Raw genomic sequence first — 72,089 nt, 5'->3', positions numbered from 1 at the left:
CTTCAGAGTCGAAATCGAGCATGTCGGTTAATTCGTCGACAGAGGCTACTAAGTGGGTGGTGGGTGGGTAGCGAATTTCTTCGTCGTCCGCATCCCATCCTAGCCGGACATAGTTCAGCCAAGGTTCTCCTGACAAAGAGAGGGACCTTAATGAATTTAGCACATCGCCCCAAGGCGAGTGCTGAAAGATATCCACGGAGGTGAACTCCATGATCGGTGCCCAATCGGATTCGATGGGCACGGATGCAGGCAGTTCGGAGCCCGTGGTCGGGGACGAATCCAATGGTTCGGCAACACGGCTCTCGTAAGGGGTGAAGTCAGTATCCGGCTCTATCGCCACTGAGAGTGCAGCCTCCATGGTGGGGTCTATCGACACATCCTTAGATGGCGCAATTTGCTCCGGATTGAAGGCCGGAGTAGTTGCGGGTGTGATCTCCCGAACACTGTCCAACGGCAGAGCTAAATCATGCTCGTCGTGATCGTGCGGCGCACCTGACATGGGCTCGAATCCGTCAAAGATCAAGTCTCCGTGGATGTCGGCAGTGTAGTTTAAGTTTCCGAACCTGACCTGACGGCCAGGGACGTAGCACTCGATTTGCTCCAGATAGCCAAGCGAGTTGGCCCACAATGCGAAGCCGCCGAATACGAAGATCTGTCCGGGGAGGAAAACCTCACCCTGGTGAAGGAGCCATCAAGCCTTACGGTGAAGGCACATTGGAACTCTCAATGAAAGCACCAATGGCGATGTCAAAACCGGCGGATCTCGGGTAGGGGGTCCCGAACTGTGCATCTAAGGCGGATGGTAACAGGAGGCAAGGGACACGATGTTTACCCGGGTTCAGGCCCTCTCGATGGAGGTAATACCCTACGTCCTACTTGATTGATCTTGATGATATGAGTATTACAAGAGTTGATCTACCACAAGATTGTAGAGGCTAAACCCTAGAAGCTAGCCTATGGTATGATTGTATGTTTTCCTACGGACTAAACCCTCCGGTTTATATAGACACTGGAGGGGGCTAGGGTTACACAGATTCGGTTACAAGGGAGGAGATCTACATATCCGTATTGCCAAGCTTGCTTTCCATGCCAAGGAGAGTCCCATCCGGACACAGGACGAAGTCTTCAATCTTGTATCTTCATAGTCCAACAGTCCGGCGAAAGGATATAGTCCGGCTGTCCGGAGACCCCCTAATCCAGGACTTCCTTGGAGGGATCGAGGCGAACCCGGAGAAGATCAAGGCCATTGAGGGCATGAGCCCTGTCGGATGTGGGGTTCCGGCAAACCCTTAAGGTTCGAACACTAGGGTGCACGCTGTCGGATGTGGGGTTCCGGCAAACCCTTAAGGTTCGAACACTAGGGTGCGCGCGAAGTCTTTTCCTCCCACCAATTTACGCCCTAGCTCTCTAAGATCTCGCGGACGAACTCGACGAACTCGCAGTATGGAAAGACACAAGATTTATACTAGTTCGGGCCACCGTTGTGGTGTAATACCCTACTCAAGTGTGGTGGTGGTGGATTGCTTCTTAGGCTGATGATGAACAATACAATGGGAAGAACAGCCTCCTGAGCTTGAGGTGTTCTTGTGCTTTGCTAACTTGTGAGGCTGAGAGTGATCTCAGATCTCTCTCCCTGCCTATGGTGGTGGCTAGTCCTACTTATAGAGGCCCTAGTCCTCCTCCCAAATCTTGAGCGGGAAAGGAGCCAACAATGGCGGGCCAATTTGAAGGGGGACAACTAGTACAAGCTATCCTCACAAAAGTAGACTTCGCCTACCAAAGGCTCTGGTGGTGACGCCCTCTGGGCTCCACGATGACCTCCGTCTTCCCGTCCTTCTGGTCTTGGTCTTGTTGCACCAAAATGGCAACCTTTGCCTGATGCCTCGGTACTCCTCGCCTGCACTGGTTTCCTTAGCACCAAAGAGGAAACAAGGAAACTGTGCGCGTTGGCGCCCGCCTGGTGCCGATCGTCATGGCTTACGTCACGAGAGCCTCGTGAGGTTCGCCTCGCCTTGATATCTCCGCTCCTCTTGAGCCTGCCTGACTAGGCCGCTCCGGAAGAGGTCTTGTGTCCTCTGCCTCGTGAGGCTTGGCCCCTCGCGAGGGTCTGGCATGCCTTGTTGATGACGGTGGGCCATATGGCCTCCTAGCTTAGCCATGCCGCGGGCCAAAGGCAGGCAAGTCTAGGGACCCCCTTTCCCAGAATGCCGACAGTAGCCCCCGGGCCCAAGGTGCGCTCGGTCTTGGCTTTGTGGCGAAGCCAACGGTCAAGTATGGAGCACCGCAGGCCCCGAAAGCCTACGGCCTCGGTTGAAGCGTGGCGGTTTAATTGGACGTGGGCGTCTCCGCTTCCCCACGTTGCCTCGGCAACTGCACAACTTGACGAGTCCCTGCGACATGCAAGGAAAGCCATCATTACCTACGATCGTGGGAGGTGCCGGTTGGCCTTCTCTTGCTATAAATGGGGAGGGGGCGGAGCCCCTGTTTCCCATCTCTTCCTTGCTCGCTTGCTTCTTCCTCGCTCCACTGCTAGCTTCTTTTCCCTTGCTTCGTTGATAGCACCAATGGCGCCTATCAGAAGGTTCTCCGCCAAAGAAAAGGGGAAGGCCCCCCGAGATGTCCTGGAGCAACTTCCGCCGAAGAAGAGGTCGATCCATCGCTGTGAAGAAGCGGCGAAGCAGGTGGTGACGAGGCCTTGGTGCGAGCGGCATCCCCCAGGGTATCCGCTACCCTTATATGCCCAAGCCAAGGACTTAAGAAGGTGGAACGACGAGCAGCGCCGCCGGCGCCGAACCCGGAGTCGCCGCGCCGCGGCGACGCGTGCTGTCGCCCTAGGAATCCACGCCGTGGACTCCTCGCGTGAGCTGGTGCTGTGGGCGCCGATGCCCCAAGCTCTTGGATCCACTTCCCGTGGTTCTTTTCTGACGTGATGCCGCTGAGGGGGCCTCTCGAGCTCTGGTTGCAGGACGCCGACTGTGGCGCTCCAGCGACGGGAGCGGAGATCGAAATGGTCCCCACCGACAAGATCTTCATGACCCGCAGCTGGGGCGAGATCGCGCGGGTCCGCCACGCGAGGGGCGCCCTCGTGATCCACCTTGAATACAATGACGTCTCCACCCTCTTCTTCAAGGTCTTCTATGCTGAGGGCTGTCGCTTGGAGTGCTGCTCCGGAGAGGAGCGCGAGGCTGATGCGCGCTCCACTCAGGACCAGTCCAGCAGCAGCAGCCCTTGGGAGTCCAGCAGCTCTCCTGAGCTCTACAAGACTCCGGAGACGAGCGATGACAGCTATGTGCCCCCGAGCTCTCACCGCGCTCGGAGCAGTGCTGTCGCGTCCCGCCGCCGCCGCCGCTGATCTGGATGAGGTTGGCGCCGGCCTCCCGTGGCCCATTGTTGATGATGGTGTCCGCCACAGGGGGTGTAGATAGGGTCCTCCTTAGTTTTAGCTTTCGTTTCCTGCGAAGAATCATGAAGCGTCCCGTGGGGGCATGTAAGGGTCTGTAATGTCTTTTGTGCTTATCTTCCCTGTTATGAAGATTTGATAAACTCGCATCTCGTTAAGGCTTGGTCCCCCTTTCTTTCTTTGCGATAGCTTGTTGCTCTACACCGATAGGTCCCGGTCCCCAGGCAGGCTACAGCCGTCGCTGGTATGCCTGGTCACATGTCGTGGTCAAGGCCAGGAGGTGTGCGGCCCGAGGTCCAGTAAAAGCCCCTGAGGCGCGATGCTCAGGAGGTCCCCCTTAGCACTCAAGTAGCCATGGTAAGGGGAGAAAGGGAGTTGACGTGGCCGCAACAGGATTGCGGCAAGGCATGAGTATCCATAAGGCCCAGACATTTAGACAATCCGAGGGCGAGACTTATCTTGTGAACTTTGTGGCGATTCCTGACATTGCGCTGGGGCTACGTGCCAACTCGTGCGGCATAGCCAGGCCGGCCCATACAAGTTTCCCTCCTCCCATGCTTTCCTTAGTGCTCTGAGTCCTCAGGTGCCGGCCCTCGAGCGAGCTCAGCCGCCGCTGGTATGCCAGGTCGCGATGCCGTGGTCAAGGCCAGGGGTGAGCGCTGGAGAGCCAGTAAGAGCTCCTGAGTTGCGATGCTCAGGATCCCCCCTTTTAACGCGCAAGCAAATTGCACGAGAGAAAAAGAGACTCGTGGTGCCACCTGCTATCCTCCCCGTGTGGTCCCTGTGAACAGGCACAAGAAGAACATGGTTTGCCATTACAGCCGTCAGCCTGCCACTGGTTGGTCCGGATGAAGTGAAGGCACTGAGGGCCTGGTGACGTGCGCGAGGCATGCCGCGAGCCAGAGGTCGACCGCTCAGATTTGTCGACGTGGCAGGGACGGACCCATGCACCAGCGTCGTGCCTATGAGGAGGCCCCGTGGGAGGCGATGATCGAGCAGGTGATAACCGTTGGCAGGTTAAGCAAGGAAGGCACATCAGCTTGGGTAAATGCAGGAAGATACATGCCACTGGGTCTGGCCCGAGCGGCTTGGGGATGATGCAGCCCGAGGGGCGCCCCCAGCAAGGTAAGCTAAAGACATAAGCAAATGGGATACATGCCATAGGGACGGACCCACACGGCCTGGGAATAATGTAGCCCAAGGGGCGCTCCCAACTTAACGAGCTTGCATGATGTCACATGGTTCTGTAGACGAAGCAGAGTTGGTGCAGCTGAAGGCGTGCGTCAAAGAAAGGACTCCTCGTGAGCCACCGGAGCCTTGAGCCTCGGGAGGCTCTGGGGGCTCAGGAGGCTTCCCAAAGACCGTATCCATTATCTCCAGGACGACGCGGTGTCTGGCCTCTTGGTCCGCCAGGTCATGCCGGATGGTGCGTTAATAGGCCGACGCGACACTCGGCAAGCCGAGGGGCATGCGAACGTAGCTGTGTGACGGGCCCCCACAACGGCCCACACGCAAGGTCCAGAAGCGCTCCTGAGACACGACCTTGTTGAGCCCTGGGACGTCGATGCAGACACGCAGCTCAACACCCTCGCCTGGGTGGCGAGCCGTGCCCTGTGAGTAGCTGTCGCCGCGCATGGCTCTTTCGTCTTGCAGTTCCTGTGTGGTCTTAGCGATGAACTCTTAAGCGGTGGGCACCCCTTGCCCTGCGTCCTCCTGGGGAAGATGTGCCGCATGGCACGCCTCCCTCGTGAGGTTGGCAAGGCCTGAGTCCCTCCAGAAGAGAGCCCCCGAGCCCTGCCCGAGGAGGGCGCTGGGCGCGCCTTCCTATGCGATGGAGGGTGGCGCCCTTGGGACGGACGCTGATCCTGACGAGGCTCCCGCCGCGACGCCATCCTCCTGAGGTCCTGCACGACGCAGCTACTTCTTCTTGGCGATGGCCTCCGAAGGGCCCTCACTTCTACTGTCGGGGTCGTCGATTGCTGGAGCTTGGAAGGCGCGCTCAAGGGAGCACACCGCATCCCTTTCTTCACACGGGGCCGTGATGACCCCACCACTTCCAGGCATCTTGAGGACGTTGTAACCGTGGTGGGTGACCGCCATGAACTTTGCCAGGGCCGGATACCTGAGGATGGCATTGTACGGCAGGAGGATGTGCGCGATGTCGAAGTCGATGAGCTCGGGGCGGTAGTGGTCGCGTGTGCCGAAGGTGACAGGCAGGCGGACCTGCCCTATCGGTGTGGTGGAGCCGTCGGTCACTCCTGAGAAAGGTTTGGTAGGTTGGAACTGCTCATATGGCACTTGGAGGTTGTCGAAGGTGTCGACGGACAGGACGTTGAGCCCTGCACCGCCGTCGATGAGAGTCTTGGTAACCTGCACATTGCTGATGACTGGGGAACACAACATCGGGAGGACGCCGGTGGTGGCCACGGACTTGAGTTGATCTGCCGAGTCGAAAATGATGGTGCACTGGGACCACTTAAGTGGGCGCGCGGCTTCAAGCTTGGGGAGCGCCGCGTTCACCTCGCGAGCGAACCGTTTGAAGATGCACTGAGAGGATGGGGCCTGGGAGCCGCCCAAGATGCAGGTGATTGCACGCGGCTCCTGGAAGCCCCCAGCCACCTCGTCCTGATGTTGGTCGTCGTTCCTTCTTGGCGGCAGTGGAGGAAGAACGGTGTTGCCTTGGGGGCGATCCTCATGAGGCTGGTCCCTCCAGGGCCCCTCGCGAGGATGGTCCTGCCAGCGGTCCTCACGAGGCCTGTCGCGCCATTCCTGGCGCGGGCCGCGGTCGTCCCAGCGTCTGCCTCCTCGTCCTCCTCCATGGCCGTAGCTCCGGTCGCTGTGCTCGGGGCGTCGACCGTAGCGTCCCTCGCGTAGGGCTCGGAGCTCTTGGCAGTCGCTGGTGTTGTGTGTGTTCAGGTTGTGGAAGGCACAGAACGGTCGGCTGTTCTTGGATGACTCGGGTTGATCTTTGCCCCGTTTGGTATCGGGCTCCGCAGCCAGCACTACCGCTTCCTTGCGCTTCACGTCCTTGGCCTTGGCTTTCTTCTCCTCTATGCCTGCGGCTGGCAGCTCAAGGAGGGAAAGGCGCCCCTCCTCAGCTCTCGCCCACTTGGTCGCCAGGTTGAACAGCTCCTGAGACATGCAGAGCTCCTCGTGGATGGCGAGCTCTTCCTTCATCTTGACTTCATGGACGCCATCGGAGAATGCGGAGATGATGGCCTCATCCGTGACCTTGGGAATCTTGAGGTGGGTGCTGTTGAAGCGCTGGATGTACTTCTGGAGGGTCTCCCCTGGTTGTTGCTTGATGCGGCGCAGGTCGGTCGTGGCCGGCGGGCGGTCGTGAGTGCCCTGGAAGTTGGCGACGAAGCAGTCGCGCATCTCGTCCCAGGAGGAGATCGAGCCGTGCTGCAGGTTCAGGAGCCAGGTGCGGGCCCCATCCTTGAGAGCCATGGGAAACCAGTTTGCCATGACTTTCTCGTCGTCGTCGGCTGCTTCCATGCTCAGCTTGTAGAGCTGCAGGAACTCTGCGAGATCGGCGGTGCCGTCGTAGCAAGGAGGCAGATCCGGCTTGAACTTGCCCGGCTAGGTGATGTTGCGCAGCTCGGGGGTGAAGGCGTGGAAGCCGGCCGTGGTTACTGGGGCCCGCCTTGGAGGTGGAGCTTCGTCTTGTCGAGGTCCGTGCGGTGCCCGCGGGAAGTGCGGGTGTAGCTTCTTGCGGCCGTGAGATTTCTTGGCAGCTTCTCTCTTCGCGCGCAGGCACTGGGCGTGGCGGATCACACCGCGGGGCTGCACACCTTGGTGTTAAGGCGCCGTCTTTGGGCTGGGATGGTGGAGGCGCGCCTCGGGCCTCGTCGCCCGTGGCTGGCTGGGGGTGAGGCCGAGAGAAGGACGGCGCCGTGGAGCCCCCTGCGGCGTGAACGAGCTCGGCGACGCGGTCAAGCCACTCCTCATAGAGGTCGTCGACTGGGCGGTAGCGCAGGAGCTCGTTTTTGGTGATGAGTGCGGCCTGCGCCTCCATGGGAGCGCAGTGTGCATGAGATGAAGAGCCGGCTGGGGCCAGCGATGGAGTGGCGGTGCGGTCGTCCTGCCGCACAGAAGGATGCAGCGAAGACGCTTGCTGCTCGTTCCCCACCGGGCCGGTGGCAGCATTGGCGATGGGAGACGGAGAATGACATGGTGGCCCGCCGATGGGAGTCGTCTGAGCGACGCGGGCGGTGAGAGCAGCCCGACGCTCAGGTCGAGCACGGCGAGCGTCCGCCATGGAGACGATGAAGCGATGGAGCGATGAACTGATGGAAGGAGAGCTACGGCGCACCCCTACCTAGCGCGCCAAATGTCGGATGTGGGCTTCCGGCAAACCCTAAAGGTTCGAACACTGGGGTGCGTGCTGTCGGATGTGGGGTCCGGCAAACCCTTAAGGTTCGAACACTGGGGTGCGCGCGAAGTCTTTTCCTCCCATCGATCTACGCCTTAGCTCACTAAGATCTCGCGGACGAACTCGACAAACTCGCAACACGGAAAGAGACAATATTTATACTGGTTCGGGCCACCGTTGTGGTGTAATACCCTACTCCAGTGTGGTGGTGGTGGATTGCCTCTTGGGCTGATGATGAACAATACAATGGGAAGAACAGCCTCTTGAGGTTGAGGTGTTCTTGTGCTTGGCTAACTTTTGAGGGTGAGAGTGATCTCACATCTCTCTCCCTGCCTATGGTGGTGGCTATTCCTACTTATATAGGCCCTGGTCCTCCTCCCAAATCTTGAGCGGGAAGGGAGCCAACAATGGCGGGCCAATTTGAAGGGGGGCAGCTAGTACAAGCTATCCTGACAAAAGTGGTCTTCGCCTGCCAAAGGCTCTGGTGGTGACGCCGTCTTGGGCTCCACGATGACCTCCGTCTTGCCGTCCTTCTGGTCTTGGTCTTGTTGCACCAAAATGGCAACCTTTGCCTGATGCCTCGGTACTCCTCGCCTGCGCTGGTTTCCTTATCACCAAAGAGGAAACAAGGACGATGTGCACGCTGGCGCATGCCTGGCGCCCGCCTGGTGTCGATCGTCATGGCTTACGTCACGAGAGCCTCGTGAGGTTCGCCTCGCCTTGATAGCTCCGCTCCTCGTGAGCCTGCCTGACTAGGCCGCTCCAGAGGAGGTCTGGTGTCGTCCGCCTCACGAGGCTTGGCCCCTCGCGAGGGTCTTGGATGCCTTGTTGATGACGGTGGGCCATACGGCCTGCTAGCTTAGCCATGTCGCGGGCCGCAGGCAGGCAAGTCTGGGGACCCCCGTTCCCAGAACGCCGACAAGCCCACCGCAGACCCTCAAGGAAATGCAGAAGCTGGCTGGTCAGGTGACTGCATTGGGGCGCTTCATCTCCAAGCTGGGAGAGAGCGCCTTACCCTTCTTCAAGCTGACGAAGAAGAAGGGCCCGTTCGAGTGGACTCCGGAGACCGACCGAGCCTTCCAATACCTCAAGAGATACCTAACCAACCCTCCGATGATGGTGGCGCCATGGCCTCTCGAGCCTCTAGTACTTTATCTTGCCGCCAACCCATACTCCGCCAACGCTGCGCTAGTGGCGGTTCGGGAGGAGCACCAGGCCAAGAGTGTGCCGTGCCAAGCTACGTCGCCAGCCGAGATGACGCAAGATCAGGAAGGCGCAGCTAGAGCCATAGCGGCAGCAACAGAAGACCATGCTCGGCAGGATGACACAGTAGAGATTCCCGCGAGCAATCAGGCGCCAGGGGTTCCACCACCTCAGGAGGCACCCCAGCTTGCACAAGACGCGAGGCTCACCAACACACCGGTCCTTGTCGAGCACCCGGTGTATTTCATCAGCACGGTGTTGAGGGACGCGAGGGCACGATAGTCCATGCCTCAGAAGCTCCTGCTCGCGCTCCTGGTGGCCTCGCGCAAGTTGCGGCACTACTTCCAGGGCCACCCTATCAAGGTCATCTCGGCCTACCCATTGGAGAGGGTGCTCAGGAGCCCCAACTCCACTGGAAGGGTCGCTGAGTGGAACATCAAGCTACAGGCGTTCCAGATGGAGTTCAGCACCACCAGGGTCATCAAGGGAGCCGCGCTCGCTGATTTTGTGGCGGAATGGACGGATGCCCCGGCACTTGAAGTGGGTGAGGACCGGTCTACCTCGCCAGGAAGTGAGGCGCGCAACGGATGGGTCATGTAGTTGATGGTGCCTTCGCGCACTAGGGCGCGAGGGCTAGAGCAGTACTCATCTTGCCCATGCAGGACAAGATCTACTACGCTATGCAGCTCTGCTTTCAGCAGGGCAAGAAGGTCTCCAACAACATCGCAGAATACGAAGGTCTCATGGCTGGCTTGAAGGCCGCGGCAGCTCTTGGGGTAAAGCGCCTCACCGTGAGGGGTGACTCACAACTCCTAGTCAACTTCTCCAACAAAGTATATGAGCCAAAGGACGAGCACATGGAGGCGTACCTCACAGAGGGACCAGGGGAAGGAGTTGCTGATTGACATACACGGCAGGGACTGCGGACACCACTCGTTGTCACAGACTCTTGTCGGCAAGGTGTTCCGCAGTGGATTCTACTGGCCCACGGCGCTCAATGACGCAGCTGAGCTGGTGAAGTCCTGCGAAACTTGCCGGTTCCACACCAAGCAGATCCATCAGCCAGCTCAGGGCCTCCAGACTATACCGCTCACATGGCCGTTCGTGGTTTGGGGGCTAGATATATTGGGCCCATTCCCTCGAGCGCCAAGGGGCTACCGCTACCTCTACGTCGCCATCGACAAGTTCACCAAGTGGGAGGAAGTGGAAGCCGTCCGCACCATCCCAGCTGGTTCTGCGGTTAAGTTCATCAAGGGCCTCATGAGCCGTTTCGGGGTCCCCAACCGCATCATCACCGACAACGGCTCGCAGTTCACCAGTAACCTCTTCGAGACATACTGTGCTAACCTTGGAACGCAGATCTGCTACGCTTCGGTGGCGCACCCCAGGAGTAATGGCCAGGCTGAACGTGCCAACGCGGAGGTCCTGAGAGGCCTCAAGACCAGGACCTTCAAGAAGAAGCTTGAGGCCTGCGGCAGGGGCTGGTACGACGAGCTCCAGTCCGTGCTGTGGTCCATCCCCACCATCGCCACTAAGCTGACGGGAGAGACCCCGTTCTTCCTTGTCTATGGAGTCGAAGCGGTCCTCCCTCATGAGGTCACGCATTGCTCTGCATGGGTCCTGGCGTTTGATGAAACGCGGCAGGACGCCACGCAGGGGATGGACCTCGTACTGGGGGAGGAACGTCACCGCGAAGCTGCACTAAGGGCGGCAAGGTACGAGCAGGCACTACGACGATACCACTATCGCAACATCTGCTCCAGGACGCTCGAGGCATGCGACCTCGTCCTGAGGCGGGTCCTCTCCAGGGAAGGGTTGCACAAGCTCTCACCCATGTGGGAGGGCCCGTTCAGGGTCGTCCATATCTCCAGGCTTCGCGCCATGCGCCTGGAGACATAGGACGGGGTGCCCATCCAAAACGCCTGGAACATCCAGCACCTCCAGAAGTTCTACCCATGAAGCAAGTCCTAGTGCCTATGAAGCAAGGTCCAGTGCCTGTGAAGAAAGGCCAGTGCCTGTGAAGAAGGCCCGGTGCCTATGAAGAAGGCCTGGTGCCTATGAAGAATCGCCGCCCGTGACACTCTCACATAATAATGAGTGGGGTTGTACATGCCCCGGAGTCTCTGGAGTGCCTCCCTCGGGCCTTAGGGGCTCCCTCCCACGCCTAGTGGCAGCACTTAGCTCCGCGCTGGTGAGAAGACTTGAAGACTAGACTAGGTGCCGGACGCGGCTTTTCATTTGCTTTCCGTAGTTTGCTCGCCTTCTCTTAATCGGAGTTTGCTTCTGGTGTTCCTTGCTGATTTTCTTCCGTCACCTTTTGCCGCCTTTTCCGAATATAGTTCGCTTATGTTGTCTCTCTCTCTTACCTCGCGAGGGGGCTAGGCAGGTGCCTTTGCGAGGGTTTCTTCCTCTTGTGTTGGTCCTTCTCTCTGCCTTCGGTCTGCTTTCTCGTGAGGCACCCTCGTTCGAGCCCACAAGCCGGCACATCTCTCCTAATCCGTGCCCCTCGGGTACCGTGATATGAAGCGCTGGGTCAAGGCTCGGGTGAGTGATAAGTCTCCTAGCGAGCCTCCTAACGAATTTTTTGCCGTTCCTGAGCAACCACTAAGCCAAGACGGGCACAAGGAAACAAGTTCCTCGTGAAGAAGAGGCTGCCCCGAACGCGCCAGGCTAAGTTATCTCCGCACAAAATAACGACACAGCACGGAAATAACAAGCATATCCTAATGATTGAGGAATCACAGTTCGATACACGCCCCTCCGGGCCCATACTGTTTTCATTTTGATGCTGGAAAGAAAAGAGGAACAAAACAAAAGCGGCGTTGTAGCGAACCACGGGGGAAGGCCTCCAGCAACGTCCTGAGCTCAGCCGGATCCCTCCTCGTGCTTCACGGAGGCGCGACGACAAGACGACCCGCTACCACCTTCGAAGCGAGCGAGCAAGGCATGGCGGCTGGTCGTAGCCGCCGCTGCTGGAGATTTCGCCAAGAGAAGAGGCACAGTAGCTGGACGAGGCACGACCGGCGGGCTCACCCTCGTCGCGGCCATCGCCGAGATCGAGCACCTCCTCGCCGTCGTTTGTCTCGGGGCAGCACCCGGCGCGGCGACCATCTTCCCCGAACACCCTCACATAGAGGGTCGCATCACCGTCATACTTGAAATGGAGGGTGCACCGCCTACCCAGGCCGCGCGCGCGCAAACGTCTGCCAACCACGGGCCAGAGCTATGTTGTCCGCGGCGGAGACTTCAACTGCGATCCAGGAGGCCCTGCAGCAGCAGCCGTCCGCCTGCAGCCAGAGCCCGCTTGGACCAGAGGCCGGCAGCTCGTCGACAAAGAAGCGCGGAAGCTGAAACCAGTTGCCGGCCGGATCCTCCGACCAGACAACGAACTCCGGCAGCACCTCTGCCGAGTGGAAGCGTGGCCGGGGAGGCCGCACAACCACATCACGTCTCACCTCATCGACGGGGCTGTCGCGACCGGACCGACCCCCACCACGTGCAGCGGCACCACCCCGGGAGAGGGGGGCCACGGCGGGAGTCATGGTGTGCTTGCGGGGACGGCCGTGTCCCCACTTGGGCGTCGGGGAGCCGGGCCCCTCACGAGGGGCCTTTCGTTTCTCCGCGGCGAAGAACCTCTTCGACGGTGCCATTGGAGTCAGTGGTCGAGCAGAGGAGGAAGAAGCAGGAGAAATGTGAAGAAGTGGGTGACGGGGGCTCCGCCCCCTTCCTCATTTATAGTAGGAGAAGGCCAACCAGCGCCACCCACGATCACAGGTAATGATGGTTTTCCTTGCATGTCGTAGGGACTTGTCAAGTCACGTAGTTGCTGAGGCAGCATGGGGAAGCGGAGACGCCCACGTCCAATCAACTGACATGCGTCAACCGAGGCCGCAGGCTTTTGGGGCCTACGCGCTCCGCGCTTGACCTTTTGCTTCACCTCGAAGCCAAGCCCGAGCGCGCATTGGGCCCGGGGGCTACTGTCAGCGTTATGGGAACGGGGGTCCCCAGTGTCACACCCTAGCTAGTTCATGCATTAGAGTGTTGCATCATGTTTATTTTCCCAGAAAACTGAAATGGGGATGACAGAACCCCCAGCACCCCCCTTGGAACAACTAGGGTTTACTAAAAACTTTTTCAGTGAACCTGAAATGCCCTTCTAAAAAGTCCACCCTTTTTTTTTGGGTTAAAACCTTTGACAAAAACGGTGCACACTTTTCTAGGACATCATAAGGTCATTGGATTAATTCATTACTAATTGCATTTGGGCAATTTAAATCCTATAAATATCTTAAAATGCCCAAAAAAACCTGAAAGTATTTTTAGGCTTATTTTCAAATGTGCCTCTGAATATTTTCAGGTTTTTCCTAAATGAAATAGTAGTTTTACTATTTCAGAACACAAAACGGAATAAATAGAAAAAAGAAAAGACAGAGAGAAAGGAAACTAACCTGGCAAAGCCACCAGCCGGCCCACCTGGCGGCCTAGCACTCATGTGCGAAAACTATTTTACAGTGGTGTCTCATAGGATGGCTTAGCCAAGAGTCAAAGCTGGCTTGCTGCAATAACTCCACCACCTTCTTGAGAATGAGCATGTATAGTAGGATCTGTTGTAAGACTTGCTGAGTACCTTTGTACTCATGTTGCTTTAATTACTGTTTTTAGACGACAACACCGCCCCCTCCGATGGGTTTTACGTAGACATCGATGTCGATGAGTAACTTGCCACCCAGGTGGTGATTCTGGCCATGGAGGGCACTATGTAGATAGACAGGCTTCGACAAGCCTTCTTTCTTTCTAGTGTCTCTACTCAAACTTATTTGCTTCTGCATGTGCTTGTATGCTTGTATGACTTGAGTGTCGGGTCTTGTGACCCCTACCTATATGAACATGTTATGTATGGCTCTCCGGAGCCATTAAATAAAGTACTTGAGTTGTAGAGTTTTGTTGTGATGCCATGTTGTATTTACATATATCAAGCATATTGTGTGTATGATTGAAATGCTTGGTATGTGTGGGATCCAACAATCTAGTTGTTTATTCTTGGCAGCCTCTCTTATGGGGAAATGTAGTCTAGTGCTCCTTGAGCCATAGTAGTCCGCTACAACCCGGTTCACCGGAGTCCTGCTAGCCCAGCACTACTGCTCAGGACACTTGTCTGGCCGGCATGTGTTTCACTTCGTTCCTATGTCTGTCCCTTTGGGGAAATGTCACGCGGTGACATCCGGAGTCCTGCCTAGCCTGCTACAGCCCAGGTTCCCCGGAGTCCTGTTAGCCCAGTGCTACAGCCCGGATTCACACGCTGTTGACCGACATGCTCGATGTGATTCATATATGCCTGTCCCCATAGGTCTGTGCCGCTTTGGGTTCACGACTAGCCATGTCGGCCCGGGTTCTCTGTCGTATGGATGCTAGCGACACTATCATATACGTGAGCCAAAAGGCGCAAATGGTCCCGGGCCTTGGTAAGGCGACACCCGTGGGGATACCGTGCGTGAGGCCGCAAAGTGATATGAGGTGTTTCCGGCTAGATTGATGCGACTTGGAATCGGGGTCCTGACAGCGTTGGCATCAGAGCCGGACTGCCTGTAGGTTCGTTGAGCCAAACTGGTCGATGTCGAGTCTAGAAATGCTTTAGTTATATGTAGGGGAATTTATTGTGGAAGGGAACGTAAGGCTCTTTTTACTCCTCTACCGTATGCCCTCTGATCTGAGTCATTCTCTTCTCATTCTACGTAGGTTAAGGACTAGGCTCTCTTCTCTCTATCAGGTTCACGTGTTACTAATCCGTAGTAGCTTATAGGATTGTTGTTACAAGCCTCAGTATAGTTTCTACTACTTTTAGTATGTTGTCAGTTGAACCAGAACCTTGATATGATGTTGTTGAGTGGTTTTGCAAACTGTTGTGAATGTCTCAAATCTTTTTCTGAGCATTTACAGCCATTATGCTGTCCGATTTCTCCTAGGAAATTCTAATGCCTTTGCATTATTCTGTGCTTGCAGATGGCCACCCGTTCCCAAAACCAAGTGGTTCGTCTGACCCGGTGCCTCGATGTACCCGGTCACACGGCCATGTACGTTCGAGTGATGTTCGAGACAGGCTATCGATGGTATCCGGAATATACCGTCGAGGAGCAGTTCCGAGACTTCAACCAGAGCCATTACCTTTGTACCGTCAGAATTTATCCCTCTTATCCTGGAGCCACTGAACCCCTCCACTGCTCTTATGGGCTTGGGGTTACTATTGAGATGTCTGTGCAGGATGCATCTTACTCAATGATGACTATCATTCGAGCCAGGACTGCCTTGCTTGAGAACACCGATTTCCGCTACATGACAGCCTCACTCCCTGGAGCACAGGGGTACTATCAGGCTTTGTACTATGACTCTACACATGAGGAGTCACTACTCTGCACCACTGCCGAGATGCTCGAGGACAAGGACCGCGAAAATCGGGCCTTGCGGATGGAGCTCTTCAACTCTCGTTCTGATCACTAGGCCACTTTGACTCGGCTTGCACCTACTGTGCAGGCAGGATACATGGAGCTGAGGGACCTGTACCCTGTGCGGTCTGGATTGCCAGATTGTATGGAGTGGCGTGATGTAGGAGGCATCACCCCTCCTCGTGGTCCCCGTCTGCCACCGTTTGTGGGACCAAGGCCACATCCGAGTCCCTATGGTCCGCAAGCTCCACAGGACCGTCTGTTCCCAGATGATCATGTTCCGCTTCCAGGTTTTGGTGGTGACTTTTATGAGGATTACTATGGAGCCGTCTGAGCTAGTAGTAGTTTCACTAGTACTATAATAGTTGTATTCTCCACAGTCCTACGTGACCGTGGGATACGACTTGGTGTGTATCACGCTCCGGAGGTGTAGAAAATAATGTATATGAGCTTGGAATGCCTCCAATGAGATGTAATGTCTTTCATCGTAGTTGTACTCTAGCCTGGGCTTGTACTAAACTATGTACGATGTGTATGACCAATGGTATATATATATATGGCAGTTTCTATATTACCATGTCGTGCAATGAACATCTCAGCATTCCATGTTATCCATTACATTCTGCACTTCCTTGCCAAGATTCTGCCATCCTTGTCTAAACCATTGTCTTGTTTTTCCTAGGATGGTCAACACCCACAGCAACCCTGCTGCCCCGGAGCAGGGGGAAGCCAGTGCAGCTAGGGGTGAAAATCTGCCTCACCCGCCTTCTCTTGCCGAAGTTATGCTGGAGGCAGAAAGAAACAAGTGTGAGACTAACCGCTTGCTGGTGCGGATTGAACAGAACACTGCATGTCATCAGCGAAATGACTTGGTGTCAATCAATGACTTTATCAAGTTGTACCCACCAAAGTTTAATCATCCCGTCGAGCCCCTCGACGTGGATGACTGGCTTCGCAGCATCACCCACAAGCTACGTTCTGCCAACGTAGCTGAAGCTGACAAGGTTACCTATGCTGCCTATCACCTCGAAGGCCCTGCTAGCCTTTGGTGGGAAAACTTTGAGGCTATGCGCCCGGTCAGCCAAATCACTACTTGGGCTGAATTCAGTGAGGCTTTCCGTGAGCATCACATCCCGGAAGGTCTCATGGATCGTAAGAGGGAAGAGTTCTGCAATTTCACCCAAGGCGGACTGACTGTGGATGCTTATAGTCGTGAGTTTGGAAATCTGGCACGTTATGCTCCTGAAGAGGTATCCACCGACCCTAAGAAGCAGGCAAGGTTCCGCAAGGGACTTAGCCCCGAGCTTCGCCGCGATCTTCGTCTGCACGAGTGCACCTCCTTCCAGAAGTTGGTCAATAAAGCCACCAGTGCTGAGATAGGCCAAACTGACTATGACGCTTCACGCAAGCACTCCCGTGATTTTGGTTCTTCATCCGGCTCTGGACCTCAGAAGCGCCGGGTGTGGATTCCAAGCATAGTGTTGCCACCCAGGTTCATTCCGAGGCCATCCTTTGAGGGCGCCTCGCCCCAACCAGCAGTTTGCACCGCCTAAGCCCTATGGTGGCCCCGCTGCTAATGCTGCTCCACGCCCCAGTGTTGTGACATGTTTCAAGTGTGGAGAGCCGGGTCACTACAGTCGGGAGTGTCCCCTGAACAACAACCCCAACCAGTCTGGAAAGTCCGTTGGCCGTGGTAAGCCAGTGGGAAAGACATTCTACGCCAAGCCAGCCACCACTACACGTGGACATGTCAACTATGTCTCAGCTGAGGAGGCTCATGATGATCCTAACGTCGTCCTTGGTACGCTCCTTGTTAATTGCCATCCTGCATCTGTTCTTTTCGATACTGGAGCATCTCATTCATTCATATCTCAGAGCTATGCTTGATTGCATAACACGACATTCTGTGACATGCCCACTACCATGGAAATTCAAACCCCTGGCTCTAGATGGAAAACCTCCAGAGTAAGCCATGGGAATGAAATTATTGTCGATAGACTTGTCTTCCTTTCATCCTTAATAGCTCTCAAGTCCTCGTACATAAAAATCATCTTGGGTATGGACTGGATGTCAGCCCATTATGCTAAGATTGATTGCTCTACTAGAACTGTTCAACTTACTCACCCATCGGGCAAGACAGTCAATGTCTTAACTCGAGTGGCCAAGCGCCAGCTTTACTCCCTAAATGCCAACCCCCTTCCAGACCTTGAAGATATTTCGGTAGTCCGAGACTTCCCGCATGTCTTTCCAGAAGAACTGCCAAGTGTTCCATCTGACAGGGATGTCGAGTTTGTGATAGACCTTGTTCCAAGAACCGTCCCAATTTCTAGAAGACCCTATAAGATGGCACCCTTAGAACTAGCCGAGCTTAAGAACCAACTCGATTAGTCCTTGAAAAAGGGTTTCATCTGTCCTAGTTCCTCTCCTTGGGCTTGCCCCGTCCTCTTCATCAAGAAGAAGGATGGAACGGATCGGATGGTTGTAGATTACCGACCTGTCAACTTGGTCACTATCAAGAACAAGTATCCGCTTCCCAGGATCAACGATCTGTATGATCAGCTCGCTGGATCCTCGGTCTTTTCCAAGATGGATTTGAGGTTGGGCTACCATCAAATCAAAATCAAAAACGGGGACATTCTGAAAACGGCCTTTGTTACTCGTTATGGCCAATACGAGTACACCGTTATGTCCTTCGGTTTAACCAATGCCCCAGCCACCTTCTCTCGGTTAATGAACTCGGTCTTCATGGAGTATTTGGATAAATTCGTCGTAGTATACCTCAATGATATACTCATCTACTCCAAGAGTGAGGAAGAACATGCCAAACATCTAAGGCTGGTATTGATGAAACTTCGAGAGCATTGCCTTTATGCCAAATTCTCCAAGTGTGCATTTTGGTTGCCATAAGTGACCTATCTAGGCCATGTAATCTCTGGTAAGGGTATTGCTATCAATCCCGAGCGAGTTCAAGCTGTCCTTGATTGGACTCCACCTGAAACGGTCAAGCAAGTTCGGAGCTTCCTTGGCTTAGCGAGCTATTGTCGCCGCTTCGTCGAGAATTTCTCCTAGGTTGCTAAACCTCTAACTGAACTCCTCAAGAAAGATAAAAAGTTCGAGTGGACCCCACAGTGTGAGTTCAGATTTTAGGAACTAAAAAGACGCGTGACATCTGCTCCCGTACTGGTACCACCAGATTTCTCCAAGGACTTTATTATCTATTGCGACGCCTTGCGACAAGGACTAGGTTGCATACTCATGCAAGATCGTCAGGTAATTGCCTAAGCTTCACGACAATTACACCCACATGAGGAAAACTATCCCACACATGATCTAGAGCTTGCAACTGTAGTCCATGCACTTAAAACATTGGCGACATTACCTTCTCGGTAATCGTTGCGAGATCTTCACTGATCACCAAAGTTTGAAATATATCTTCACCCAACCGGATTTGAATCTCAGGCAAAGACTCTGGGTCGAGTTGATCTCGGATTACGACTTAGGAATAACTTACACCCCGGGCAAAGCCAATGTCATGGCTGATGCGCTAAGTCGTAAATCTTATTGTAACAACTTGATGTTACAACAAGGTCAACCACTTCTCCATGAGGAATTTCATAAGCTTAACCATCACATTGTTCCTCAAGGATTCCTATCTACCTTGGTGGTGAAACCGACCCTTATGGATCAGATCATAACCGCCCAGCGGTATGACTAGGGAATATCTCGGATCAAGCAGAACATTGCAAGTGGAGCTGCTACGTGTTTCTCTGTGAACGATCAAGGTGTTGTCTTCTTTGAGAACCGCCTGGTAGTTCCCAAGAAACAACAACTATGACAACTGATCCTTAAGGAAGCTCATGAATCCCCTCTCACCATTCATCCCGGTAGTACTAAGATGTATCAAGACCTACGCTAGAGGTTTTGGTGGACTAGGATGAAGAGAGAAATTGCGCAATACATTGCTAATTGCGACGTTTGTTGTCGTGTTAAAGCAGAGCATCAACGGCCTGCTGGCACCCTTCAACCTTTGGCTATTCCTGAATGGAAATGGGATAAAATTAGTATGGATTTCATTACTGGGTTTCCCAGGACCAAGAGAGGGAATAATGCTATCTTCGTCGTGATCAATCGTCTTTCCAAACTAGCCCACTTCCTACCTGTTCGTGAGAGTATCACCGCTAGCCAGCTAGCTGACCTATACATCTCCCGAATAGTGTCTCTTCATGGTGTCCCATTGGAAATTAACTCAGAGCGTGGGAGTCTCTTCACCTCTCGATTTTGGGAAAGTTTCCAAAATGCTATGGGAACTCGTCTCTCTTTTAGCACCGCCTTCCACCCCCAATCAAGTGGTCAAGTAGAGCGAGTAAATCAAATTCTGGAGGATATGCTCCGAGCTTCTGTCATCTCATTCGGAATGGATTGGGAGAAATGCCTTCCATTCACAGAGTTCGCTTATAACAATAGTTATCAAGCTAGCTTGGGCAAAGCTCCTTTCGAAGTTCTCTATGGACGAAAATGTCGAATGCCTCTTAACTGGTCAGAAACCGGGGAAAGACAACTCTTTGGCCCGGATATGATTCAAGAAGCAGAAGAACAGGTTCGCGTTATTCATGAGAAATTGAAAACAGCCCAATCTCGTCAAAAGAGCCAATATGACCGTAAACATAAGCTCATGACTTATGAAGTCGGCGAGAAGGCCTACCTTCGGGTTACTCCGTTAAAGGGAACCCATCGTTTCGGTATCAAAGACAAATTGGCTCCTCGTTACATTGGACCCTTTCGCATTCTTGCCAAACGAGGAGAAGTTGCCTACGAATTGGAACTACCTCCGCATCTTTCCAGAGTTCACGATGTCTTCCACGTTTCTCAACTCAAGCGTTGCTTCGCGAATCCTATCCGTGGAGTGGACCACGAAACGCTTGATCTACAAGATAATCTCACTTATCGGGAATATCCCGTTTGTATCCTTGATCAAGCCGAGCGTACCACTCGACGCCATAACATCAAGTTTCTCAAGGTTCAATGGTCACACCACTCTGAAAAAGAAGCCACTTGGGAAAGGGAGGATCGTCTTCGACTTGAGTACCCCATCTTCTTTCCACCGGATCCTAAATCTCAGGACGAGATTCTTTTGAGTGGGGGTGAGTTGTCACACCCTAGCTAGTTCATGCATTAGAGTGTTGCATCATGTTTATTTTCCCAGAAAACTGAAATGGGGATGACAAAACCCCCAGCACCCCCCTGGAACAACTAGGGTTTAATAAAAACTTTTTCAATGAACCTGAAATACCCTTCTAAAAAGTCAACCCTTTTTGTTTTGGGTTAAAACCTTTGACAAAAATGGTGCACACTTTTCTAGGACATCATAAGGTCATTGGATTAATTCATTACTAATTGCATTTGGGCAATTTAAATCCTATAAATATCTTAAAATTCCCAAATAATCCTGAAAGTATTTTTAGGCTGTTGAGAATATTTTCAAATGTGCCTCTGAATATTTTCAGGTTTTTCCTAAATGAAATAGTACTTTTACTATTTCAAAACACAAAACAGGATAAATAGAAAACAGAAAAGAGAGAGAGGAAAGGAAACTAACCTGGCAAAGCCACCAGCCGGCCCACCTGGCGGCCCAGCACTGTGTTGGCCCGTGCCAGCCAGCTGCTTCGTCCCTGCCAGGCAGGTAGGGAGGTGACGCCGGCGTGCGAGAGCTCGCCACCGCGCCACCTGCTTGCCGCTCGCGCCCGTGTACACTTGGGCGAGCTCCACGTCGCCGCCCCGACCCCGCAGACACCTCGCTCACTCCTCTGTCTCTCTCCCTCGCCCTCTCCTACCATGGCCGACGCCCCTGCCACTGCACCGTCGACGTAGCCGTGCCCTCCGTCATCCTCGCGCCGCGCCACCGTGTCCACGAGCTCCACCGTCGTCGACTATGTCGAGCAGGCCGAGCCCCGAGCGCTCGCCCGCTCTGGAGTCACCCCGACCCCGTCTTCCCCAACTCCGGCCGCCGGAGATCCCCTTCGCCTTCCCCGCAGCACCAGCTCGTCCCCGACCTCCCCGAATTCTCCGACGTGACCGCCGTGAGCTCAGCCACCTCCCCATCCTCTCTGTTTGCCTTCTCGAGCACCGCAACGACCGCACCAAGCTCGACCGCACCCGCCACCGCCACCGCACGTCGCCGTCGTGGCCACAGCCACGTTGGCTCACAACCGAGCACATCATCATCTTCACCGCACTCGCAGGAGCCTGTAGCACCCCCGCATGCTCCTCACCGTGCCTCCTAGCGGCTAGTCCGACCTCGCCCGAACTCCGGCAGCCGCAACGCTCGTCGCCGGCGTCGTTTCCGGCGACCCTGAGCCCAACCGTTGCCACCACTCGACGCGGTTTGCTCCCAGCTACGCATAGGAGGTCTCCGCCGTCCATTTAGTCGTCGGAGTGCAAAACCGCACTGCCCCGCCGCGTCTGGCCTCGCCGGCGGCTAAACGCCGGCGAGTTTGACTCCGCTGACCCGATTTGACCTCGGGTGGGCCCAGTTTGACCCCCACCCCCAGGGTCACTGACGTGTGGGCCATGCCCCTGTTTATTTTAGAATTAGAGTAGTTAACGCTAATTACTTTAGTTAATGGGTTGACTCACTGACATGTGGGCCCAGGCCCTATCTAACCTAGATTAGTGCTAACGTAACACTAACTAACTCTGTTAGTTAGTTGTTACACTGATAGACGGGACCCACTGGTCAGGTTTGACCTGGGCTGGCGCCTTTGACCTGCTGACGTCACCCTGACGCAATGCTGACGCAATAACTCAATTACTGGAATTATTCTTATATAGGAAATTCCATAAAATATTACAAACTTCAAAAATTCATAACTTTTAATCTATAACTCCAAATGCAAAGATTTATATATGAAATTTGATCAGAAAAATTCAATCTTTCCATCTGTAATGGTTTCATGCATGAAAAAACACTTTAACCTTGCTGTTTAGGTGAAACAAGCTAATACACTTATAATGCTTAGGAACATAAGCTTCCATTTGAATCTTTGATTCAAATGGACCCAAACCAACTTGTTTCACATTGCATTAGGCAGGACACCTCATATTGCCATGTCATAGCATGCATCATATTGTTGCATATTGCCATGTGATGATTGTGTTCCGTGGTGTCTTTCGTGGTAGGTTCTGCCTCCGAGGATATCTCTGAGTATCCAACTGAAGGGCAGTACCCTACTACTACTCCATCAGGCAAGCAGCCCCATTGATCATATCGATACAATCCCATGTTCTCGCTTGCTCTCATTTACTGCATTAAGACAACAACGTTTCAAACTGCTGTGTGTGCGGTAGTTGAACCCTTATCCTCTGCATGACCTGTCATTGCCACAGTAACTAGATGAAACCCACTAGCATGTGTAGGAGTTGATTGAGCCATGTATGTGTTTCCTACCTTGCTATGCCTGCTATGCTTAGAGTTGTGTCAGGTCTGGTTCATCTGGGTGATGGGCTAGAGTGAAATGATTACGTCGGTAATGTGAGGGATGTGTTGAACATGATTTGGTAAAGGTATCGATGAGAGGCCATGTAGGAGTACATGGTGGGTTGTTTCATTGAGGTCGTCCCTAAGAACTGAGATCTGTATGTGTGATTTAAGAATCAGTTACTACCATGCATTGGGATCCTTAATTGACCCTCTCGGCTTCTTAACCACCCTAGTACTCTGTCCAGGAGTTGCAACTAGTTTCTGGTGTTTGTAGGTTATGTGTTGGCGGCCGTGCGTAGCACTGACCCTAGGGGTGGGCTATGATGCGGTAGATACACCGTGGCCGGGTATGCCGGGCACCCGTTTGGCGTCTCGGGACCCTGTACACATTGTTCGGGGCCGTATGTGGAAACCTCGGCCGGACTCCCTGCGGATGGAACCTGGATAGGCGATAAACCTGGACTAGAGACTTGTGTGTTTAGGTAGGCCGTGGCCGACACCCTCGTTGGGCTTCCGCTTCAAGGTTGCCGAGTACATGTCGTATAAACGACGATAAGTGGTGAGAGCGTGTATGAAGAAGTACACCCCTGCAGGATTAACATCATCTATTTGAATAGCCGCGTCCGCGGTAAAGGACTACTTGGTTGCCTATACAGTTCATAGACAAGTTAATGGTTACTACTAAAAGACTCAAGATAAGTGTGAGTACCGGGGATGGCCCTCTCATAGGATGACGAGGGAGGATCCCAGGTGAAGTATTGTGTTGGTGATTAGTGGACTCGTGTGCGAAAACTATTTTACAGTGGTGTCTCGTAGGATAGCTTAGCCAAGATTCAAAGCTGGCTTGCTGTAATAACTCCACCACCTTCTTGAGAATGAGCATGTATAGTAGGATCGTTGTAAGACTTGCTGAGTACCTTTGTACTCATGTTGCTTTAATTACTATTTTCAGATGACAACACCGCCCCCTCCGATGGGTTTTACGTAGACCTCGACGTCGATGAGTAACTTGCCACCCAGGTGGTGATTCTGGCCATGGAGGGCCCTATGTAGATAGACAGGCTTCGACAAGCCTTCTTTCTTTCTAGTGTTTGTACTAGACTTATTTGCTTCCGCATGTGCTTGTATGCTTGTATGACTTGAGTGTCGGGTCTTGTGACCCCACCTGTATGAACATGTTATGTATGGCTCTCCGGAGCCTTTAAATAAAGTATTTGAGTTGTAGAGTTTTGTTGTGATGCCATGTTGTATTTACACATATCGAGCATATTGTGTGTATGATTGAAATGCTTGGTATGTGTGGGATCCGACAATCTAGTTGTTTATCTTGGCAGCCTCTCTTATGGGGAATGTAGTCTAGTTGCTCCTTGAGCCATAGTAGTCCGCTACAGTCCAGTTCACCAGAGTCCTGCTAGCCCAGCACTACTCTCAGGACACTTGACTAGTCGCATGTGTTTCACTTCTTCCTATGTCCTGTCCCTTCGGGGAAATGTCGGGCGGTGACATTCGGAGTCCTGCCTAGCCTGCTACAGCCCGGGTTCCCCAGAGTCCTGTTAGCCCAGTGCTACAGCCCGGATTCACACGCTGTGACCGACATGCTTGATGTGATTCATGTATGCCTGTCCCCATAGGTCTGTGCCGCTTTGGGTTCACGACTAGAATGTTGGCCGGGTTCTCTGTCGTATGGATGCTAGTGACACTATCATATACGTGAGCCAAAAGGCGCAAACGGTCCGGGCCTTGGTAAGCCGACACCCGTGGGGATACCATGCGTGAGGCCGCAAAGTGATATGAGTGTTACCGGCTAGATCGATACGACTTGGAACGGGGTCCTCACACCTAGACTTGCCTGCCTGCGGCCCATGGTGTGGCTGGGCTAGCAGGTCTGTACGGCCCATCTTCATCGACAAGGCATTCAAGATCCTCGCGAGGGGCCAAGCCTCGCGAGGCGGACGAGCAAGACCTCCTCATGAGTGGCCTCGTCAGGCAGGCTCACGAGGGGCGGAGAGATCAAGGCAAGGCAAACCTCGCGATGTTCTCATGACGTGAGCCATGACGATCGAGACCAGGTGGGCGCCAGGTGGGCGTCAGCGTGCGCAACGTCCTTGTTTCCTCTTTGGTGCTAGGGGCAAACGCAGGCACAGAGTACCAAGCCAACAGGCAAAGGTTTCCATATCGGTGCAACGAGACCAGGACCAGCAAGACGGCAAGACGGAGGTCACCATGGAGCCCAGGACGGCGTCACTACCAGAGCCTTTTGCAGGCGAAGACTGCTTTTGTCTAGATAAGTTGTAGTAGCTGTCCCCTTTCAAATTGGTCGTTGTTGGCTCCCTTCCCACTCAATATTTGGGGAGAGAACCAGGGCCTCTATAAATAGGACTAGTCACCACCATAGGCGGGAACGGATCATGAAGATCAACCCTAACCACACAAGAGCTCCTAGCACAAGAACATCTCAACCTCAAGAGGATGTTCTTCCCCTTTTATTGTTCATCATCAGCCCAAGAGGCAATCCACCACCACCACACTGGAGTAGGGTATTACACCACAACAGTGGCCCGAACTAGTATAAATCTTGTGTCTTTCTGTGTAGCGAGTTCGTCGACTTCGTCCGCGAGACCTTAGAGAGCTAGGGCATGGATCGGTAGGGAGGAAACCTTTGCACGCACCCCAGTGTTCAAACCTTGAGGGTTTTGCCGGAACCCGTGATCCGACTACGTTGTGACGTTTGGTAGCACACAAAGTGTTCCTACGGCAAACGGGAGTTGCATAATCTCATAGTCATAGGAACATGTATAAGTCATGAAGAAAGCAATAGCAACATACTAAACGATCGGGTGCTAAGCTAATGGAATGGGTCATGTCAATCAGATCATTCAACTAATGATGTGACCTCGTTAATCAAATAACAACTCTTTGTTCATGGTTAGGAAACATAACCATCTTTGATTAATCAGCTAGTCAAGTAGAGGCATACTAGTGATACTCTGTTTGTCTATGTATTCACACATGTATTATGTTTCCGGTTAATACAATTCTAGCATGAATAATAAACATTTATCATGATATAAGGAAATAAATAATAACTTTATTATTGCCTCTAGGGCATATTTCCTTCAGTCTCCCACTTGCACTAGAGTCAATAATCTAGATCACATCACCATGTGATTAACATCGATAGTTCACATCATCATGTGATTAACACCCATAGTTCACATCGCCATGTGACCAACACCCAAAGGGTTTACTAGATTCGGTAATCTAGTTCACATCGCTATGTGATTAACACCCAAAGAGTACTAAGGTGTGATCATGTTTTCTTGTGAGAGAATCTTAGTCAACGGTCTTTCACATTCAGATCCCTTATGTATTTTGCAATTTTCTATGTCTACAATGATCTGCATGGAGCTACTCTAGCTAATTGCTCCCACTTTCAATATGTATCTAGATCGAGACTTAGAGTCATCCAGATCCGTGTCAAAACTTGCATCGACGTAACTTTTTACGACGAACCTTTTTGTCACGTCCATAATCGAGAAACATATCCTTATTTCACTAAGGATAATTCTGACCGTTGTCCAGTGATCTACTCCTAGATCACTATTGTACTCCCTTGCCAAATCAGTGCAGGGTATACAATAGATCTGGTATACAGCGTGACATACTTTATAGAACCTATGGCCAAGGCATAGGGAATGACTTTCATTCTCTTTCTATCTTCTGCCGTGGTCGGGCTTTGAGTCTTACTCAACTTCACACCTTGTAATACAGGCAAGAACTCTTTCTTTGACTGCTCCATTTTGAACTACTTCAAAATCTTGTCAAGGTATGTACTCATTGAAAAAAAAACTTATCAAGCGTCTTGATCTATCTCTATAGATCTTGAAGCTCAATATGTAAGCAGCTTTACCGAAGTCTTTCTTTGAAAAACTCCTTTCAAACACTCCTTTATGCTTTACAGAATAATTCTACATTATTTCCGATCAACAATATGTCATTCATATATACTTATCAGAAATGCTGTAGTGCTCCCACTCACTTTCTTGTAAATACAGGCTTCACTGCAAGTCTGTATAAAACTATATGCTTTGATAAACTTATCAAAACTTATATTCCAACTCCGAGATTCTTGCACCAGTCCATAGATGGATCGCTGGAGCTTGCATATTTTGTTAGCTCCCTTTGGATCGACAAAACCTTCCGGTTGCATCATATACAACTCTTCTTCCAGAAATCCATTCAGGAATGCAGTTTTGACATCCATCTGCCAAATTTCATAATCATAAAATGCGGCAATTGCTAACATGATTCGGACAGACTTAAGCATCGCTACGGGTGAGAAGGTCTCTCGTAGTCAACCCCTTGAACTTGTCGAAAACCTTTTGCGACAAGTCGAGCTTTGTAGACAGTAACATTACCATCAGCTTCAGTCTTCTTCTTGAAGATCCATTTATTCTCAATTGCTTGCCGATCAACGGGCAAGTCAACCAAAGTCCATACTTTGTTCTCATACATGGATCCCATCTCAGATTTCATGGCTTCAAGCCACTTTGCGGAATCTGGGCTCACCATCACTTCTTCATAGTTCGTAGGTTCATCATGATCTAGTAGCATGATTTCCAAAACTGGATTACCGTACCACTCTGGTGCGGATCTCACTCTGGTTGATCTACGAGGTTTAGTAGCATCTTGTTCTGAAGTTTCATGATCATGATCATTAACTTCCTCACTTATTGGTGTAGGTGTCGCAGAAACAGTTTTCTGTGATGTACTACTTTCCAACAAGGGAGCAGGTACAGTTACCTCGTCAAGTTCTATTTTCCTCCCCCTCACTTCTTTCGAGAGAAACTCCTTCTCTAGAAAGTATCCATTCTCAGCAACGAATGTCTTGCCTTTGGATCTGTGATAGAAGGTGTACCCAACTATTTCCTTTGGGTATCCTATGAAGATGCACTTCTCCGATTTGGGTTTGAGCTTATCAGGTTGAAACTTTTTCACATAAGCATTGCAACCTCAAACTTTTAAGAAACGACAACTTTGGTTTCTTGCCAAACCACAGTTCATAAGGCGTCGTCTCAACAGATTTAGATGGTGCCCTATTTAATGTGAATGCAGCTGTCTCTAATGCATAACCCCAAAACGATAGTGGTAGATCGGTAATATACATCATAGATTGCACTATATCCAATAAAGTATGGTTATGACGTTCGGACACACCATTATGCTGTGGTGTTTCAGGTGGCGTGTGTAGTGAAACTATTTCACATTGTTTTAACTGAAGACCAAACTCGCAACTCAAATATTTTACCTCTGCGATCATATCGTAGAAACTTTTATTTTCTTGTCACGATGATTTTCCACTTCACTCTGAAATTCTTTGAACTGTTCAAATGTTTCAGACTTATGTTTCATCAAGTAGATATACTCATATCTGCTCAAATCTTCTGGGAAGATCAGAAAATAATGATACCTGTCGCGAGCCTCAATATTCATCGGACCACATACATCAGTATGTATGATTTCCAACAAATCTGTTGCTCGCTCCATTGTTCCGAAGAACAGAGTCTTAGTCATCTTGCCCATGAGGCATGGTTCGCAAGCATCAACTGATTCATAATCAAGTGATTCCAAAAGTCCATCAGCATGGAGTTTCTTCATGCGCTTTACACCAATATGACCTAAACGGCAGTGCTACAAATAAGTTGCACTATTATTATTAACTTTGCATCTTTTGGTTTCAATACTATGATTATGTGTATCACTACGATCGAGATCCAATGAACTATTTTCATTGGGTGTGTACCCATATAAGGTTTTATTCATGTAAACAGAACAACAATTTATTCTCTTACTTAAATAACCGTATTACAATAAACATGATCAAATCATATTCATGCTCAATGCAAACACCAAATAACACTTATTTAGGTTCAACACTAATCCCGAAATTATAGGGAGTGTGCGATGATGATCATATCAATTTTGGAACCACTTCCAACACACATCGTCACTTCACCCTTAACTAGTCTCTATTCATTCTGCAACTCCCGTTTCGAGTTACTACTCTTAGCAACTGATCCAGTATCAAATACTGAGGGGTTGCTATAAACACTAGTAAAGTACACATCAATAACATGTATATCAAATATACTTTTGTTCACTTTGCCATCCTTCTTATCCGCCAAATACTTGGGGTAGTTCCGCTTCCAGTGACCAATCCCTTTGCAGTAGAAGCACTTTGTCTCAGGCTTAGGACCAGACTTGGGTTTCTTCACTTGAGTAGCAACTTGCTTGCCGTTCTTCTTGAAGTTCCCCTTCTTCCCTTTGCCTTTTCTTGAAACCAGTGGTCTTGTCAATCATCAACACTTGATGTTTTTCTTGATTTCTACCTTCGTTGATTTCAGTATCACGAAGAGCTTGGGAGTTGTTTCCATTATCCCTTGCATATTATAGTTCATCACGAAGTTCTACTAACTTGGTGATGGTGACTAGAGAATTCTGTCAATCACTATCTTATCTGGAAGATTAACTCCCACTTGATTCAAGCGATTGTAGTACCCAGACAATCTGAGCACATGCTCACTAGTTGAGCGATTCTCCTCCATCTTTTAGCTATAGAACTTGTTGGAGACTTCATATCTCTCAACTCGGGTTTTTGCTTGAAATATTAACTTCAACTCCTGGAACATCTCATATGCTCCATGACGTTCAACACGTCGTTGAAGTCACGATTCTAAGCCATTGAGCATGGTGCACTTAAACTATCAAGTAGTCATCATATTGAGCTAGCCAAACGTTCACAACGTCTGCATCTGCTCCTGCAATAGGTCTGTCACCTAGTGGTGCATCAAGGACATAATTCTTCTGTGCAGCAATGAGGATAAACCTCAGATCACGGATCCAATCCGCATCATTGCTACTAACATTTTTCAACACAATTTTCTCTAGGAACATATCAAAATAAACATATGAAAGCAACAACGCGAGCTATTGATCTACAACATAGATATGCTAATACTACCAGGACTAAGTTCATGATAAATTAAAGTTCAATTAATCATATTACTTAAGAACTCCCACTTAGATAGACATCCCTCTAATCCTCTAAGTGATCACGTGATCCAAATCAACTAAACCATAACCGATCATCACGTGAGATGGATTAGTTTTCAATGGTGAAGATCATTATGTTGATCATATCTACTATATGATTCACGCTCGACCTTTCAGTCTTCGTGTTCCGAGGCCATATCTGCATATGCTAGGCTCGTCAAGTTTAACCCAAGTATTTCTGCGTGTGCAAAACTGTCTTGCACCCGTTGTATATGAATATAGAGCTTATCACACCCGATCATCACGTGGTGTCTCGGCAGGACGAACTTTGGCAACGGTGCATACTCAGGGAGAACACTTGTACCTTGAAATTTAGTGAGAGATCATCTTATAATTCTACTGCCGAACTAAGAAAAATAAGATGCATAAAGGATAAACATCACATGCAATAAAAATATGTGACATGATATGGCCATGATCATCTTGCGCCTTTGATCTCCATCTCCAAAGTACCACCGTGATCTCTACTGGCACTGGCATGACACTATGATCTTCATCATCTTGATCTCTATCAATGTGTCATCATATGGTCGTCTCGCCAACTATTGCTATCACATAGCGATAAAGTAAAGCAATTGTATGGCGCTTGCATCTTATGCAATAAAGAGACAACCATAAGGCTTCTGCTAGTTGCCAATAACTTTAACAAAAACATGATCATATCATACAACAATTTATATCTCGTCACGTCTTGACCATATCACATCACAACATGCCCTGCAAAAACAAGTTAGACGCCCTCTACTTTCTTGTTGCAAGTTTTACATGGCTGCTACGGGTTGAGCAAGAACCGTTCTTACCTACGCATCAAAACCACAACGATATTTCGTCAAGTTAGTGTTGTTTTAACCTTCAACAAGGACCGGGCATAGTCACACTCAGTTCAACTAAAGTTTGAGAAACTGACACCCGCCAGCCACCTATGTGCGAAGCACGTCGGTAGAACCAGTCTCGCATAAGCGTACGCGTAATATCGGTCCGGGCCGCTTCATCCAACAATACCGCCGAACCAAAGTATGACATGTTGGTAAGAAGTATGACTTGTATGGCCCACAACTCACTTGTGTTCTACTCGTGCATACAACATCTACGCATAAATCTGGCTCGGATGCCACTGTTGGGGAACGTAGTAATTTCAAAAAAAATCCTACGCACATGCAAGCTCATGGTGATGCGTAGCAATGAGAGGGGAGAGTATGTCTACGTACCCTCATAGACTGAAAGCGGAAGAGTTTATCAACGCGGTTGATGTAGTCGTACACCTTCACGATCCGTCCCGATCAAGTACCGAACGTACGGCACCTTCGCGTTCAGCACAAATTCATCTCGATGACGTCCTCGCCTTCTTGATCCAGCAAGAGGGGCGAAGTAGTAGATGAGTTCCGGCAGCACGACGGCGTGGTGACGGTGTTGGTGAAGAACAATCTCCGCAGGGATTCGCCTAAGCACTACGAAAACTATTATGGAGGATAAACTAGAGGGGACGGGGTTGCCGGCACACGGCTTGGTGTTTCTTGATGTGTCTTGAGTGCTAGCCCTATCCCTCTATATATATGTTGAGCCTTGGGGTCGAAACTTGGAGTAGAAGCCTCCACAAAGTCGGTTTCACCCGAAAGGCAAGAGTCCTTCTCAGACTCCAGGGCCAGACGCCAAGGACCCTGGTGTCTAGCCCCTAGACTCCGCAAAACTTCCTTTTGCGCTTTCCAAAAACCTTGTGGGCTTTCCCCTTTGGCCCAAATAAAGTGTTTTCGTACCCAAACATTTCGGAAAACATCTCGAACCCCTTCACGTGAATTCTGAAACCCTTCCGGAGACCAAACACTATTATCCCATATATCCAACTTTATCTCTGGAACATTTCGGAGTTTCTCGTCATGTCCGTGATCTTATCCGGAACTCCGAACAACATTCGGTTACCAACATTCATAACTCATAAATACTATATCGTCAACAAACGTTAAGCGTGCGAACCCTACGGGTTCGAGAACTATGTAGACATGACCGAGACACTTCTCTGGTTAATAACCAATAGCGGAACCTGGATGCCCATATTGGCTCCTACATACTCTACAAAGATCTTTATCGGTCGAAGCACATAACAACATACGTTGTTCCCTTTGTCATTGGTATGTTACTTGCCCGAGATTCGATCGTCGGTATCTCAATACCTAGTTCAATCTCGTTACCGCTAAGTCTCTTTACTCGTTTCGTAATGCATCATCCCGCAACTAACTCATTAGTTACATTGCTTGCAAGGCTTATAGTGATGTACATTACGGAGAGGGCCCAGATATACCTCTCCGACAATCGGAGTGACAAATCCTAATCTCGATCTATGCCAACTCAACAAGTACCATCGGAGACCCCTGTAGGGCACCTTTATAATCACCCAGTTACGTTGTGACGATTGGTAGCACACAAAGTGTTCCTCCGGTAATCGGGAGTTGCATAATCTCATAGTCATAGGAACATGTATAAGTCATGAAGAAAGCAATAGCAGTAAACTAAAACGATCAAGTGCTGAGCTAACGGAATGGGTCAAGCCAATCACATTATTCTCTAATGATGCGATCTCGTTAATCAAATGACAACTCATGTCTATGGCTAGGAAACTTAACCATCTTTGATTCAACGAGCTTGTCTAGTAGAGGCATACTAGTGACACTTTGTTTGTCTATGTATTCACACATGTATTGTGTTTACAGTTAATACAATTCTAGCATGAATAATAAACATTTATCATGAAATAAGGAAATAAATAATAACCTTATTATTGCCTCTAGGGCATATTTCCTTCACATGAGCCCACGGATAAAAGGGTGGAGAGGAAACCCTAGTCTGCAGAGAAAGTGGGTGATAAATACCACCCTCTCATTGGACTCTGGAGTAGGGATGACCTGCTTTTTGGCAAAAGCCGGTGGGCGATTTCCGTGGCCAAGTACCCCGCTTCCCGGAGCTCCTTAATGTTCTCCTCCGTGACGGAGGAGGCCATCAACTTGCCCTGTGCTCCAGATCCAGACATGGCTGGAGTGTTTGGTGGGGACGAAAAGAATTGAACTCGGGCGCTAGAGCTCGAGGGCGGATGGGCTGATGAGGAAGAAGGCGTGGGGTAAATGGATGGGTCATTATCTCCTTATAAAGGCAGTGAATATCAAGTGCCCCCTCCCACGAGCCTTAGAACTCGCCTATTCCCAAGGGGTCGTGCTAACGGCACGGTTGGGTTACTCAAACCCATATTGATAAATATCCCGTAATAAGGGGACACGGTCTCTGTTTTGACAAGACGTGTCAATGGGGACCGCACCTTGAAATACGAAGCGGGAGGCTAAAAACGGTTTGAAATAATAATGAGGCCATAACACAACTCCTCACCGAAAAAATTCTCAGAAGACATGATCTATTTTCGTTTAAGTATTTTCCCTTGTGCTTCAGGGTTGTAACTATTGTACAGAGCCGGATATAGTTCTTTTGATCAACTACTTTGGAGTGTTCGGAGGAGGAACCCGCCTTGCAATGCTGAAGAAAATCTGCGGGCCGGACACATCGCCATTAAAGCCTGGTTCAGGGGCTACTGAGGGAGTCCTGGATTAGGGGGGGCCCGGGCGTCTGGGCTATGTGACATGGGCCGGACTGGTGGGCCATGAAGATACAAGATAGAAAGCTTCCCCTCATATCTGGATAGGACTCTCCTTTGGGTGGATGGCAAGCTTTGCGTTCGGATATGAAGATTCCTTTCTCTGTAAACCAACTCAGTATAACTCTGGGCCCCTCTGATGTCTATATAAACCGGAGGGTTTAGTCTATAGAGACAATCACAATCATACAGGCCAGACATCTAGGGTTTAGCCATTCCGATCTCGAGGTAGATCAACTCTTGTAACCCCTATACTCATCAAAGTCAATCAAGCAGGAAGTAGGGTATTACCTCCATCATGAGGGCCCGAACCTGGGTAAACATCGTGTCCCCCGCCTCATGTTACCTTCGATCCTCAGACAGACAGTTCGGGACCCCCTACACGAGATAGGCCGGTTTTGACACCGATAGGTGGCGCGCCGTCTTCTGGCAGCCAGCCGTTGGACCAGACGGCCCGAACAGTCAGCCTTTCGCCCGTGAGGTGTCAGGGGCGCGGCCGGCCCCAATGTCTTGAAATACCATGGGGCCCTGCTGATTCTACCCGTGGTCATTTACTCCAACAAAGTTCTATTAAGATTGCTTTCAATCCCGTGCAACATTCTCGAACTAATAATATTGAAGTTTGTCATCATTTCATTCGAGATCATGTTGCTAAAGGAGACATAAATCTTAAGCATGTTCGTACCGATAAGCAATTGGCGGATATATTCACCAAACTGATTTATGAGAAAGTATTTTGCCATTTGAGAGGTGAATTGAACATCATTGATGCCTCAAACTTGGAGTAGAAACTCCATTTGGATACATGCAAGGCATGAGCCTTTGACTAATGATTGATATTTCTCTTATGATTATGATTATATGTCTTGGATCTATACTTGTACCCTTGCATGTCATCTAACCCTTGTAGGTACTTGGATGAATCAAAATCTATGAGATTGCAACTCACTCACATCTTGAGCAATCTCTACATCACCAGGTTTCCAAAATATGGTGGTTGAAAACAAGGAAGCATGAATCCTTTCAACATATCCTTTGACAATTTCAATATATAAAATTTTCATTTGGTATCAAGTTTCATGATTGTCATTTTGGATACACAAGTGCTCTTCCTTGCAAGACTAACCCATGTAGGTGGATGAACTCAAACTACAAGTGGTCACTACTGCAGGATGCTGCTAACGCGACACTACAATCAGAGACCCTTCGAGAAACTGTGTGCGATGCCATAATCGCAAACAGTGTTGTATGAAAACCGTCAAATAAGGTGAATACGTTTGCGATGGAGGATGCATCAAACACGGTTCAGAGTTTAGTTGCGTGTGCGATCCAGGGCATATGGTTCAGTCCAATGAACTATTTCTGATGAGGCGGAAAAAAAGGGTAGCATGATGAAGGCGTGTGCGATATAGAGCATACGGTTCACTTGGATGAACTGTTTGTTGATTAGGCAACACAAAAGAAACGGGCGGCTAAATGAAGGTGTGTGCGATATACAGCATACGGTTCACTCAGATGAACTGTTTGAGATTAGGAAACACAAAAGAAATGGTCAGCCAGATCAAGGTGTGTGTGATTGAGGGCATACGCTTCAGAAGGATTAACTGTTTGTGATTAGGCAACAGAATGGAAACAGGTAAGCCAGATCAAAGTGTCTGCGATTGATGGCATACACTTCACATGGACGAACTGTTGCGATTAGCCACAACAAACTGAAACATTTAGATAGATCAACGTGTGTGCGCTAGACAGGCACACCCATTCTAATTAGAAGATGTGTGCTGACATTGCCTATTGTGGTGCATGGTGCAAACACCACGTACGCGGCCGAGAAGGCGTACGTGCCCACGTTATGCCTTCCGAGAATAGTGCCGCACTTATAACCGTCAGTAAATTTTGAGCATGCGTCGCGTCACATTCCAAATTGCAAACCGGTTCACACCGATCAAAACCTAACGGTTTCCCACTTAGGAGCGTATTACTACGCGGTTATAAATACTATTACTCCAAGTTGACTACACACATTCCTCCTTAACTCCTCATCCACAAAAAGTCAAAAATAAACAAGTCATTCATCATCGTTCCCTTGCGTCCGCCATGGCTAGCGTGAGCTTTGGGTCGAGAGATTGCGACCAGGGAGAGGCGAGCCTGGAAGCGGGAGCACGAGAGATGTCCCGCCTCATCGCGATAGCAGCCAACACGTCCCGCCGCACGGCCGTAGCAGCAGAGAGGTCCCGCCGTGCCGCCGAAGCAGCATGGAGGACCCGCCACTTCGTCGATGCAGCAGACTTGTCCGGCCGCGCCGCGGAAGCAGAAGAGACGTCCTGCCGTGCCGCAAATGCAACAGAGATGTCCTCCCTTGGCGCGGCGGCCTGGCAAAATGCATTGCGGGCAGGCGAGGACTCTTACAGGCGCATGCGTGCACTTGTCCATAGGCAGATGGATCAGATATCCAGGTGGGTGAGGTTGTAGGATGACCTGCAAGCCTCGTTTGAACAGTCTACCGACGTCATCCGGCAACTAAATGAGAGCAATGTGAAGCTCTAGGCCGAGCACGACCTGCTGAGGGCGAAGAACGTCAGAAGTGCGGAGCAGCAGGAGCAGACCACTGCCTTGTTGAAGAGGACCAGCGTCATCGTCGAGAAATGTATGGACAAGAATAACAAGATGCGCATCGAGCGTAGAAGGCTGGTGGACGAATCCGTGGATGCTCTCAAGCAGCATCTTGAGGACAAGAAAGAGCTCGTCGCCGCTCGCCTCAGAGACTAGTTCCCGTGGCCTGCAGTGACGCATCAAGAAAGTAGAGATCAGCGAGCCAGATCATTGTCTTCCTTCTTCTTTTGCCCTAGTGTATTTCGGGAGTTGCCTCACTTGTGGCTTTTTTAAATTATGTTTCTAAATATGTAAGACAATTATTATCCACTGTCATCGTCCTTATATTCATCATCCTTGCTATAAGTCACAGTCGATGCTATATAGGTCCGTCGGATCTTACATCAAGATTGTCGGCGTTCTAGGATCGGGGGTCCCCAGACTTGCTTGCCTGCGGCCCACGGCGTGGCTTTGCTAGTAGGCCTGTACGGCCCATCTTCATCAACAAGGAATCAAGACCCTCGCAAGGGGCCAAGCCTCGCGAGGCAGACAACACGAGGCCTCCTCTGGAACGGCCTCACCAGGCTGGCTCATGAGGGGCAGAGAGTTCAAGGCTAGGCAAACCTCGTGAGGTTCTCATGACATGAGCCATGACGATCGAGGCCAGGCGGGTGCCAGCACGCGCACCGTCCTTGTTTCCTCTTTGGTCCTAAGGGGGCAAGAGCAGGCGCGGAGTACCGAGGCATCAAGAAAGGTTTCCATATTGGCGCAACGAGACCAAGACCAGAAGGATGGCAGGACGGAGGTCACCGTGGAGCCCAAGACGGTGTCACCACCAGAGCCTTTGGCAGGCGAAGACTACTTTTGTCAGGATAACTTGTACTAGCTGTCCCCTTTCAAATTGGTCGTTGTTGGCTCCCTTCCCGCTCAATATTTGGGGAGAGGACCAAGGCCACTATAAATAGAACTAGCCACCACCGTAGCTAGGAGAGGTTATATGAGACTAGAGCCACCACATCCTTGGCGGCACACCCACCAAGCACAAGAACACCTCAACCTCAGGAGGCTGTTCTTCCCCTTGTACTGTTCATCATCAGCCCAAGAGATAATCCACCACCACCACACTGGAGTAGGGTATTACACCACAACGGTGGCCCGAACCAATATAAATCTTGTGTCCTCTGTGTTGCGAGTTTGTCAAATTAGTTCGTAAGATCTTAGCTAAGTTAGGACGTGGATCGATAGGGGGGAAATCTTCGTGTGCACCCCAGTATTTGAACCTTAAGGGTTTTGCCAGAACCCGTGATCTGACATTTGGCGCGCCAGCTAGGGGTGCACCGGAGCTTCTTCCCCACCAGACAATCCGCCGACACTCCACGGTTCCGATGTCCGACAACCTGAGGGTTGATGACGACCGGTGGGCGGCCTGACTAGCCCGGGCGGCGCCGCCTGCCCAGGAAGACCTCAACCCCGTGTCTCAGGTGGCGCGCACACCAAACACGGTGGGCGTGGGCGGCGCGATCACTCACCCTCTGCTCTTACTCCCCGACAGACGCGAGCTGCTGCAAGGGCCTCAAGCCATGCCGCGGCAACGGCGCCGCACACCAGGAGGGAGCAGGCGAACATGCGGGCCGCGCTGACAGTGGCACGGGAGCTGCTGTAGTGCCGACTGATGGAGAGCAGCCGGGATGCACTGCTGGAACGCGTCGCCGAGCTCCTGGACGCGGCGGCCATGGGAGCACCGCCCTTCTGCTAGCAGCTCATGCCCCAGGCAGCGGTAGGATCCCACGGCGGGCCTCGCCGCGCCCGCGTACCCCCAAGTGCGCCCGGGGGCTTCGTCGACATCAGCACGATCCACGGCGGAGGGCGTCCCCTTGCGTCCGAGCCACCTCGGATGGGCGCGGGCACGAGCGTCATCGCACACGGGCCCACTGGAGCACCACCCCGCCATCCTCAAGACAGTGTGATGGGCCGAGCGACGTGGAGCGTGGGGCACTTTAGCGAGGTCTTCGGGGCAGCGGAGTCGGAGGCCTATTTGCCCCGCATGATGGACCAGGAGTACACACCGGAGGACGACCCCAGCTCGTTCCTTGGGCCAGGATGGGAGGAGGAGGCGTTAGGAGCTGAAGCCTTCCAGGAGCCGCCAGAGAGCCCCGCCGGCCGCGCTGTCGACAATAGATATAGGGTACCACTAATCCCTCAGGGACAAGCTTACGCTAACCATGAGTCACAGATGAACTAGGTCACGGCGCCGAGCGATGGTTCCGGCACGGCGATGCACGCCCCTTCAGGAGAGACCCACTGGAGGCTGCGTGGAAGGGGCCAGGAGCAAGGCCCCTCCCCGCGTTGCACGGAGCAAGGCAACGCCCAGAGGTAGGCCCTCTACCGGGGTGGCGCCGACGACCTTTCCCCCGGCAGAGGACCCGTGGTCGCCGAGTGTGCCGCTGGCGTCCCCCCTGCCCTCGTTGGGCCGTCCTGGTTTTCGGTCGTCCCAGCGGTGGTAGGGGGTGGCGCAAGGCGGGGCCCTCATCAGGCGATATGAAGTAAGGCTCATGCCTGTGAAGATCGCCGCCCGTGACACTCTCACGTAATAATGTGTGGGGTTGTACACGATCCGGAGCATCAAGAGAGCCGCCCTCGGGCCTCGGGGGATCCCTCCCACACCCAGTGGCAGCACTTAGCTCCGTGCTGGTGAGAAGACGTCAAAGACTAGACTAGGCGCCGGACGCGGCCATTTGCTTTGGATCTCTCTTCTGTAACCCTGCCTTCTGGAATTGGATTTAAGTTGAAGTTGAATTTTCATTTGATGCGCGCGGGGGGATGCCTTTTTCGTTCGAGCTATTTCTCGCAGTCTGGTTCTTGCCTTATTTCAGAGCTCGCGCCTATCGCTCCCCCCTCGCGGGCCCCTCGCGAGCCGGGCTGGGCATGAAGTGTTGGGGATACACATAATAGGTAGGCCCACGAAGGGTCGAAATATCATAAAGCATGGGGTCCACATGACATGTGGGTCCAGATAAATTTCATACAGACATACTATCCACTCGACCAAGCAACATACCATCCACTCGACCAAGCAGCATAATATCAACTCGGCTGACAGTTTACCACTCGATCGTACGACTCATTTGAGTATACGAAGACCAGGAGGCAGCAAAGCAGTCAAAGCATCATTCTCATAGTGAAGGCTTGGTAGTGGGCTGGCATTATGGCATTCATACCCCTGCTTTGTAACATAGTAGGTGAGGGGGTGGCGCACTCTATATAAGCCACCCCCCACCACTAGACCTGAGTGCAGGCTCTTTCCTCTCGCATTTTCTTCTCCCTCTCTCTATCTGACCATTAGTCTCAGGACTTAGCATGGGATCCGTTCCCCTTGCTCCCTATCTCAAATATACCATGTAACTCCGTGTTCATGACAGATGAAACAAAGCCTCTCCAAAGCACGAGACGTAGGGTTGTTATCTCCACCGTGAGAGGCCCGAACTCGCTAAACCCACTGTGACACCCATATGCATCTCGATAGATCATGCTCCTTTACCCTATACCTTATTATTGTCGGAATCATTCCCACAAAAGTTGGCGCCCACCATGGGGCATGGCATCTATCGAGCCATGATGTAGATGGTTATTTCTTCAATCGCAGTGCGCTTCTGCGTCACTCACTCGTCGTCTTCGATCTCATCTGCAACGCCATTTCCGCTATCTCACACGCATCTGGCACGCATGCGGACGAGTAGCCGAAGAGATCGGGCCCGTCCGACCCCTAGAGCGGTGAAGTGCTACGCCGTGCTCGCCGGCCCTGCGCCGCACTCGCCGGCCTCTACTGCACTCACCACCATCACCGTGCTCGCCCACTCTGCGGCGTGCTCGATGGCCCTGCGCCACCGGTGCCGCTCAGCGGCGCGCTCGCCGGCCCTAGCCTACATCATCGGCAGCACGCGCTACCCGACCACCTGCGTCTTCTTCATTTGGGTCGTCTACATTGGAGAGTACGTGATATAGGATGAAATCCTAGAGGGGGATCTTTTCACACTTGGAGGGGGGAAAGGACAAACTCACAAGAACACAAAGAGGAAAACACTCAAACAATTCCCCAATTAAACATCCACTAGGATAGCAACATAAGATCCACAAGTCACAAACACAATCAAAGGAAAGATACAATGGCAAAGTTCTTCCCACTCCTAGGAGATGAGGTCTTGAAGATAGTCCTCTCCCAGAGGAGGTCTTGAAATCCACTAGGATTCTTCCCAAAGGGGTCTTGATTCCACAAATGGGAAGGTAGAGGGAGCAAAGCTCACAAATATCTCATCTCATACTTTGCTAACCCTAAACATAGCCCTAGGTTTATATAGTCATGGGGTCGAAAGAGATGAAGAGGGGCTCGGTTTGGGAGTACAGGGCCGTGCGCACGGGGTGCTCCAGTGACAACTTCCTGGATAGCCCGTGGGCACAGGGTCTCGGGGGCCCGTGCGCACGGGGTCACCTGGGACTTCTAGTTTTGCTGGTGTTGCACTCCGTCTTGGTCCGCGTGGCCTTGGGGTGGTTCCTCTTCTCCTTGGGGGTGCTCCTGAGCCTCTTGGTGGTGTTCCTCTTCGTACCTAATGAGACATAGCGTATCTTGGTGAGGTAGCAACAATGTTCCATTCGTATCCATATGCAAGCTAAGTAGGAAGGAGTTCACCTTGGTTTCCAAAGCACGTGTTCTCGCTCTTGTCATAGGTCCACGTGGGGCTTGATGTGTCGGTGTAGAGTCCATGGGGATGATGGAAGGATGCTCCGCATCATCTCCCCCCCCCTTGGGAGAGATCCGTCCACGGATCGTGATCTTCATCACCATGGTACTTGGCCAAGTCTTTGACGTTGAATGTGTCGCTCACATTGTACTTGTCTCGTGGGATGTCTACCTTGTAGGCGTTGTCGTTGTAGCGTGCGAGTACCTTGAATGGGCCATCGACTCTTGGAAGGAGCTTGGACTTGTGCTCCTTGGGAAAATGATCCTTGCGGAGATGTACCCAAACTAATTCACCCGGTTGGAACACCATTGGGGACTTGTTGGCGTTGCGCTTGGTCGCGAGTCGTTGTACTTGGCGCTCTATGGTGTGCCTTGTATCTTCATGCATCTTCTTGAGGTGGTTCACTCGGTCGCTCGCGTCCATGGTGATGCGCTCTTGTAGCGGTAGAGGAAGAATGTCCAATGGAGACAATGGGTTGAATCCATAGACGACTTCGAAAGGGGACTTGCCGGTAGTTGAATGTCTTGCACGGTTGTAGGCGAAGTCGGCGATTGGTAGACACTCCTCCCACTCCTTGATGTTCTTCTTGATCAAGACTCGTAGTAGAGTGGAGAGTCTACGGTTCGTCACCTCCGTTTGGCCGTCGGTTTGAGGGTGGTATGCTGTGGAGAAGAGTAACTTGATTCCGAGCTTGGCGCATAAGGTCTTCCAAAAGTAACTCAAGAACTTGACGTTGCAGTCCGAGACAATTGTCCTTGGCATTCCATGAATATGTAATATTTCCCTACAAAACAAATTTGCAACATGTGAAGCATCGTCTATCGTGTTGCAAGGAATAAAATGTGCCATTTTGGAGAAACGATCCACAACGACAAATATGGAGTCTTTCCCATTTCAAGTTCTAGGCAAACCAAGTACAAAGTCCATGCTAATGTCTTCCCAACGTTGGTATGGAATTGGTAAAGGCATATAGAGACCATGAGATTGAGCTTTGGACTTAGCTTTGCGACATGTTGAACACCGGTTGGTGAAACGATTGACATCGCGAACCATCTTTGGCCAAAAATAGTTCTTGGAGAGCGTAGCGAGTGTCTTGTCACGTCCGAAGTGTCCCATTAAGCCTCCTCCATGGGATTCCTGCAAAAGCAACAAACGAAGAGAGGATTCGGGAATGCAAAGTTTCTTAGCTCTCATAAGATATCCATCTTTTAGGTAATAGCGTTCCCAAGATGCATGCGACAAACACTTGTTATAAGGAATGGCAAAAGTTGCATCATGCTCATACAAGTCTTTGATATGCTCAAAACCAATGACATTCAATTCAAGTTGGGTGACAAGCATGCATATACGGGAAAGCGCATCCGCTACAATGTTTTCTTTACCCTTCATGTACTTGATAACATAGGGAAAAGACTCAATAAATTCACTCCATTTAGCATGATGCTTGTTCAACTTAGTTTGACCCTTAAGATACTTGAGAATCTCATGATCGGTATGAATGATAAACTCATGGGGACGAAGGTAATGTTCCCATTCATGCAAAATGCGGACTAAAGCATATAGCTCCTTGTCGTAGATAGGGTGATTGAGTTGCACTCCGGAAAGTTTCTTACTAAAGTAAGCTATGGGGCGCTTCTCTTACGTTAACAACCTCCTATGTCGTTACCACTAGCATCGCAATGAATTTCAAAAGGTTTGTCGAAGTTTGGTAAAGCAAGCACGGGAGCGTGAGTAAGAAAATTCTTAAGCTCATTGAATGCGGTATCTTGGGATGATCCCCAAACAAAAGGCGCATTCTTCTTGCTCAAAGCATGCAAAGGCGAAGCAATGGTGCTAAAATCCTTCACAAAGCGATGATAGAAACCCGCAAGACCAAGGAAACTACGCACTTGATGCAAGTTGGTTGGTTGCGGCCAAGTTTTAATAGCATTGATCTTGGACTCATCTACATGAACACCCTTAGAAGAAACAACAAAAGCAAAGAAAACGAGCTTATCAACACAAAAAAGGCATTTCTCCATATTAGCATAGAGGCGCTCTTTTCTAAGAGTTTGCAAAATGGTGCGGACATGGGTGACATGCTCTTTGATGGATTTGCTAAACACAAGAATGTCATCGAAGTAAACCACAACAAATATACCAATGTAAGGGCGAAAGACATGATTCATAAGGCGCATAAAAGTCCCCGGTGCTTCCGAGAGACCCATAGGCATCACTAACCACTCATACAAACCAAACTTGGTTTTGAATGCGGTTTTCCATTCATCACCCTCTTGTATGCGAATTTGATAGTACCCACTCTTAAGATCAATTTTTTAAAATATAGTGGCACCGCTAAGTTCATCAAGCATATCATCTAGGCGTGGAATGGGGTACCTATAGCGAACGGTTATAGCATTTATAGGTCTACAATCCGAGCACATGTGAAAGCTACGGTCACGTTTTGGCACAAGAATTGACCGGTACGGCACAAGGGCTCAAACTTTCACGCACATGACCATGGTCTATGAGATGCTTAACTTGCCTTCGAATTTCTTTGGTTTCTTCGGGGTTGACGCGGTAGGGAGCTTTGTTTGGAAGTGGCGCTCCGGGGATGAGGTCGATGCGGTGCTCAATGCCTCGTAATGGAGGTAGTCCCGGAGGTAACTCATCGGGGAAAACATCTTGAAATTCCTGCAATAGAGAAGATAACACCAAAGGTAGATTGTGAGAGGTGTTAGTGTTTGGTGCCTCGTCCTTGTACAATAGGACATAGTGTAGAACACTATGGGTTCTCACACACTTCTCTCATCTCACGTTTGGTGGCAAATAGGACTAAGATTTTCTTGTCGCTCATCGTGGAGGCACTCAATTTGGGCTTGTGGCGCTCACTCTCTTTTTGGTGGCTCACTCTCTCACTATTCTCTCCATGATGGGTGTTTTGCTTGTCGGCGAGCACTTGTCTTGGAGACATAGGACGTAGTACAAACTCTTTCCCTTTCATTTTGAAGCTATAGTGATTGGTACACCCATTGTGAATGACACCTCGGTCAAATTGCCATGGCCGTCCAAGAAGACGGTGGCAAACGGTCATCGGAAGGAAGTGTCTTCATAGGCGCTGATCTTGAAAGAGACTTGTACTCGATGCTCGACTTGTATGTTGCCGGTGTCACTTAGCCATTGAACCTTGTAGGGGTGAGGGTGCTTCGTCTTGACCAATTGGAGTTTGGAGCATAGGTCTTCACTTGGTAAGTTGTGGCAACTACCTCCATCGATGATGACCTTGACGGACCGTCCGTTGATGCCGGCCTTTGTGTGGAAGATATGGCATCTTTGATCATCGTCTTGTTGATGTTGAAGAGTCAAGACTTGGAGACAACAAGAGTGGGACTTGAATCTTCATCCCAAAAGACTTGATCATCTTCGTCTTCGTTGTTCACTTGTCGGTGCATGGCCACTTGCTCAAGGGCTTCCATTTCTCCTTCACTCATGGAGTCGTAAGTTCCGTCGTCGTTGAGGATCATGGTGCGCTTGTTTGTGCACTCGAAGGACTTGTGGCCTCGGCCTCCGCATGTGAAACATTCGATGGAACTTGTCTTGATGGTCTCATCGGTTGGGGTAGATGATGATGAATCTTTCAGCTTGAAGTTGCTTGTAGTAGGAGGACGACTTGCACTTGTCGAAGTCTTCTTGTAACTTGACTTGTCGCCGATACTTGGTGATGCTCTAGTTGAGGTAGGAGTTGCTGAAGTCGCGGGAGCTTGATAAGAGGAGCCGTAGGTCTTGGACGGGAACTTGGAATACTTGAAATCATCTTGCACTTGGCGTTCCGCTTTGGTGGCTTGGTGCACTAGCTCGATGAGATTTGAGTATGGTTGGAAGTCGGCGATCTTCTTGATGGGATGGTTGAAACCATTCAAGAAGCGTGCCATTGTTTGTTCATCGTCTTCTATGACATTGGCTCTTATCATTGCAATCTCCATCTCCTTGTAGTATTCTTCAATGCTCTTGGTTCCTTGCTTGAGTTGTTGGAGTTTCTTGAAGAGGTCGCGGTTGTAGTAGGTAGGAACGAAGCGTGCTCTCATGACATCTTTCATTTGCGCCCAAGTAGTGATGGGTGGATCACCTCTTGCCTCTCGGCGCTCAATGACTTGTTCCCACCAAATAAGGACATAGTCTTGGAACTCAAGGGATGCCATCGCGATCTTCTTCTCTTCTTCATAATTGTGCAAACGAAAGATCTTGTCAACTTTCAATGCCCATGATAGGTACTCTTCGGGATCGTTGCTTCCGTTGTACTTGGGCATGGTGAAATTGAGCTTGCCGTAGCGTTGCTCTTCATTGTATTGGGGTCGGGGATGATGACGCCCATGTTGTAGATGATTGTTCAACTCGTGGTGCTCTTGACGCGGAAGGTTGTCAACCTCATGTTGCTCTTGTCATGGAGGATTTCCATTGTCTTCATGCCGATGAACTTGATGGTGTTGGCGAGCTTATGGGGGAAGTTCGCGAGCTCGAGGAGGGACTTGACGATGCACGCGAGCTTGAAATCTTTGTTCTTGAATTTCTTCGCGAAGTGCTTCCTCTTGTTCATGGGCTTGACGGCTTCGGTCGGCAACGGCTCGACTCGAATCGCGTAGAGCTTGTTGTGCCGCAAGTGCTTGCTCGTCACGGAGTTGTTGTTCTTGACGTTGTGTCTTGGCATCTTGTGCATGTTGGTGTAGACGCGCGCATTCTTCCTCTTCATGTTGGCGTTGACGTAGCCGTTCTCATGCTAGCGCAAAGGCTTCTTGGGTTTGATGTCGTCGATTCTCTTGCGAGTCGGTGTCGCGTAGAGGATTAAGGTTTGCGTGATGCTCGTTGCGCGCGGCACGTCGAAGAGTGTTCGAAGACGGTGTACTTGAACCGGAGAGGGTGAAGTCGGAGTGGCGGCTTGAATGGCTCCTTCTTGAAGTGGAAGACGAGCGGTCGAGCAACAAAGCATGAATTTCATCCATCCTTGCATCATTCTCTTGCTTGTGATCATCGAGCTTGTGGTCGAAGTATTCCCTTGTACATTGCTCAGAAAGTCGCAAGTCGGCGGCAAGGTTGTCGATGCAATCACTCATAGCCTGTTGCTCTTGATGCAAGGCACGTTGTGCACCAAAGAGGTGACTCTTGGTGACGAAGGAGTTCATGGCATCATCTTGCTCCATGAAGAGTGGGTTGATAGAAGTACTTGGCCTATCCATCATGAGCAAGTGGTGGTGAGTAGGAAAAATGAGAGAACAAAACCAAAGTTACCTTTTCCGAAGATTGTGGATGTAACAAGTACGATCTCACGATGCTATAATAGGGGAATTGGTACCGGGAATTGTTTCTCACACCTACAAGTAAAAGGCTTATGGAGGAGCTCGGTTAGGATGGTGGCAAAAATTTGAAGCAAATGTTAGTCAAGATATCGATAAGTTTGAGAAGATTCACAAAAATGCAAGTAAAAACAAATAGATCAAACCCAAAGATATCACTAGGAACACACACACGGAAGATAGATGGGATCTGCACAACCAAGGGGTGAGCTCAAAATGTGCAACCACGGAAAATGCTCTTGTTGTGCGAATACTAGAGAGACGCTAGCTCGATTGCTCAAATGGGCTAGATACCCATGTGCACCAACCTATAAGAGAAACGTGCCATCTTCAATCCCAACTATGCTACGTATGAGGTGTCGAAGATGATATACAAAATGGCTCGATGCTATTGCTTACAAGCTCTTTGTTGCTCCTATTTTGCTTAAAATATTTTCTTGTTTTTTTTGAAGCTAGAGCCAAGTATGATATGAGACAAGTATGTAAGATATGCACAGGACAGACTTATGGCACTAAGATGTTAACACGATGACTATGGTGCACAATAGCGTGGCCCGGCAATTCTCAACTTGCTAGTCTCGATGGGTAAGCGACGCGAAATGTCTCGGGTTATCAATGCAAAAGCAAGGTTGAGATGTCGTCGAGGTTACCGTCCGATCGTACGGTAAGAATGAAGTTGGTGAAGCCGGTGTGGTGTCCGAGTTGATGATCGAGTGGCGGCGATGATGATGTCCAAATGCGCCTAAGTAGCCGAAACACCTTAGGACACAAGAGAAACCGTGGTTCGAAACTCAAACAACCACGAGAAATAGTGCGGAAGAACACGAGTGTTGGTATGGAAGCAAAATGGTGCAAACAAAAGATGGCCGAAAGTTTCTGGATGGTCCGTGCGCACGGGGTAAGTGAGGCCCGTGTGCACGGGGTCCCGTGTGCACGGGGTGTGCTGGGAGCAGATGAACAGCTCCGGATCCGTGGGGATTTTCCAAGATAAGGACAAATTCGAGGATTTGAAAGGTGGGGAAGCAGGAAGATGGGTAGATCCACTTGCCAAACTCCAAATTCGTGGATCAAAACAACCAAATCTCACAAGATCCAACAAATTGCAAGACAAAAAAATTAGGGCTATTTTGTGGGGATTTTCGAATTTGGACGAAAAACAACAAAATCAAGCTAGCAAATGGGGGGATGGGACTCCAAGATGTGAATCAACCTTGCTCATGATACCAAAATGATATAGGATGAAATCCTAGAGGGGGATCTTTTCACACTTGGAGGGGGAAAATGACAAACTCACAAGAACACAAAGAGGAAAACACTCAAACAATTCCCCAATTACACATCCACTAGGATAGCAACATAAGATCCACATGTCACAAACACAATCAAAGGGAAGATACAATGGCAAAGTTCTTCCCACTCCTAGGAGATGAGGTCTTGAAGATAGTCTTCTCCTAGAGGAGGTCTTGAAATCCACTAGGATTCTTCCAAAGGGGTCTTGATTCCACAAATGGGAAGGTAGAAGGAGCAAAGCTCACAAATATCTCATCTCATACTTTGCTAACCCTAAACATAGCCCTAGGTACGGTTTATATAGTCTTGGGGTCGAAAGAGATGAAGAGGGGCTCGGTTTGGGGATCTCAGCCGTCCATCCTGGGAGACCCGTGCGCACGGGGTAAGTTGGGCCCATGCGCACGGGGGTCCCGTGGGCACGGTACAGGCCCGTGCGCACGGGGTGCTCCAGCGCCAACTTCCTGGATAGCCCATGGGCACGGGGTCTCGGGGGCCCGTGCGCACGGGGTCACCTGGGACTTCCAGTTTTGCTAGTGTTGCACTCCGTCTTTGTCCGCGTGGCCTTGGGGTGGTTCCTCTTCTCCTTGAGGGTGCTCTTGAGCCTCTTGGTGGTGTTCCTCTTCGTACCTAATGAGACAGAGCGTATCTTGGTGAGGTAGCAACGATGTTTCATTCATATCCATATGCAAGCTAAGTAGGAAAAAATTCACCTCGGTTTCCAAAGCACGTGTTCTCGCTCTTGTCATAGGTCCACGTGGGATTTGATGTGTCGATGTAGAGTCCATGGAGATGATAGAAGGATGCTCCGCATCAGTACGTACCCCATGATCCCACCAAGTGCATAACGTGGGCTTCATAATTTTTCTTGGAGTGGGTTGGTCATTTCGCTCGGGTAATCGCCTTATTGGCATCTCATCAGGTGAGGATTTCCAGCAATAATTATCTAATTACTGCAGCTGAAACTAACGCACTCATTTTGCTAGTACTTCTGGTGTTCCCGCGCCAGTTAATACTGCATGCATGCATGTAGTACTACCGGGCTTTAAGCCCCTTCCAAATTCTAGCGTCAATGACGAGTTAATTGTGCATGCATGCATGTATAACCGTCGGGCTTTAACACCATGCAAAATACTATCATCCATGCATGCATGCACGACTGACCTTTAATCCTTACAAAATAGCATCCGTGCATGGACATTTTAGTACATCAAAAGATATTCGTGGATGTATTAACTTGTAGGCTTACTGAGATGAACAATGTCGATTGACCAACTCGTCATTTATTCCAGACAGCTGATGGTGTGGCGATCGGATCGCAGCCCAACTGTGATTCACTCGACTGATTCACCCTTTCACTCAGATGGGCTAGCTCACTCGGATCGAACAGAATCACTGGCGCTCAGCCGTCCACGCGTTGCCACTCGGCCCCTGCACGTGGTCATGTAGTTGTTTGCATCATCATCAACTTTCTAGACTCAAGTTCACTCAGCCACAGACCCAAATTCACTCGGACGGATTCCTCGTTCAGTACCTGAGCACAAGTCAAAGGCGAAGACGCGTCATTACTGCGCGGGACGAGTCTACTTCACTCGGACGCCCCTGCGTTGCCACTCCGTCGGACACCCCATGCATCGTCACTCCACCCTGTTGGGCGTGTCTTCATCAACTTGTCCACTCGGCCGAACGGCGCAACATCAAGCGGTTGGGCACATCTTCAACAACATGCTCGACTCGGCCATCCTCCAAGCCGCCAAGCGGTTGGGCGCGACTTCATCAACATGCCCGCTTGGTCGCCCCGTGCATCGCCGCTCAGTTGGGCGCATCTTCATCGGCTTGCCCGCTCGGCCGCACTGCGTGTCGCCGTTTAGTTCAGCACATCTTCATCAACTTGCCAGACTCGGCCATCCGGAGCATCGCCACTCCGCGGGACGCGTCTACATCACTCGGACGCCCCGCGCATCGGCACTCCACGGGACGCGTCTACTTCACTCTGACGCCCCGCGCGTCGCCACTTGACAGAACGCGTCTGCATCACTCAGACGCCCTGCGCGTCGCCACTCCGTGGGACGCGTCTACATCACCCGGATGCCCCGCGCCTCGCCACTCCGCGGGACGCAACTACTTCACTCGGCCACCCCGCGCGTCGCCATTCGGTTGGTCACCTCATAACCACTTGGCCGTCCCGCGCGTCGCCATCGGTTGGTCACCTCACAACCACTCGGCCGCCCCGCGCATCGCCATCAGTTGGTCACCTCATAACCACTCGGCCACCCCGCGCGTCGCCATCGGTTGGTAACCTCATCACCACTCGGCCACCCCGTGTGTTGCCACTCAGTTAGTCACCTCATCACCACTCGCCCGACCCGCGCATCGCCATCGGTTGATCACCTCATGACCACTCGGCCGCCCCGCTCGTCGCCACTCGGTTGGTCACCTCATCACCACTCGGCCGCCTCACGCGTAGTCATCGGTTGGTCACCTCATCACCACTGGGCCGCCCCGCGCGTCGCCATCGGTTGGTCATCTCATCACCGCATGGCCGCCCCGTGCGTCGCCACTCGGTTGGTCACCTCATCACCACTCGGCCGCCCCGCGCGTCGCCCCTCGGTTGGTCACCTCATCAGCACTCGGCCGCCCCGCGCGTCGCCATCCGTTGGTCACCTCATCACCACTCGGTCGCCCCGCGCATCGCCATCCGTTGGTCACCTCATCACCACTCGGTCGCCCCGCGCATCGCCACTCGGTTGGTCACCTCATCACCACTCGGCCTCCCCGTGCATCGCCACTCCGTTGGTCACCTCATCACCACTCGGCCGTCCCGCGCGTCGCCACCCGTTGGTCACCTCATCACCACTCGGCCGCCCCGCGCGTCGCCATCGGTTGGTCACCTCATCACCACTCGGCCGCCCCGCGTGTCGCCATCGGTTGGTCACCTCATCACCACTCGGCCGCCCCGCGCGTCGCCACTCGGTTGGTCACCTCATCACCACTCGACCGTCCCGGGCGTCGCCACTCGGTTGGTCACCTCATCACCACTCGGCCGCCCCACGCGTCGCCACTCGGTTGGTCACCTCATCACCACTCGGCAGCCCCGCGCGTCGCCATCGGTTGGTCACCTCATGACCACTTAGTCGCCCCGCACGTCGCCATCGGTTGGTCACCTCATCACCACTCGGCCACCCCGCGCGTCGCCATTGGTTGGTCACCTCATCACCACTCGTCTGGCCCGCGCGTCGCCATCGGTTAGTCACCTCATCTCCTCTCGGCCTCCCCACGCATCGCCATCGGGTGAACACATCATCACACTTGACCACTCGCGCGCCTTCAGACAGCTAAGTCATTCTACATGCACTACATTCTGTTATTTCCGCATTCCCGAGTATCCTATAATTCACACATCACGTTCACTTGGAGGCCACGCCACCGAGTGTACCTCTACGCTTGACTGCATATTTTGACATATTGGCTTAGCACTGGTTATGTGACTCCCGAGTCCAACATCTATTTTTTGGCATACGTCATTCACGAATATCATGCGTTCTTCATTTCGAGTTTGCATCGGTCCTTGGGGGCTGCAACTCAGGCGGAACAGTAGACTTCCGTTTTATTTGAGCCAACACTCCAACGAGTTCAGTCAGATCCGTCACTTCGACAAGTTCAAACGGATCCTTCACTCTTTCAGACTCTTGCTGGTTAACCATCAAGCCCCTTGCACTCCCAGCGGGTGTCTATGGGTGTTATCCACACAAATCATTTTAGCACACATCAAATTTCCTCGAGAAATTATTTCGTTGGCTTGTGCCATTTTTTTACACAAGTTACGCGATCACTCGACGGCCCTATGCGCCAACTTCATCGCTGCTCGGACTTGGTCACCGTACCGGTCCTAGAGCACCATAATACCGACCTTGTCGCTCTGTTGACTTCAAACACATCCGGCCAACCCCTCTGTGGAATCCTCTGCATCGTATGAATGATATAGACCTTGTCGTCAGGCATGAGATAGATAAGTCCCTTTTATAATTAAACTTCACACTTCACCCCTTTGCGAGTTTGCCACTTTTGAGCGTCACTTGGAAGCTTCTCCTCATCTTTACCCGAGTCCGACTCGATGAATTGCAAATCATCCATTCAAAACTATATTTCTCGTATTCCGACATGTCCGTTGTCGAAGCCTGTAGTACGCTCGGGGGCTGCATCTCATTTGGAATGACACTCTCCTGAATGGTCGAGTACTTCATCACTAGTTAGATCCTTCACTTCAACAAGTGCATTCGATCCGCCACTTTGACAAGTTTTATAATCACCCACACGCTCTGCGCGCCATCTTCATTCCTACTCAGACTCACTTGTCACGTCGGTCTTGTTGCGTCGCAACCACACTACATCGACCTCTTCGCTACATTAGCTTCGAAAGCATCTGGCTAACTCCTTCGAAAACCGTTTCAGCCACTTGGCTGGACACGCAATCATTCACTCGGCTGCCCCGCGCGTCGTCACTTGGCCATGCCGTGCGTCGTCACTCGGCCACCCCGCGCATCACCACTTGGCTGGACACGTAGTCCTTCACTCGGCCACCTCGCGCATCCTCACTCGTCCGTCCCACATGTCGCCACTCGGTTATGCATGTCTTCACCACTCGGCCGCTCCGCGCGTCGCCTCTCGGTTGTGCATCCCTTCACCACACGGCTGCCCCACGCATCACCACTTGGTTGGACACGTAGTCCTTCACTCGGCCACCTCGCGCATCCTCACCCGCCCGTCCCGCACATCGCCACTCGGTTATGCACGTCTTCACCACTCGGTCGCTCCGCGCGTCGCCTCTCGGTTGTGCATGCCTTCACCACACGGCCGCCCCGCGCGTTACCACTTGGCTGGACACTTAGTCCTTCACTCGGCCACCTCGCGCATCCTCACTCGGCCGTCCCGCACGTCGCCACTCGGTTGTGCATGTCTTCACTACTCGGCCGCTCCGCGCGTCACCTCTTGGTTGTGCACATCTTCACCACTCAGCCGCCCCACGCGTTGCCACTCAGTTGCGCACGTCTTCATCATTCGGCCACCTCGCACATCATGACTCGACCGTCCCACATGTCCCCACTTGGTTGGGAATGTCTTCACCACTCAGCCGCTCCGCGCGTCATCACTCATTGTACATATCATCGCCCCTCGACCACCTCGCGCATTACTATCAGTTGGACATGTCTTTACCTCTACACCCTCAGCACGGGAACGACTAAGTTACTCATATGATCAAACCTCATATCACACTCTGTAGCAAGCTTACCTCTTTCGAGCATCACTCGGGGGCTACGCACATCCATTGGCCATGCTGCCCTGAGGGGTTATGCCCATTCGATCAACCCATTGATCACATCAGGAATATCTTTCTAACCATACATGCTCGTTCCACCGAAAATCTATATGGGTGGTACTGTCCACTCGGACGATCGCCCAGATCATTTCTTGAAGCCATCTTCAGGACCGCAAAAGGGTGAAAATAAAGCTCCTCTACGGATAAACTTGGCCCTTATCCTAGGCTCCAAGGCGTTAGTTTCACAAACTTGGACTCAGAGATGGCATGTGCTGGTGTTCCCCGGGATAATGAGTGGCATCTCTCCAGAGAGTCAGCCCACACACTAGCCTCGCCACTCGGGTTTCATGGCACGTCCATGTAAGACCACTAGTATATCTCCTTCGGGACGAGTGCCATCAAGTTTTTCCTCGCAGTCAACATACTCCGATCAGTCGGGAAGCACGTCCACTCGGACAAATACCCCTTTCATGCAAAAGGCTGAAAACAAAACTCCTCTTTGGATACAATGTACTCTTACAAGTACCCCCTTCATGCAAAGGATGACGGTCAATATAAGAAGTACTACTGGAATGGTTACTCCCTGGAGTGTCCAGCATTTTTCCACAGTCGGTAGTTTCGAGGCCTAATTCATTCCTCGTGCCGAGAGCACGAAGACTCACCTGCTTGACCAAGTTCCAGGTTGAATTTATTTATAGTGCCAAGTGCATGAAGATCAGTCCGACTGACTCAGCTCCAGGCTGAGCTTATTTACCATGCCAAGCGCTTGAAGATCCATCTGATTGACTCAATTTCAGACAAAGATATTTACCATGTCGACTGTATGGAGGTTTACCAGGAGACTTAAACCCTCTACCAGACTCATCTATTCCGACAGAGGCTCGGGGACTACACCTAGTGGGTGCACTCAGCGTACCCCCACTGGAAGAGAACTCAGAAAGAAACATTTTTGCTCGGTCAAGACCAGCTCAAGATCACTCAAGTACTACTCGACTTCCGAGTTGAGGAGAAACAAGCTAGACCAATACCAGATCCTCAAGTACTACTCGACCTCCAAGTCGGAGAAGAACAAGTTCGTTCGGTACCAGCTAAGAAGATTTTTAGTTTTCTTAGACCCCCGCTGACTGCCTGCAGTCGACGGCGGTCTCGGGGACTACACCCAGTGGGTGCACTCAGTGTGCCCCCACTGGAGTAATTTCCACTCGGTACGGCCTGACCAGTCCGAGTGATGAACAACAAAAAAACAAGCTCTAAAGACTCCCGTCAAATTATGAATTTTTTTCCTATAAAGTGAGTTTAACGCTCCTCCGTGGACCTGTTTTGAGCCTTCTTCTAGGACTCAAAGCATGAAACTCACAAGTTTGGATCCAGAACTGACTCGCTATTGATGTTCCCCCGGGATAAGAATGGCATCTCTCCGAGAGAACAGTCCATGTGTCAATCTTGCTGTCCGGATTTAATGACATACACATACTCTGATCACAAGTTAACCTCTTCCGAGCAATGAACAAATGTCACCAAGTTGCTCCTCGCAGGCACTTAGCCCAGTTCAGTCAGGAAGCGCAGTGCCGGAATCCATTGAGATTTTGTTCAAACCTTGGTTGTCTGAAAGCACGATGACAGGTACCGGGTATTTCCGTAATCACTCGGACCAAATTGTGTATTTCACAAACTCGTTCTGCAAAATCACAATCGATTCGGGGGCTAATGTTGGGGATACACATAACAGGTAGGCCCACGAAGGGTCAAAATATCATAAATAATGGGGTCCACACAACATGTGGGTCCAGATAAATTTCATACAGACATACTATCCACTCGACCAACCAGCATACCATCACTCGACCAAGCAGCATACTATCCACTCGGATGACAGTTTACCACTCGACCGTACGACTCACTCGGGTATACGAAGACCAGGAGGCAGCAAAGCAGTTAAAACATCATTCTCATAGTGAAGGCTTGGTAGTGGGCTGGCATTATGGCATTCATACCCTCACTTTGTAACATAGGAGGTGAGGGGGTGGCGCACTCTATATAAGCCACCCCCACCACTAGACTTGAGGGCAGGCTCTTTCCTCTCTCATTTTCTTCTCCCTCTCTCTCTCTGAACATTAGTCTCAGGACTTAGCATGGGATCCGTTCCCTCGCTCCCTCTCTCAAATATACCATGTAACTCTGTGTTCATGACAGATAAAACAAAGCCTCTTCGGAGCACGAGATGTAGGGTTGTTATCTCCATCGTGAGAGGCCCGAACTCGCTAAAACCACCGTGTCACCCATATGCATCTTGATAGATCATGCTCCTTTACCCTATACTTTATTATTGTCGCAATCATTCCCACGACAGTTGGCGCCCACCGTGGGGCATGGCATCTATCGAGCCATGATGCAGATGGTTATTTCTTCAATCGCACTGCGCTTCTGCGTCACTCACTCGTCGTCTTCGATCTCGTCTACGAACACCATTGCCGCTCTCTCGCACGCGTCTGGCACACATGCGGACGAGTAGCCGAAGAGATCGGACCCGTCCGCCCCTAGAGCGGTGAAGTGCTACGCCGTGCTCGCTGGCCCTGCGCCGCACTCGCCGGCCTCTACTGCACTCGCCTCCATCACCGTGCTCGCCCAATCTGCGGTGTGCTCGGTGGCCGCACACCACCGGTGCCGCTCAACGGCGTGCTCGCCGGCCCTTGCCTAGATCACCGGCAGCACGCGCTACCCTACCACCTGCGTCTTCTTCATTTGGGTCGTCTACATTGGAGAGTACGTACCCCACGATCCCACCAAGTGCATAACATGGGCTTCCTAATTTTTCTTGGAGTGGGTTGGTCATTTCGCTCGGGTAATCACCTCATTGAGCATCTCATCAGGCAGTGGCGGAGGCAGCGTGTAGGCACGGTGGGCCGTGGCCCACCCAGAATTTGAAGAATTTTTTTTCTACCATGTACTAATTTAGCCCAAAGGACTGTCCAAAGCCCAGCCCCAGCCGTCTAGGTTTCTTCTCGTGTGTGAAGCAGCTTCGTGCCTCCGTCTCCTCTCTGGCCACGCCGCCTCAGCGGCTCAGCCCTCACCCGTCTCTCCTCCGAGCTCCGGCCACTGGTTCCCCTCCTCTCGCCGCTCCCCTCCTCTCGCCGCTCGCCCCGCCCACAGTCGCCGACTCACCATCGTCAGGCCAGGAGAGACGAGACAGGGGCATCCGCTGCGTCTCCCGTGCAGACTGCGGCTGGATCGATCCTGTTGTGCTCGCGGCTGGTTGGACGCCTCTCCAGCTACGTCTCCCTCACCACCGCCGGACCAGTACTGCGCCGGACGGCCTCAAATCATCTTCCCCAACCTCCGTTTGAACAAATCAGCAAGGTGAGATTCCAAGCTTCCCCCCAAAATAGATGCTTTGCTGCTTCCAAATAAATTGATGCCCAGTCCAGTGTATATGAATTATGAATTGCTAGTAGTTGATGTCCACGGTCAATACTTGATGTTTATATTGACCAAGATCTACAAAATTTGCTAGTAGTTGATGTCCATGGTCAATAATTTTTTTCTACCATGTACTACCAGTGTATATTTGTACTGGTTTATATGCAATGGTCAATACTTGATGCTTATATTGTGTAGAACTGATTCGGTATGCTGTTTCTACCAATGATGTTTTAATTTTGATATAATTGCAGAGCAGAACATGAAGAGGAATGGTGCCATTCTGGACCTGTTTCGAAAACATGAAGAGAAAGCGAGGAAGATTGCTACTGAACATCACACTGAAGATATTGAAAATGCGCGGTGTCCTAATTCCCCACCTCCAATCCATTCCGATACGGACATGGATACAGATACTGAGATCGATGTTGAAATTGAAGATGCAACGCCAAGTCTTCCATCACCCCAACAGCCAAGTGCACATGTCTTTTCAGGTGATCCAGGGAAAAGAACTCCTATTTCAGACTATGCTTTTAATGATCAAGATAGTGTTCGAAGAAGATACATTGCAAAAACTGCATGCCGACCATATGCACATGCTTTTCAAGTCAGGAAGATCTATGGTAAAAATCGACACTTTAGTTTTGTTTGGTTTGAAAAGTACAGTTGGCTAGAATATAGTGTCTCAAAGGAAGCAGCATATTGCTTTGTGTGCTATTTGTTCAAAGGGAAAACTAATGGGGGGCCTAGGGATGATGCCTTTGTTAAAACTGGTTGGAGAAATTGGAACAAACCTGATGCACTGGACGAACATATGGGCGGTATTGGTAGCATTCACAACCAAGCTCAAGCGAAGTACAATTTATTTGTGACACCTCAAACGTCAATTTGTAATACCATGGTGAGGGTGTCTAAACATGATCTGCGTCTTTACAAGGCTAGGCTAACTTATTCACTAAGATGCTTGAGGTTTCTTTTGAACCAAGGATTGGCATTTCGTGGACATGATGAGAGTGAAGAATCTAGCAATAGGGGGAACTTTCTTGAACTTCTAAAATGGCTTGCAGAAAATAATGAAGAAGTTGATAAGATTGTTTTGCACAATGCTCCTGGAAACTGCATCTTGACTAGTCCAACGATACAAAAACAAATTATTGAATGTTGTGCTGTGCTAACTACAAAACAAATTATTGAAGATCTTGGTGATGAGCACTATGCAATCCTAGCTGATGAGTCTAGTGATGCATCTCATAAAGAGCAACTTGCTATTTGCATACGTTATGTTGATAAAGTTGGAAAGGGGTGTGAGAGGTTTCTTGGAGTTGTTCATGTTGCCAACACAACTTCCTTGTCACTTAAAGCTGCAATTGAATCTTTGCTTACCGATCATCATTTGACTCTTACTCAAATCCGTGGGCAAGGATATGACGGGGCTAGCAACATGAAAGGAGAGATTAAAGGGTTGAAAACATTGATCATGAAAGAGTCGCCCTCTGCTTATTACATTCATTGCTTTGCACATCAAATTCAATTGGTTCTTATTGCCGTGGCAAAGGGAAATGAACCATGTAAATGGTTTTTTGATCATTTTTCTTACTTGCTGAATATTGTTGGAGTTTCTTGCAAGCGTCATGACATGCTTCGAGATGTTAGAGCTCAGAAGGTTCTAGAAGCACTTGAAATGGGTGAAATTGAAAGTGGAAGTGGGTTAAATCAAGAGATGGGATTAGCTAGACCCGGTGATACTCGGTGGGGTTCTCATTTTCGAACCATTCTACACATTATTACCATGTACCCCACAATACTAGAAGTACTTGATACTATTGGAAAAGATCCTTCACAAAGTGGTGAGTGGACAAGAATACGTGCAGTGGCTTTTTCCTTGGAGTCATATGACTTTGTTTTCAATCTTCATGTGATGCTTGTTATTCTTGGCCACACTAATGAGTTGTCTCAGTCATTGCAAAAGAGAGATCAAGATATTGTTAATGCAATGGCACTTGTTAGTTTGGCAAAGAATAAAATGCGACATATGAGGTCTCATGGCTGGGAAGAATTTCTTGCAAAGGTGACATTGTTTTGCAACAAACATGGAATTGAAGTTCCTACACCGGAGGATAATTATGTGCCTCATGGAATATCACCTCGGTATTATGAAGTGCAAACAAATGATGATCGTTATAGAAGAGAAGTATATCTTGGTATCCTTGATCAAATCATTCAAGAGCTTGACAATAGGTTTGATGAGGTTAATATGGAGTTGCTTATTTGCATGTCTGCTTTGAACCCCGTCGATTCATTTGCTTCTTATGATGCACTCAAGGTAATGAAACTTGCTGAATTCTACCCCCAGGACATATCAAGCATGGATTTGGTAAGGCTTGAATTCCAACTTGATACTTTTATTGATGATATGAGACAAGATGATAGGTTCAGATCTGTGCATAATATTGGTGAACTCTCTGTTATGCTTGTTGGTACAAACAAACATGTTCTCTATGATTTGGTCTACATGCTTATCAAATTGGTATTGATCTTACCGGTGGCCACAGCGAGTGTTGAAAGAGTATTTTCGGCAATGAATCTAGTGAAAAATAAGTTGAGAAATAGTATGAGTGATGATCTCATGAACAACTGTTTAGTAACATTCATTGAGAGAGATGTGTTCTTGAAAGTAAGCGAGGAAGACATCGTTGAAGATTTCATGGCAAAGGAACGTCGTAGAGTTACTTAGTGTTATAGTTTCTACATGCCTACATATGGGTATCTTTCATGTAAGACTATTTGTATTTGCAACGTTGCAAATTTGGAATATTTGGGAACTATAATGTTGTCTGACTTGATTGAGCCGTTTGTATTATATTTTTGCCAACTATTGTATGTATGATCTTGGATTAGGTAGAATTTTTTTAGATGTGCACACCCACCATTTCTTTCCTGACTCCGCCACTGTCATCAGGTGAGGATTTCCAGCAATAATTATCTAATTACTGCAGCTGAAATTGACGCGCTCATTTTGCTACTACCTCTCTCTTAGTTTACAAGGCGTGCGCGTACCCCTAGGTCGTCAATTTGACCAACCTAATACAAGTCATATATTACAAAAAATATACCAACATAAACTTTGGAGTTTCTACTTTTAAAAGGTATAATTTTTGTGTTATATAGTTTATATTAAGGTGATAAAATTGGCAACTTAAGTATACGCGCAAGACACGTAAACTGGAACTGAGGTAGTAGTACTTCTGATGTTCCTGCACCAGTTAATACTGCATGCATGCATGTAGTACTACCGGGCTTTAAGCCCCTTCCAAATTCTAGTGTCAATGACGAGTTAATTGTGCATGCATGCATGTATAACAGTCGGGCTATAACTCATTGCAAAATACTAGCATCCATGCATGCAAGCACGGCTGATCTTTAATCCTTGCAAAATAGCATCCGTGCATCCACACTTTAGTCCAGCAAAAGATATTTGTGGATTTACTAACCTACAGGCTTACTGAGACAAACAACGTCGATCGACCAACTCGTCATTTATTTCACTCGGCTGATGGTGTGGTGACCGGATCACAGCCCAACTGTGGTTCACTCGACCGATTCACCTTTTCACTCGGATGGGCTAGCTCATTCGGACCGAACAGGATCACTGGCACTCAGCCATCCACGCGTTGCCACTCGGCCGCCCTGCACGTGGTCATGTAACTACTCGCATCATCAACAACTTTCCAGACACAGACTCAAGTTCACTCGGCCATAGACCCGAGTTCACTCGGACGAATTCCTCGTTCAGTACTTGAGCACAAGTCAGAGAGGGAGATGGATCGTCACTGTGCGGGACGCGTCTACTTCATTCGGACGCCCCTGCGTCGCCACTCCGTCGGATGCCCCGCGCTTCGTCACTCCGCCCTATTGGGCATGTCTTCATCAACTTGTCCACTCGGCCGAATGGCGCACCATCGAGCGGTTCGGCACATCTTCGACAACATGCTCAACTCGATCATCCTGCGCGCCGCCAAGCGGTTGGACGCGACTTCATCAACTTGCCCGCTCGGCCGCCTCATGCGTCGCCGCACAGTTGGGCGCATCTTCATCGGCTTGCCCACTCGGCCGCACTGCGCGTCGCCGTTCAGTTGAGCACATCTTCATCAACTTGCTAGACTCGGCCATCCCGAGCATCGCCACTCCGCGGGACGCGTCTACATCACTCGGACGCCCCGCGCATCATCCCTCCACGGGACGCGTCTACTTCACTCTAACGCCCCGCGCGTCGCCACTCGGCAGAACGCGTCTGCATCACTCAGACGCCCAGCGCGTCGCCACTCCGCGGGACGCGTCTACATCATCCGGACGCCCCGCGCCTCGCCACTCTACGGGACGCAACTACTTCATTCGGCCGCCCCGCGCGTCGTCATTCGGTTGGTCACCTCATAGCCACTCGGCCGCCCCGTGCGTCACCATCGGTTGGTCACCTCATAACCACTCGACCGCCCTGTGCGTCGCCATCGGTTGGTCACCCCATAACCACTCGGGCGTCCCGCGCGTCACCATCGGTTGGTCACCTCATCACCACTCGTCCGCCCCGTGCGTCGCCACTCAGTTGGTCACCTCATCATCACTCGCCCGCCCCACGCGTCGCCATCGGTTGGTCACCTCATGACCACTCGGCGGCCCCGCGCGTCGTCACTCGGTTGGTCACCTCATCACCACTCGGCCGCCCCGCGCGTAACCATCGGTTGGTCACCTCATCATCACTCGGCCGCCCCGCGCGTCGCCATCGGTTGGTCACCTCATCACCACTCGGCCGCCCCGCGCATCGCCACTCAGTTGGTCACGTCATCACCACTCGGCCGCCCCGCGCGTCGCCACTCGGTTGGTCACCTCATCACCACTCGGCCGCCCCGCGCGTCGCCAATCGGTTGGTCACCTCATCACCACTCGGCCGCCCCGCGCGTCGCCATTGGTTGATCACCTCATCACCACTCGGCCGCCCCGCGGGTTGCCACTTGGTTGGTCACCTCATCACCACTCGGCCGCCCCGGGTATCGCCAGTCGGTTGGTCACCTCATCACCACTCCGCCGCCCCGCGCGTCGCCACTCAGTTGGTCACCTCATCACCACTCGGCCGCCCCCGCGCGTCGCCACTCGGTTGGTCACCTCATCACCACTCGGCCGCCCTGCGCGTCGCCATCGGTTGGTCTCCTCATCACCACTCGGCCGCCCCGCGCGTCGCCACTCGGTTGGTCACCTCATCACCACTCAGCCGCCCCGCGCGTCGCCACCGGTTGGTCTCCTCATCACCACTCGGCCGCCCCGCGCGTCCCCACTCGGTTGGTCACCTCATCACCACTCGGCCGCCCCACGCGTCGTCACTCGGTTGGTCACCTCATCACCACTCGGCCGCCCCGCGCGTCGCCATTTGATTGGTCACCTCATCACCACTCGGCCGCCCCGCGCGTCGCCATCGGTTGGTCACCTCATCACCACTCGGCCGCCCCGCGCGTCCCCATCAGTTGGTCACCTCATAACCACTCGGCCGCCCCACGCGTTACCATCGGTTGGTCACCTCATCACCACTCGGCCGCCCTGCACGTCGCCATCGGTTAGTCACCTCATCACCTCTCGGCCTCCCCGCGCATCGCCATCGGGTGAACACATCTTCACACTCGCGTGCCTTCAGACAGCTAAGTCATTTTATATGCACTACATTCTGTTATTTCCGCATTCCCGAGTATCCTGTAATTCACACATCACGTTCACTTGGAGGCCACGCCACCGAGTGTACCTCTACGCTCGGCTGCATATTTTGACATATTGGCTTAGCACTGGTTATGTGACTCTCGAGTCCAACATCTATTTTTTGGCATACGTCATTCACGAATATCATGTGTTCTTCATTTCGAGTTTGCATCGGTCCTTGGGGGCTGCAACTCAGTCGGAACAATACACTTCCGTTTTATTTGAGCCAACACTCCAATGAGTTCAGTCAGATCCATCACTTCGACAAGTTCGAATGGATTCTTCGCTCTTTCAGACTCTTGCTGGTTAACCATCAAGCCCCTTGCACTCCCAGCGGGTGTCTATGGATGTTATCCACACAAATCATTTTAGCACACATCAAATTTCCTCGAGAAATTATTTCGTTGGCTTGTGCCATTTTTTTACACAAGTTACGCGATCACTCGACGGCCCTATGCGCCAACTTCATCGCTGCTCGGACTTGGTCACCGTACCGGTCCTAGAGCACCACAACACCGACCTTGTCGCTCTGTTGACTTCAAACACATCCGGCCAACCCCTCTGTGGAATCCTCTGCATCATATCAATGATATAGACCTTGTCATCAGGCATGAGATAGATTAGTCCCTTTTATAATTAAACTTCACACTTCACCCCTTTGCGAGTTTGCCTCTTTTGAGCATCACTTGGAAGCTTCTCCTCATCTTTACCCGAGTCCAACTCGATGAATTGCAAATCATCCATTCAAAACTATATTTCTCGTATTCCGACATGTCCATTGTCGAAGCCTGTAGTACGCTCGGGGGCTGCATCTCATTTGGAATGACACTCTCCTGAGTGGTCGAGTACTTCATCACTAGTTAGATCCTTCACTTCAACAAATGCATTCGATCCGCCACTTTGACAAGTTTTATAATCACCCACACGCTCTGTGCGCCATCTTCATTCCTACTCAGACTCACTTGTCACGTTGGTCTTGTTGCGTCGCAACCACACTACATCGACCTCTTCGCTACATTAGCTTCGAAAGCATATGGCTAACTCCTTTGAAGACCGTTTCAGCCACTTGGCTGGACACGCAATCATTCACTCGGCTGCCCCGCGCGTCGTCACTTGGCCATGCCGTGCGTCATCACTCGGCCACCCCACGCATCACCACTTGGCTGGACACGTAGTCCTTCACTTGGCCACCTCGCGCATCCTCACTCGTCCGTCCCACATGTCTCCACTCGGTTATGCACGTCTTCACCACCCGGCCGCTCCGCGCGTCGCCTCTCGGTTGTGCATGCCTTCACCACACGGCTGCCCCGCGCATCACCACTTGGTTGGACACGTAGTCCTTCACTCGGCCACCTCGCGCATCCTCACCCGTCCGTCCCGCACGTCGCCACTCAGTTATGCACGTCTTCACCACTCGGCCGCTCCGCGCGTCGCCTCTCGGTTGTGCATGCCTTCACCACACGGCCACCCCGCGCGTCACCACTTGGCTGGACACTTAGTCCTTCACTCGGCCACCTCGCGCATCCTCACTCGGCCGTCCCGCACGTTGCCACTCGGTTGTGCATGTCTTCACCACTCGGCCGCTCCGCGCGTCACCTCTTGGTTGTGCACATTTCACCACTCAGCCGCCCCACGCGTTGCCATTCAGTTGCGCACGTCTTCATCATTCGACCACCTCGCACATCATGACTCAACCGTCCCGCGCGTCCCCACTCGGTTGGGAATGTCTTTGCCACTCGGCCGCTCCGCGCGTCATCACTCGATTGTACATATCATCGCCCCTCGACCACCTCGCGCGTTACTATCATTTGGACATGTCTTTACCTCTACACCCTCAGCACGGGAACGACTAAGTAACGCATATGATCAAACCTCATATCACACTCTGTAGCAAGCTTACCTCTTTCGAGCATCACTCGGGGGCTACGCACATCCATTGTCCATGCTTCCCTGAGGGGTTATGCTCATTCGATCAACCCATTGATCACATTAGGAATATCTTTCTAACCATACATGCTCGTTCCACCGAAAATCTATAAGGGTAGTACTGTCCACTCGGACGATCGCCCAAATCATTTCTTGAAGTCATCTTCAAGACCGCAAAAGGGTGAAAATAAAGCTCCTCTACGGATAAACTTGGCCCTTATCCTAGGCCCCAAGGCGTTAGTTTCACAAACTTGGACTCAGAGATGGCATGTGCTGGTGTTCCCCGGGGATAATCAGTGGCATCTCTCCGGAGAGTCAGCCCACACACTAGCCTCACCACTCGGGTTTCATGGCACGTCCATGTTAGACCACTAGTCTATCTCCTCCGGGAGACATACGAGTGCCACCAAGTTTTTCCTTGCAGTCAACATACTCTATCAGTCGGGAAGCACGTCCACTCGGACAAATACCCCTTTCATGCAAAAGGCTGAAAACAAAACTCCTCTACGGATACAATGTACTCTTACAAATACCCCCTTCATGCAAAAGATATTCATTCAACACCCATGGTACAATATTGAAGTCTTGCTAAAGAGGACGAAGGTTGGGGGGCAATTATCCATAGCCACTGGCCTAAAGTTGCAAGGACATTCAACATCATTCAAGGCTCAATATTTGCCTTCCGCTTCTGCAGTTTCCTAGATGAGATTCATCTGTCTATTTACCGTGTATGATGCTACTTTCCAAAGGTTTTTGATGCTGCATGTGAAACTTGGTGCTGTTGTGTAATGGCGTAACTGAGTGCCGAAGCTATCTGATGCAATTCGATTATGAAATCCTGGTTGCTTTATACAGATATAAAATATCCGGAATGTTTTATAAGAAATATCAGTTTGATTAGTACATGGATTATCAATAATAGGCTAATTACCCTACTTATTGGGGTTTTCTATTGCAAACGGTTACTCAGACAGCTCCGTGGGCGATGAACTTAAACAACTGATACGTCTCCAAAGTATCTATACTTTTTTATTATTACATACTATAGTATATCCTATTTTGGACATTATTGGGCTTTATTATACACTTTTATATTATTTTTGGGACTAACCTATTAACCAGAGGCCCAGCCCAGAATTGTTGTTTTTTTGCCTATTTTAGGGTTTCGCAGAATAAGAATATCAAACAGAGTCCAAACGGAATGAAACCTTCGGGAATGTGATTTTCGGAACGAACATGATCCAGAGGACTTGGACCCTACGTCAAGCAATCAACCAGGAAGGCACGAGGTAGGGGGGTGCGCCTACCCCCCCCCCCCCAGGCGCGCCCTCCACCCTCATGGGGCCCATGTTGCTCCACCGACGTACTCCTTCCTCCTATATATACCTATGTACCCCCAAACTACTAGATACGGAGCCAAAACCCTAATTCCACCGCCGTAACTTTCTGTATCCACGAGATCCCATCTTGTGGCCTTTTTCGGAGCTCCGCCAGAGGGGGTATCGATCATGGAGGGCTTCTACATCAACACCATAGCCTCTCCGATGAAGTGTGAGTAGTTTACATCAGACCTACGGGTCCATAGTTATTAGCTCGATGCTTTCTTCTCTCTTTTTGGATCTCAATACAAAGTTCTCCCCCTCTCTTATGGAGATCTATTCGATGTAATCTTCTTTTGCGGTGTGTTTGTTGAGACCGATGAATTGTGGGTTTATGATGAAGTTTATCTATGAACAATATTTGAATCTTCGCTGAATTCTTTTATGTATGATTGGTTATCTTTGCAAGTCTCTTCGAATTATCAGTTTGGTTTGGCCTACTAGATTGATCTTTCTTGCAATGGGAGAAGTGTTTAGCTTTGGGTTCAATCTTGCGGTGTCCTTTCCCAGTGACAGTAGGGGCAGCAAGGCACGTATTGTATTGTTACCATCAAGGATAACAAGATGGGGTTTATATCATATTACATGAGTTTATCCCTCTACATCATGTCATCTTGCATAAAGCGTTACTCTGTTCTCTTGAACTTAATACTCTAGATGCATACTGGATAGCGGTCGATGTGTGGAGTAATAGTAGTAGATGCAGGCAGGAGTCAGTCTACTTGTCTCGGACGTGATGCCTATATACATGACCATACCTAGATATTCTCATAACTATGCTCAATTCTGTCAATTGCTCAACAGTAATTTGTTCACCCACTGTCGGTGTCAAAACCGGCGGATCTCGGGTAGGGGGTCCCGAACTGTGCGTCTAGGCCGGATGGTAACAGGAGGCAAGGAACACGATGTTTTACCCAGGTTCGGGCCCTCTTGATGGAGGTAAAACCCTACATCCTGCTTGATTAATACTGATGATATGGGTAGTACAAGAGTAGATCTACCACGAGATCAAGGAGGCTAAACCCTAGAAGCTAGCCTATGGTATGATTGTTGTATGATGAAGTTGTGTATTCTATCGACTAGCCTGGCCCAGGTTTATAGAATGCACCAGAGGCCTAGGTTAACAAGATTCCTAGCCGAATACGCCGGTGGGGAGAAGTCCTTGTCTTGATCGCCAAGTCTTTATGGAATCTTCCTTGTATGCGGCAGCTGTCCGAACTGGCCCATGAGTATACGGCCATGGGGGGCCTCGGCCCAATCTAATAGATCGGGAGACGACGTGGTGAGTACCTCCTAGTCCAGGACACCATCAGTAGCCCCTTGAACCGGTCTTCAAGTTAGGGACGCTCCTCGATTCTTCCAAACTGTTCTTCATCTTCGGTTGTCGGTCTTGAAAACTGGTTCAATAAATCTTCTCATCTTCGATCTTGAGGATCACCGAAATGCATTCGACGAGTTTATACGCTGGGTATCCGAGGAGCCCCTTTAAGTTTCCGGCCTTTATCAATGCCTTATTATTTTTATGCCACACCTCGGGCTTGAAGTTGTTCCCGGGAGGCAGTGTCCTCTTGCGTCCGAGCTCTAACGCCGGACTATATTCGAGGTATCTTTTGCAGCCGAGCACCAATGCCAGACCGCTTCCCAGCTCTAACGCCGGAATGTATCCGAGCTCCAACGCCGGACTATGTATCCGAGCTCCAACGCCGGACTATATCCAAGGTGTCATATCACCTTGGTTCAAAAAAGTTTGAAGGAGTTTAGCCGAGCTTAACGCTGGAAATGCCCTCTACGGAGCCAGCCACTAGCGCCCGAGCTTTATGTCGGACTGCTTCCGAGGTGGTGCACCACCCCGAATGTGGGCCGATTTTTGTGAATATTTTTTGTTGGTGCAATTTATTCTCTGCCGAGATATATAGCCAGTAGCCCTCAAGGTGTGTATCGGTCTAAAACCCGAGATGCACCTGAAGGATGGTGTAAGACCGCTGATCCCAATAGCCGCTGAGACTCAGGTTGATTTGCAAAATCGGCCTGAGGATCAAGTCCAAGCTTGGCAGAGTACTTCGGGACACTAAAAGCGGCGTGCTCAGTCCTCGAGACTCAGGTTGGGTGCGGCCGACCAACCTGAGGATCAAAATCTCCTCGGAAACTATATTGCACATAAAATTTTCTGCATCGGACAAGCAATGCAGTAGCCCCCGAGACACTGGTCGGGTGGCAACACCAGATCAGGGGATCGATGTGCCCCTTTAATATTTGTAAATAATAAGCCCAAAGCCCAGTAGCCCCCGAGCCTTAATGCGGGCACGGGTGGCCGAATTAAGGATCAATATCCATAGTAAAATCACAAATTATGTGTAATGACTCTATGTATCCAAGTACTTTACGTCATTAATGCTCGGATCCACATTGTACAAAACTTTGTTAACCGACCATCGGCTTCCACCTCCTCGGCCAGTAGCCAAGGAGTGTTTGTCCTACTTTATAAAGCCTTTATGAGGGCAAAGATTTACAAAAAACAAGGCAATCTGGCCATACGGTTTTATAAACAAAGGTACGCAGAGAGTTATATTACTGTTTAACAGAAGAAATGTCTTCCGAAGAAAATAGTGCCGCTATCGGTTCCTTTCTTTGGGTTGTCATGCTAAGCATGATCATTAAACCTCAGCTCTAATGTAAGAGCAAAATATTGAGGATTTAGTTTGGGAGGCCAGTTAATAGCCCCCGATAGTGTTCGGCGACAGTCGGGGTCAAGCCGTAAACACTTCGGCCAATGTTATGAATGGCCCATCATTTAACATAGTCATCGGATCGCTGACCAGTTTACGTTTATTGTGAAAGTCAGTTTTCGGCTTTCTCCACTGAGGTGCTTAACCATGTGAGCTGGAAGCACAATCACAGTGGTTCTCCCTTTGCACGCCTAGCCGAACAAAACGGAACGTAGGAAGCAAGTGCAGGAGCCGGGCAACCCAACTATTGATCGAAGACACAATTCGAAACCGATGCATATATAGCAATATCTGAGAATGTTTTTGCCGAATCCCTAAAGGTGTCCGGCATTGCACTGCGAGACTAATGCTGGAAAAGCACAAATAGTTTAAAAGTGCCAAAAAGCTTGGAAAACCAAGAAACGTCAGTAAAAACATGACGTCCGAACAATATCAAGTGTTCGGTGCCAATCCGAAAGTTGGTCTTAGAAAAAAGAAGTGCTTCTGTCATGCTTTAACATGATACATCCTATCTCAAGACTTCGAGCGGGTCAGCCTACGGCTTCAACCTCCTATCCCGAGGGTGGAGTACCTCTCATCAGGCCATTTTAGCAAACTAAACTCTAGCGGCTTTGAGAGAGAAATTAGGCTCCCCAGCTAGTGACCGCACACTCGTGTCAAAAAAGGAGTGATAAATAATAATAAAACTTTACAACGACTAGAAGAAGAACACTTATTATAAAACGGCTCAAATAAACTTAAGAGCCCCCAAGTGACTTGGGTAGAAGAATGATTGCATGTACCGAAGTACTTATATCATATCTATGTTCAACCGAACTTTAAACGCATCTTAACCGACCGTCAGCTTCTCCCTCTTCGGTCAAGGACCAAAAAGTGTTATGTACTCCATCGGTCGAGAATATCGACGGTGTTTCCAATAACCAGGCAATCAGGCCATAAGGCTGTAACAGACAAAGCGCGCTCAGGGAACTTATGCTATATTACCGTGAAGTGTAAGAAGCATCTTCGAAGAAAATAGTACCCCCACCGATACCTTTCTTCGGTGCTCATTGTTATTATGAGACTTGTGCAATAGATTTTTTGTACTCATGAGTTCCGTTGTGTGCCGACCATCATTGAAAACTATAAGAGCGCTAGCTTTCGGCTTCACCCAGTCTGAGGTCCGGCTCGGTTGACCCGATCGTGACAATCGCAGAGGTGCTCCCTTTACTCCCTAGCCGAATAATCGGAAACGTAGGGGTAAACACAGGAGTGAGGCAACCCAGCTTGCAAATCGCTTAAGTCAATATGGTGCATATTGTGGCGTAATACACGAACAAGGAACGAAGCCGTACAAGTATAATCATATGCAACAGGAAAAAGCTTCATAAAGGAAGCCCCCAAGTAAACGGGGTATTTGAATTTATGCGTCACAAACAAAGTTTGGACAAGGAAATTTTTTACAAGCAACTTTTTTCCAAAAAAGTGTAATGCTTGGTCGAACCGAGCACAAGTTAGAAATTAAAGCTTTGAGCATGAAAGCGACTTAGCTGGTTAATGTGTTCGGTATTGATGACGCGGTCCGAGCTTGATGCGGGGCAAGGTTCCATCCCCCAAGCTGGTCCCGAGGTGGCGGAGCGGAGAGTTCGACACGCCGAAGTGGTGACATAGCACGGTCAATGCAGACCGGCAGAGTGACGCCGAAGTCCCTGGATCATTTTCCTGTGCACAAAAAATAGTGCAAACCGGAGATAATAGTAATAATGATAATTAAAAAAAATGTTGCATAATAAATAATTTATGCAAAGTGAGGAATAGAAGAAATATGGTCTGGCGCCGAAGTCAATGTCGATGCAGGGCGTCGGCGTGATGTAGTAAAGGCGTGGCAAAGCCTGAATTCACAGGTCGGTCCGAGCTCCGGATGCGGCGTTCGCCGGACTATGTACGGAAACTGATCGAACCACCATGCAACCGTCGTTAATGCGGTCACCATTTGATAGACCTGTGTACATATCATGGACAAATCAGAGTAATAATTCCTTGGGAAAAATGAACCCAAACAAGCAAAAAAATACTGGGATTAATAGCACCTGGTTTATTTGTTGTAGCAATCCGAAGGAAGTTGATTCCCAAAATTGGGACTCGCTCCGCACACCCATTGCCTGATTGACGATAAAACGACGGCAAGGCAATGCTGGTAAAGGTTGACTCGCCGAGGCAAAGCCCTCGGCCCAGCTAACGTGACGGAGCTGGTCGGCTAGTGATGCCGAAGCGTCCGGAGTAGGTTGATGAAGAGATGGCGAAGCCCCCGGTCCAGCCGAGATGTCGAAGCCTCGACGTTAGCCGATGAGCCGAAGTAGGTCGGCGTGATGAACACCAGCTTGAAGAAGCAATAGTGCGGCCCTGTCGATGCAGGTCGTGACGTGGTCGATGCCGGCTTGATGAAGCGACCGTGCGGCAATGACGGTGCCCGCTCCGTGTATCCTTCGCTATGCCGGACTCTTGTTCGGCTTGCCGAGATGATGATCCGAAGAAGTTGAGCTCGGCTCAACAAAGTGACGACGCGTCTAGCGCAGGTCAGCAGCCGTGGAGCAATATTGCCGAACTGGTTTGACACCAGTATGATGTTGAAGATTATGTTCAAAAGATCTTAAAGTTAGTGGGATGTGTTCAGGAACAAAACACAATACCGCATACAAAACTTCCTTCAAAAGGGATGTCCGAAATCCCGTTCATAAAAAAGATGAACTCGGGTCGGATTCGTTTTCGCGCAGAAAACAGATCCGAAAAGTGATGCACTAATCGGAAGGTTCCTGGAGTTTGGACGGTCGGATCGAGCTGAAAGTTTGATAGGTGGTAGATATAGGAATTCCGCAGCCGATCAACGGTTGGATCTTCCAAAGGACGTCCGAGCTAGAAGCTGGACACCACGCCCTAAACTCATCCAAATTCCCATCCAGATTTGACAGGGCTCCGGTATATCGTGGATTGCCAGAGATTCCTCCATCGGAACTCGAAGAAATTTTCCAGGGTTGTTATAGACTCAATTCCGCACAATTCCACCAAAGCGATCGTCAAAGCGATACTCGAGGAGGTGGTGGTGGCAGATACGAGTTCGCTGTCCAAAAAAAACAGCACGGTCGCTCGAGGGCAATGTTGACATTGAGCCCCTGAGCTCCATAGATGATTCCTCCGTGATATTGATAGAGATCGGAGTTGATGTTGGATGAAGACCCTCATCCGAACATGGTGATCCGAACACGGGGCGCAATTCTTGGTCGAACCAAGGTGACCAGTCGAACTGGTGACGAAGACGCCGAAGTCGCAGTTGATCTGCAGGCGAGCCATCGATCCTTTTGTCAATCACACAGCGGAACTCTCAATGAAAGCACCAATGTCGGTGTCAAAACCGGCGGATCTCGGGTAGGGGGTCCCGAACTGTGCATCTAGGCCGGATGGTAACAGGAGGCAAGGAACACGATGTTTTACCCAGGTTCGGGCCCTCTTGATGGAGGTAAAACCCTACGTCCTGCTTGATTAATACTGATGATATGGGTAGTACAAGAGTAGATCTACCACGAGATCAAGGAGGCTAAACCCTAGAAGCTAGCCTATGGTATGATTGTTGTATGATGAAGTTGTGTATTCTACCGACTAGCCTGGCCCTGGTTTATATAATGCACCAGAGGCCTAGGTTAACAAGAGTCCTAGCCGAATACGCCGGTGGGGAGAAGTCCTTGTCTTGATCGCCAAGTATTTGTGGAATCTTCCTTGTATGCGGCAGCTGTCCGAACTGGCCCATGAGTATACGGCCATGGGGGGCCTGGGCCCAATCTAATAGATCGGGAGACGACGTGGTGAGTACCCCCTAGTCCAGGACACCGTCACCCACCGTAATATGTATGCTCTCGAGAGAAGCCTCTAGTGAAACCTATGGCCCCCGGGTCTATTTTCCATCATATTAATCTTCCAATACTTAGTTATTTCCTTTGCCATTTATTTTACTTGCATCTTTATTTCTC

Source organism: Triticum urartu, chromosome 3 (assembly GCF_003073215.2).
Source record: "Triticum urartu cultivar G1812 chromosome 3, Tu2.1, whole genome shotgun sequence".
In the NCBI taxonomy this organism is placed as follows: Eukaryota; Viridiplantae; Streptophyta; class Magnoliopsida; order Poales; family Poaceae; genus Triticum; species Triticum urartu.
The sequence above is the reverse complement of the archived record's forward strand: the minus strand, read 5'-3'. Positions refer to the sequence as shown.